The sequence below is a fragment of the Vidua chalybeata genome, chromosome Z (assembly GCF_026979565.1).
Source record: "Vidua chalybeata isolate OUT-0048 chromosome Z, bVidCha1 merged haplotype, whole genome shotgun sequence".
In the NCBI taxonomy this organism is placed as follows: Eukaryota; Metazoa; Chordata; class Aves; order Passeriformes; family Viduidae; genus Vidua; species Vidua chalybeata.
The window spans coordinates 70,786,004-70,858,092 of NC_071570.1; the positions used below are offsets into that span (position 1 = coordinate 70,786,004).

Here is a 72,089-nt window from a genome sequence, read left to right on the forward strand (position 1 = left end):
GTTTAATGTCTTTATTAATGACACAGACAAAGGGATCAAGTGCTCCCTTTACAAATCTGCAGATGATGCCAAGCTGAGTGGTGCAGTTGACACTCCCAAGGGACAGGCTGGCAGCCAGAAGGATCGGGACAAGCTGGAGCAGTTGCCCATGGGAATCTCATGAGGTGTAACAAGGCCAAGTGCTGGTGCTGCACCTGGGTCAGGGCAATCCCTGGTGCCAGCCCAGGCTGGGGATGAACAGATCGAGAGCAGCCCTGCCCAGAAGGACTTGGGGGTGCTGTGGGTGAGAGCTGGACATGAGCCAGCCATGGGCACTCCCAGCCCAGAGAGCCAAGGGTGTCCTGGCTGCACCCAGAGCCCCATGGGCAGCAGGGGAAGGAGGGGATTCTGCCCCTCTGCTCCACTCTGGTGAGACCCCACCTGCAGGGCTGCCTCCAGCTCTGGGGTCCCAGCACAGGAAGGACATGGAGCTGTTGGAGAGAGTCCAGAGGAGGCACCAAGGTGATCAGAGGGATGGAGAACCTCTCCTATGACAAAATGCTGAGAGAATGGGGGTTTTTCAGCCTGGAGAAGAGAAAGCTTTGAGGTCCCTTCCAGTCCCTGAAGCAACTCCACAAGAAGGATGGAGAGGGACTGTTCACAACGGCTTATGACAGGACAAGGGGGAATGGTTTCAAACGAAGAAAGTAGGTTTGTATTACATATTAGGAGGTAGTTCTTTACTGGGAGGGTGGTGAGGCCCTGGCGCAGGTTTCCCAGAGAAGCTGTGGATGCCCCAGCCCTGGAAATGTTCAAAGCCAGGTTGGATGGGACTTGGAACAATCTGGTCTAGAGGAAGGTGTCCCTGCCCACAGCAAGGAGGGAGCCAGATCATCTTTAGAATCCCTTCCAACCCAAGCCAATCCATGACTATATATCAATATTTTATACTGAACTGTTTTCACATTATAGTTAAAAAATAGGCAAAATTTACATTTTTATTTTGGTGGCAGATTTTATTTCCAACCCTAGTCTGAGGGTCCTGTAGCAATGTTAACAGAAGATGCTGAATCATCAGTCAAATTAAAAAAACAGTGTCATCAGCTGCTTCGGTTCGTAGAGGTGCAAGCACATAACGACAAACAGGGCATGTTCCCGACTACAAAAGAGAAAAAAAAAACAACAGGTTGTTTGCATTCAATTCTACTGAAAAGCTAAATGCTATTATTTATAAAGTATTTAGGGTCCCCACAATAGCACGACCTCAAACTCAAATTTGACTGCATAGCTACCTAGAGCTGACAAACTCAGAAGAAAGACTTGTTTTGTTTTTACACCAGCTACATAGCAAATGCATCAGGTTCTCTCCAAGTTCTTCTTCACAGCATTGATTTTACAGGTGGGACTTTTTTTTTTGAGGCAAGCATTAAAAATAAGTTAGTTACAGCCCAAATCTAAGATGAAGTATTTTGTCCTAGTTTTCAGGGATAGTAGCTTACTATGACAACAGAAAAAAAAATGGCAGGACATGTATAACAAGAAAAATGAATATTGTATCAACATATTGTTGATAATACAACATATGTATTATCAAGGTAAAAAAAATTATAAACCCATCAATTAAATCCATCAGCCCTCCATGCTAGAGGTTTTCTGATATGACCCCCATGGTAAAATCAATTAATCTTTCTCTTATACTCCTGAGAAAATTGTGTTACACTGTCAGCTCACTGAGAACTACCAAGTCCAGGTTTGCACTGCACATAAAGGAGAGTGGCAGTGCAACTAAAAAAAAACATACCAGTTCATTAATTATGGTTGCTTTAGTCTAGCTTCAACATGATGCAAGCCTTTTTAAAACATTTGGAAGCAAACTGATTACAGATCATGAAAATTAAGTCTAATACTGTATAGAATTACTAAAGGTAATTTTTTAAAAAGTTTCAGTATTTCCTCTGCCAGCCTTAGCTGTCACAATAAATGGGTCTGACATTGTGATAAGCCAGAGCAAACCCTTTGCTCTTCTCAGAGAAAATTATTTCATTGTCCTTACTTCAAGATAGGAATATAGTAAAGAAAGCTTTTCTTGTACCAAAACAAGTTATAATCCAGCCGTCTTTCATTCTTAGTAAAGGAAAACATGTTTTCCCTTATAGAAATATTCCCTCTGTTAAAGAAACTGCCCTTCAGGTAAGTACAAATACAATTTTTTCTTCACTTGCACTAGAATTTGGTTCCATAATGCATAAATTCAAATAATATTTCATAAATTCTTGGTACCTCATCCCACATTTTCAAAGAGTTAAAAGTTGTTCTTTCCAGAAGAATACACAATATACACAACCCCACCCCACCTCCAAACCCTCCACCAGTTCTGTAGTACTTACTCTCTGTAACCAAAGAGTTACACAAGGTTTGTGAAACAAATGATGACAGGGTAGCTCTGTTACGATTTCACCTTCCACATATTCACTGCAACAGATAGTACAACACTGCTCTTGACCTAAACCCATGATGAAGAAAAAGCATTAATACCTTGTTTTACATCTAAGATAAGCTCAAATTAAAATACATATATTATCAACAGTAATGGTTACAAAGTACAGTCACTGTAACTTCATTAAAGATTACTTTTCCAAATGGATCAAAATTATATTCAGATTCAAAAGATCTTAAAACAGCCTTATGCAGTAAGTATACTTAAATATTGCATCTATGGTATGGGAGAAAATTGAACTTGTTCTTACAAACTTTGTGGAAATTACTTTTACATTATTTTTTATAACATTGTAGTCACCTGTGAAAATAATCTGTGGCAGACTATCTATGATTTCTTTTGTAGCTGGTGGATGAGTCTGTTCAACATCAAAAGAAAGGGACTCCAATTGTGCCAGAGCAGTCTGAAAGGGGTAAGCAGAGATCAAGTTCTGTTATTCACAAATGTAACATTTCATAGAAAACAAACAAACAAACAAGAAAAGAAAGTGCTAGCAGCATTACTTTTTAAAATGGAAGATATTTCTGTTAAACTAACCATTTCATAATTTTTATTTTTGTAATGAATGAGATGAAACTGAAGGTCAAAACAGCAATGCCTTGCTTTTAAAGCATTCTTAAAGAGTATGAGGACAGAGTCTCAACTTAATCTACAATGAACATTTGTTAATTTTATAAAGTTACAGGGAAAAGCAGCAGGTTGAAAATGTAATAAAGCTTCCAATCTAAAACTGTCCTTTCATTGTGCTTCTGAAAATAAATGCCTCATTAATGTGTTTCCTGGCCTCAATTATTAAATTATTCAGGCACACACAAAAAATATTAAGTACCTTAGCTATACTAAGAGTGTAAACTTTAAGAAATAAAGACCCCAAGATCCATGTAGATATTTCTAATCTTAAGACACATAAAATGCTCTGAAGTAACTTTTTTTAAACTCAAATTTTTTACCAAACAGAATCTTTAAGACTACAAGTCTACACCATATTTGCTGCGTGTATTTGCTGTGTATATCATACATTCAACTGTGTAAGACACTGACAGGATATCCAGTAGAAAAAAAAAATTAAAATCACAGAACTCAGAATATTTGGTTCTATTTGTTGAGAAATGTACTACCTGTTTGAGCAGCACACAAACTGACACCGAAGAACCAAGAACACAGAAACACTGGGTTCACACCCTGAATGAATTAGTCACATCCTTTAAGTACAACTACTTACTGTTCTAATCAGCTTGAAAATTATTTGCACTGTTGGCCACAATAGTATCTTAGTAAGAAGTGTAAGATAGTGCGATATTTTTGTAATGCTGGGAATATACTTAATTAAAAAGCTCTATATACTACAGAAACACTGGACTGTACAGAAACCTCTTCAGTAGCCTTTCCTCTTAAACATTCCCTGAACTTACAGGGAACTTACAGCTGCAACCTGAAAACATGCCTGGACTTGGATCACAGTGACAAGGCAGCTCAAGCTACCACACTACTACAGATCTAAACTAGCAGTTTTATACCTACAGTCAAACCTTTGTGCAGAGAGAGATCAGCATGAGTTAAGAAATATTTACAGCTCCTATTGCCACAAGAAATTTGTCAGTTTAAGGGAAAACCTGGGGTTATTCCTAGTGCAGCGTGCAAGTTCCCCTACAAAACAAGTACATTGCTCCAATTTTACAGCTAATACCCATCAAATTCTGGTACAGCAGACAGTACTGCCTTACTAACATTAAAATGATTTTAATATTTGTATTTGGTTTTTGCTCCAAGTGCAATGGTCTGAGAATAAACAGTAGGTAAAATACTATGCTTAATCAGAATAACTACTACACCTGGAAAAACTAAGTAAGATCCCAGGGATACAGAAGGTTGCAAAATTATTTATGTGTCAAACTTTTCTGTTTATATCTGGCATGAGTATTCTTAAACAGAAAGCACTGTATTGCTTGCTTGCTTCTGAAACCTACACAAAAGAAACATTATAGACACAAGGCCATATAGTCACTCTGAGGCTGAAAGCCACATTTTCAAATCCAAAGTAAAGTAGTGTCTGTTTTATAACTTTTATAAGATGCGTCTTCAAAATAACTATACTTCCTCTTATTGCTTGTGTGACTGCTTACTTCTCCATGCAGCAAAAACAAAATGCTGGACATTTTTCTGTTAAAAACAAGAGTGCTACAGCCTACAAGGGTTTGAGGTCCTCACGTCTGTGAACTGGCACAGGAAATACTTATAAAGTCACTGATGCAGCAGAGGCAACCAGCCTCTTCTGTACTGCTAATGAAGTAAACCAGACACAGCCATCTAGTTTCTTTATAACAGATGGAAAAAAAAATATTTTAAATCACATATATATTCTATTAAGTTTTAGGAACCCAGAGAGCTATAAAAGCTCTACAACATAGGTTTTCAAAACAAGTATCTAATATTTTCATTACTTCTCCTGTACAAATGTCACAATTATTTGGGATAGATCTCTCCCACTCCCTCCCCTCCAATTAAGAGACACTTGAATTTTGGATGCTTTATTGTGTCACATCCCTTTCAAGTATTTCAAAGCCACAGTGTATTTTACTCATATTTTCTGAACAATTTTAGTAACCACTTCATAGTGTAAAAGTATGTGCTCTACATTCTGCTTGAGATTTGAAGGGAATATTTGGAATTCTTACTCAAAACCTGTGTTGTCTATGTGGTCACAGTCCATACAACTTTTCCTTTTATTACTCAGTTACCACTTTCTACTGACTAATTCCAAATATGCCAAGACTTCTATGCCCACCATAAAGTTTCACACGCTTGTGTGCTACTTTCAAGTACAAATGCTACATAAGAAAATCGGCTTTTCCACATTCACATGCCCTCTACCACCAGTTCCTCTGCCTACTTCCTAATGGTGTTCAGTGACACTCTGTTCCTGGTGACACAAACATACTCCTCAGCCAGCCATGCACATTATCACCCAGGATTACTTTTACAGGTCACTCTGACAGGACTGCACACATTTCTTCTGACAGAGTACTTAGGCAAATGTTGTTATACAGGAATGGGAAAGAAAAACTTGAGAGTCATAATAAACTCAGGCTCCTTCTCAAGTGCTAATGTGCAGATAAAAAAAAAAAAAAAGATGGGATTAGTTTTCCCTGTCTACACAGATCATCTTGCTTTGGCGCAAAGGAGGTAAACTGTTTTTGCAGTTCTGAGAACCAGCCACTACGAAAGAGAGAAGAATCTTCTCTATGTGGCTTCAAAACACTGCTTTTACAATAGGGATATCAACAGACCTTCTCCAAATTAATGAAGTGTCTCTAAATAAGTAATGATAACAAGAACCTAAACAGCTGGAGAAGGCCCCGTGATACTTGATCATGAATATGACCTCCTATATACCTTGGGGGATGTACAAAACCTGGAAACTGCATGACTGCCAACTTACGAGAATGGCCCCTTCTACTGCCTCAGAAAAGACCTGGGAATCTTATTCAGAAAATCATTGACTTTGCACATATTCATCAAAAAAAACCCCATTATCTATGATTACTCCACTGTCTGCCAGCTTTAGAGAGCATTTCCAAGTGCCCTTGGTATTTTGTCTGCAAGCACACTATGACATACATCCTGCCTAGTTCACCCCTTTAAAGTGGGTGCTAGCAGTCAAACTGCCCCTTGCTGCCCTAAACTTATGTAACCTACAAAACATTCAGTTCAGCTGTTGTAACGCCATACTATATGTCTACACATCATTTAGCTCTTATTTTGACAAATACCCTGCAGGGGAGATTCTTGCAGTGCAAGAATTGTCACACTGCATCAAACTAGATCTCAGCTAGCTCTATATTCACTCTGACATTGACCAACCTGAAGTAATAAACAAAAGACAAAGGCCATAACCATGCTGGTTCTTGATAATAAATGCTTTGGTCTATATTCAAAATTAGACAGGTGAAATGGGATAGAAAAAGGTAAAGATAAAAGGTTTTTTTTCCAGGTGGTATCTTTTCCTGATTGGAGTTTTTTGTTTGCCCGTTATTGGGTGGGGTTTTTTCAAAACTTTTTTTTTAAATCTAAAATACACAGAGTAAGACAGTGTCCAAGACTGAGCACCAAGATGTTTCCTATCACCATCCGAGTAGCAGTTGCATCTGGACAGTTTTCCTTATCTCCTGTTAATAGTCATTCAATGTCTCGCCTCATGACTCAGAGATAACACTCTCCAGGAGCCAGTTCTGTTTAACAGGTGATTAAGAACACACCTTGTGACTCAAAACAACATCAGCCCATTGTGAGATGCTCCGCCCAGGGGCAGAAGCTAGGCATTCCCACCTGGATAAATCCAGGAATTTCTAGACAGAAAAGCAGCCTCTCCACAGGTTTCCGAGAAGACACAGCAACCACATCTGCCACTCCAATTTGGACTGCTACCAGCACGCTGGCCAAAGGGGTGTCAGGTTGTATTCTGACTTTGTCAGTGGTCTTCCTTTTGTATCATTGCATGAATTTTTGATTTTTGTCTTCTTTTTTCTTTCCCCAATAAATTGTATTTCTGACTTGGAGTCTCTCACTGGTTTTGCTTTCAAACCAGAACAGACAGTCAAACACAGAAGAGTCTTCTACTCATAAATAAAAATTTGAGTAAAAAAAAATTTGCAAATGTACTCTTGCAAAAAAAAAAAAAAAAAAAAAAAAAAAAAGCCAGGACAACTCACAGGCATAGACTCAAGCACAAGCTTTCCTTTGTTATGTAGAGAATTTGGTAAAAATCTTTAGAATTAAATGGCATATGTTTATACTGGTAGAAACCAGTAACTTTCTTTGCCTTACGAGACATAAATGCATATACTAAAAGGAGTAGGCACTGATAAATGACTTCTTGTAGTACACCCTTTAAAAGAACTTTCAAGATGTATTTTCATGTTTGCCAACCCAAAAGTTCAAGCTAACACAGGAAAGTATTTTTTCTTATTCTCCTGATTTTCAGATTAAGTTGAAAAACGATTCAACTATAAATATTTATGTCACAATATCACAGATATAAGACCATCAAAAATATTTTAATACCTCTACAGCTTCTAAGTGTCCCTCTACTGCCATATATGTGAGAAATTGAGGTTCCATGTAAGGAATGGCTTGAGCAAGTCCTAGGCCATCACCAAACTCATCAAGTAGTCTGAAAAACACAGGTTAGGAAACATGGTCTTATTTTCAAAATAAATAGTTACAACATAAAGTCTGGATATATCAAATTATTGCACATCACCTGTTGTTAACAGCCTGATACCCAGCCAGCTGATCTCTCCCTCCCTTGCCTCAACTGGACATGTAAATAAGATAAAAAGCTTATGGGTCAAGAAAAAGGGCCATGAGTCATCAATCACTACCACAGGCAAAACAGACTCAATTCAGGAAAAGCCTTAATTTAATTGGAAGGTGATGATGATCTTTTGAGGTTCCTTTTCAATTTAGGCTGCTCTTTAATTCTATTCATTTATTGCCAATAAAAATGGATTTGAACAGTAAGAAAGAAAGACAAAAACTAAAATACCTTTCCCTTAGCCCTCTCTTTATTTCCAGGCTCAACTTCACTCCTTCATCCTTGAGGCCTCTAGTTTCCCTATCCCAAGCAAGGCAGAGGGAAAGGAACAGGGGTTGTGGTCTGTCCATGGTTAGTTCCTCTTTGCAATTACTTCCTTCTCACGCCGTTTCCCTGCTCCTACATGGGTTTTTCCCACAAGCTGCAGTCCTTCATCAACTACTCCAGCACAGGTTCTCCCCAGACACAGTTCCATCAGCAAATCCCTACCTGTTCCACCATGGTCTTCTCCGGCACCTACAGCACTTCCTGCCCCTTCTTTTCTGACCTTGGCGTCTGCAGGGTTGCTTCTCCCACATCATCTTCATTTCTCTCTCACACACTGCTTCCTGTTCAGCATTTTTTATCCTTTCTTAGCACCTTCCCAGAGGCCCCACCCTATGGTGGGTCCACTAGAGCCAGCTGGAACAGGCCATGTCCCACATGGGGCAGCCCCAGCCTCTCAGAGGCAGTTCTGCAGTTCTGGTGCCAGCACAGTGGTACCACGTTCCCACAGTATATACTTCAGAACATCCTGATGGGAGTTTTTACTGTGAAAGGGTATAAGTTCAGCTAATATGTTTCATATGTATGCTATTAAGATTGTTTTACAACTAACAATCAGATTTTGATTACATCATGTGTAATCATTCTTTTTTAGTTCTGTTTTAGAAATTCAGGAATTAAATCTTAAAACAAGCAAAAGTGAAATGATGTACAGGTCTGCATATGCCCAGCAGACCAAACTTAACAGACCATCAACATCTTTGTTCCTTTTACTAGTAACTAGGAAGCTTACCAAGACTAACCTCCAACACTTAAAAGACAGCTTCTGTCCCTGTCACACAATTCCATTGCTAGCTTATTGCCTGACAGTGTAAGAACATAGGCCTTACTTCTAGTTTGGACTCTCATGCATTAGTCCCTTTTATGCTTTTCTACAATATAACTTCATAAGGAGAAAACAACAGTGTTGGTATGTCTGCACTCAAGTCTATATCTTAATAAGCAGAAGAGAGCAAGTGTTATGTCTCTCACTGGAAAGCCTTTTGTCTATCCCATTCTAAAACAAACACATTACACTATTTTGTATGTGGCTCCAATCACTTTATTCCTGGTATTTGAAGCATTTTTATAATAAATTGATTGCAATATCCTTCAGTAATCTAATGACAGAAAATGGAGTGAAGCATTCAAAATTATTATAATATTAGGTAAGTGCATGGCATTTCAAAGAGAAATAAAATAGATTTATAATGACTAACTTACACCAGTTTCAAAGGAGGAAAAGACCAATTATAAAACAGGACTGACTTGAATGCTGATTACATTTATATTGCCTTATTTCTGTTACACTTCCACTTGAAAATTAAATTAGAAAATACACCCATGCCTTGCATATTTAGGGCACCAAAATGTTCTCAAATCACAGTCTGATTTAGTAAATCTGCTCCCTTTTCTCTCATTAGAAAATACATAGCACTTGAAATACCTTAAACATTAAAACTGAGATTATTAGTCCTTGAAGCAACTGTATACTGATAGCCATAAATACTTTTGACATCTTACACAGAAAAGAAAATAGTAACTACAAAACCTCTGAAATGAAAGCAGACAACTATCAAATGCATACCTCCACTCCACATCCAGGTCTTCACTCATACTGGAGTCATCCTCAAGATTGTTATTATCATCCAACAAGAAGAATCCAAGATGTATAAAATCACAAATTGGTTCATTTTCCTCGTCACTGCTACTTTCTACTTCTTCTCGGTACTGTAACCAAGGAATTTCACCTTCCTCCAATAATGTCTGCTCCCTTTATATAAATAAATGAAAAGCTAAAACTAAAAAGCTAAGAGAATTTACAAACACACATAAACAACAAAAGCCAAACATAACACAAAGACTAAACAGGCATGTTTCCCAGACTACGGAGTCACAGATTAGAAATTAAGCATTTGCCATAAAAATTCAAGAAATTCCCAGAGCTCAGAATCTCGTAAACACCCATAATTCTGTGGCAAAGTTTTGTCTAATGCTCAAGGCCAGCAGTACAGTAAGCAGTTTGTTTAGAATTTTCCCTAGTACAGTCATCATCCCCGACAGTGTTAATAAATTTGGTACTAAGCATTTTCTTATTTATCTACAAGTTCCTAAAGGCGCTAAGGAGAAAGATTGCCTTGACACCCAGAGTAACCTCCATGGAAAAGCTTGGCCTGAATGCGATGCAAAGAGCTACTACTTGCAAGAGAAGCTATCTTGCAAGAGAAAGACTCCTCTCATTCCTGGATATTCTAGAGGAGCAGAAGTCACCTGGATGCAGAGAGTCATGGGGCTGTGAGGCACACTTTCCCTATAGAAAGGCAGATTATGTTAAAGATGCATACATTTTCATGCTGTTCATATCAAAGACAGTTAAAAAGCACACAGATCCATTATTGTTGTTATGAAAGAGATGAGTTGTTATAAAGTTTTCCTAAAGTCACACTAGTTCTTCAAGACCCAAGAATGTGGAGAATACTAAAAAAGCATTACCAACAAATGGGACAGCTTAGCAATAGGTACTGTGCACCTAAGAGTGGAAGAAGCTGAAAGAACACTTAAGTGCGGCCTTTGCTTTATAAAGGTTCAAACTAGAGTAAATATTAGATGCTTAGGAAAAAAGCCAAGAACATTCTTCTTAGCTGTATACAGCTACAAATTTTGCCTTATAGCAAAGGCAGCTACAGTTTACGAGTACTGAATGACTGGAAAAATAAAGTAAGTTTAAAGTTACTAGAGCAAGCAAGAAATTCAAGTTTTCTTTAATCACTGATAGGGCTGCAGAAAATGAGCAGCAGTGGAATAGGAGAAGCAATAAAGCAGAGAGATAAACAAATTCTTTTCAAGGAGTCCTAAGCAGTATCAAAGGATGTTTATGTAACATGCATATCTTAACAATTAACTTGCATAACAGGCTTTTTAAAATCAATATATTAAGTCTATTAACCATATTGACACTACATGTCAAGATGCTCTCATTGCTTCTGTATTTTTCATTACATAGAACTGCTTGCATGAAATGCCATATTTTCCCTGATTTGAAATACATACAACTACTCAGATTATTGTGATGTAGGCAAATGATTGTTGCTAGCATGGTAACTGCTTTTAGATGTTATTCTATGTAGTGCTATGTGAATACCCTACTACTGGCGATGCTAGAAGCTATAGGAAGTTAGCCAATAAAATAAAGGCATACTCTTGGAAACAGAAGTCTGTGCTCTCCTCTTTCACACCATTGCTGCTCCTCTGCACACCAGGGTCATGCTCCTCCCTGCTCAAGATTGTCTCCCAGCTTTCATCACTTGAGAACTGCTCTTTTTCCACAGCAGTAAAATAGGAAAGCACAGATGTAGACCATTCTCCATCACTGCACTCTGAGCTGCAATTTAAAAAAGTAACAGAATATGAATTCAAACACTGCTTTAGGGGAAAGAAAACAATTTCCTACTTTTCTATCAACATTGCTTTCAATATAGGCAGCTTTTTTCTAAGAGAAATTAATCTTGTGCTATCTATAGATGCATTACAAATCAAGTGTACATAGAGTTATTTAAAAAAAAGAAAATTAGTCTGTAAAAAAGAATTCAAACATTCTACGCATCGTACTTTGCAAAAATGTTTTGTTCTTCCCTTGCCACATATGTAGAGTACAGGAAACAACTCAAGAACAGAAACCAGACTCACTATACACATATTTCTCCTAGATTAGAAAAATAGCAGCAGTGGCACAAAATAGTAGAGCTAGCACAATCTTAGGAAGGATGAACTACTGCTAGCATTGGTAATGGCACTTAGATGATTCACTCACTACAGTGATAGTTTCTGAAATTCAAAATAAAGCAAACTAGCTATGTGACTTCAAAAAGTTAGAGAAAACATACATGTCAACAGCCAACATGCTTACTAGACCTCGTTTTATAAAGCAATCCACAACACCCACAGCATAGTTTTCTAATCTGCTAAACCCAGTATGTTTAAGTGTATTGTTACTTCCCCAACTACAAACTCACTAATTTCCTCCCTTTATTGAAAAGTACAAATGCATGCCAGTAGAACTTTCAATTTAAGGAATTTTAAGTGCTTTTGAAAAACTGCATAGTATACACTGCAAGTTTTACAAGAATAAATAAGTTCAAGACACAGATTATATATAAGCATTTTAATTTGAGGCGGGAATAAATTTTTCTATCACAATTTTGATGACTATGAAAAGTGATGGAAATGATAATATTCATTAATTCTGGGCTATTTTAATGGATTACTTTAAAAGAGAAATCATACCTATTATGAATTCTGATATGTAGTCTAATGCATCTCGTATTACACCATCTAAAGCTGAATATTGACTTTTTAAAATATTTTTTTCTGTTTGGTTCTTTGGCTTTGTGTTGGGAGTTTGGTTTGGAATGATGTTTGTGTTGTTTGATCAAGTTTTTTAATACATATTTTACGATTTCATCTTAGATGAAATTGTATATAGCTGTATATAGCTGAAATTGTATATAGCTGAAATACTCAGATGCCTTGTTTTAGTTGTTCCTATTTACAATCTGAGAATTACTTCCAACACACTTTAAAATACTCCTCCTTTGCTTTTAATCAAATTTGTTCTATTTAAGGTTTATACACAAAAACTAATTCAGACCAGAAAAGGATATACCTAGAGTCACTAACAAAAAACAACTGAAGAACATTAAATATTTCAGAACTCAGGATTTAACTGTGCTTAGTTCTGCATGAGTGCAGAACATAACTTAATGGTTAGAGAGTTACAGACTTATCACTTGCCGAAAGCACAGCACATGAACTTAGCATCTGCATGTGGATTTGGTGACACTAGTCCCACCCCTGGCTGAACCCCCTCCTAACCTGTACCTAACTGGCACACAGTCCAAAATTAAATGGACTGAACTAATGGATATGATCCTCCTACCTCCTCCCTCCAGGGTAGAAGGCCCTGGGACCTTCTACCGCCCTTCCAACTCCGAACATACATGATTCTAACAAACATGCAAGACTTTCTCCTTTCCACACAGCTTCCACATGCTAACACCACAATAGCTGTGCATCATCTTGAAGAGAAAATATAAGGTGGGGGCCCACACTGCAGCAACCAAAAGGTGAATTTCTCCTTGGGTTGGGAATAAGCTAAAACTGAGCTGAAGGATGTAGTTTGACACGTATGTCAAATCCACTTTTTATGCAGCTCTGCATGAACATAAAATATGGTTTAAACCTTTAAACATAAAACTTCACCTTTCAAGAGTGAACATATTACTCCTCTGTACAGACTAATCATTGACAATTTATTTAATAAACATAAGTATTTTTAGGTTTTAGAACATAAATTATGGGGATTCTAAGTTAAAACCACATGATTCCTGTATACTGGTTCAGTTACTGTCATCATCAAGAACATTTGAAATAATCAATCCATGTTTCTTTCTGTCATGTTACAATAACCCATCACTGTGCATCATGGAAGCCAATGGTATAATTGTAGAATACATTACACTTCCTTCATGGCATTTTAATTTTCTAGCAGCAGCATTTCAAAAATTGAAAAGATTATGCATTACCAAAAATTTTTGAAAAGTAAACCTTACAAGGAAATGAAGGATTCATTTGCAAGTGCCTTTATTAAAAATCACAGAATTTTCAGGGTTAGAAGGGACATTTGAAGATCATCCAATCCAACCCTTCTGCCACCCTGCCATCCACCCCTTCTGCAGTCCAACCCGGGACACAGGAATGGTCCCAGGTGAGTTTGGAATGTCTTCAGAGAAGGAGACTCCATGACCTCCCTGGGCTACCTGTTCCAGTGCTGTGCCACCCTCAACCTAAAGTTCTTGTTGCGGTAGAACTTCCTGTGTTTTAGTTTATGGCCATTGCTCCTTGTCCTGTTACTGAGCACCATTGAAGGGAGTCTGGCACCATCCTCCTGCCACCTGCCTCGGAGCTATTTATTTGCATTAGTGAGATCCCCTATCAGTCTTCTCCAGACCAAACAGACCCAGATCCCACCTCTCCTCACAAGAGAGTTGCCCCAGACCCCTCATCATCTCTGTGGCCTCCACTGGACCCTCTTCAGTAGCTCCTATCTTTCTTCAACTGTGGAAACCAAAAATGAACGCAGTACCCCAGATGTGCCTCACTAGGGCAAGAAGGGGAGCGGGATCACTTCCCTGACCTGCTGGTCACACTCTTCCCGCTGCATCCCAGGACTCCACTTCTCTCCTGGCCCCTAGGGCACACATGACCAGCTTATGGTCAACTTGTCACTCACCAGCACCCCAATGTCCTAACCAGAAAAGCTGCTCTCCAGTGGGTGAGCCCCCAGCCTGTGCTGCTACTGGGTGTTATCCCTCACCAAGTGCAGGATCCCATACTTAACACCTTGAAGAAGAGAAGCCCCCAAGTCTACTATTTTAAAATGCATTTTGTTCTCTCATAGTTGCAACTCTGCAACGTTTTAAGGACAAGATTTTATGCTAACTAATTTTCATGCTTTTCTCTCTACAAAAATACAGGACATACTATTAAGCAGGCTAGCTTATGAATGGCAAGCACATGCACAGGAGAGCCACATCAACATCCAGAAGACATGTCTTGTAAAGAATGCAGTGGGAACAGAATCAACAAGATGAAAGAAAATTGCAAGAAAAAGAAGGAAAAATGCCATCACAAACATTACTACATCTTCCATAAATTATCATAGGTTTAGAAATGTATTTACCCTCAAATAGATCAGTTATATAATTCAAATTAATAGTGAAGAGTTCTAAGCTAACATTTTATGAATAGAATTTAATCAACATAAGGTTTATCCAAATTACTTTGTCTTTTGGGTGATGTCTTAGGCAGACTATATGGTGCTTGCATCCCCGACCATCTATTCTGTTTATGCTGGATATTAAGTTCTGCACCTTTAACACTGGTTCCAAGGAGAAAGAAATGCACAGTTTGTTATCAGAAACTGCACTCACTCCTCCACATTCCTGCTCCTGGACTGTGTTGCCTGCAGCATGGACAGACAGCAGGACAGAGCTCTCCTTTGCTTTTAGTTAGTTTTTAGTTAGCTGAGGCAGACAAGTTCCCTGGACTGTGGTTTTTCTTTTTCTTGGAACTGTTCAAACCTGCTCCGGACTGAACACCCAGAAATACACTGGTAGTTCATACCTGTGGCCCATCTGGGACTGGGACGCTGCCAGAGGGACTGATAAGAGACTGAGCGAGCTGAGTTACACCCCACAACAAGGACTCTCTGAATTTTAATACTTTTTCATTTTTTATGCGTGCGGATACTTTTCTCGTTAAATGAACAGGTTTTTTTCCACTTTTCTCCAAGGAAACATTTTCCCGAATCAGTTGGGTGGGGCCACTTGAATCTGCTTTCTAGAGGGACTGCTTTTGGAGTTTCCTCCCAAATTTGTCCTAAACCATGACAGCTGAAGAGCTCAAAGCAGGAGAAACCTGAACATTGCTTCTCGTGTCAAGGTTGGATCAATTTGTAAATCTAAAACTGTCATAATTAATAGCTACTTTGGAAACACCTAGTAGTCTGAAGAATTTCCATTAAAAAGGGATTATAAGCAACCCTATCAAGTTATTCGTCAGATATTACAAGGAAGAACAATTTCTTTCAAAAGGCTGGAGTCAAGAACATAAATAGGCTGCCATGCAGAATACTGAGATTTGGAAGCAAAAAAACCCAAATTCTGAAGAGTAAGCCTAGAAGGGAACTTTCAAAGGTGAACAAGGCTTTCAGTCTTTACCCTCCATCTGCTCAGTAAAAATGAAATAAAAATAAACAAGTAATATTCCTCAGTGATAAGATGCTCTGACTGCAGACATAAGGAAAGACTTTTTACCAGAAGAGTGAAGGATAACTGAATGGAAAAGTTGCCATCTTGTTATCTGATCATATTCTGAATTATGATCATTATGTCTCATTTGAATATGAATGTCTCATATGAATCTGATAATTATGGCTCATTTGCTAACATATTGTTCAGTTTCTCACACTACACAAAAGATTCAATACTAAAACAGATATAAAAATAAAATTTTTACCTGTCTTCATCTTTGTGGGGCATTAAGGAATGTCTGTTGCGGTCTTCAAACTCATTCCAAAAAGCACTGCCACTTAGAACATTGTTTTGCTCTTGAGCTAGTGCATTTCTTCTTAAGTCTATTTCTATGTTCTTTTGATGACTGTGCATTCTTGAGAGAAAGAACACACCAGAACTCATCTCATCTTTGCCATCTCTCAAGGGACACTCAGGATGGCACTGCTGGACATCAGCAATTCCAATTCTCCTCCAGGAATCATTTTCCTCTTCATCATCACTAGGGAGATGATTTTCTCTCTCCAGTTGTTTAGCAGTATTTTGTTTTCTAATTTTAGGTCTCACTACCAGCTCAGATGAATTTTCTTGGTCAGTGTCTTCATCACTGATGTTTAATAGATAAGCAACTGGTACAGGGGATCGAATTCCAACATCCACTACATGTTTTGTCTGCTGTGTTTCGTAACTGTCAGCACCCAGGCTAATTTTAGGTGCAGCTTCATCTTCAGCAGATTTAAGTGTCCTATTGTTTGGACATGCCAAAGGCATTGGTCCTGCTTCTTCACAACTTTCTCTACAAATGCCGTGGTTGGAAGCAGACAGTCGGGACTCTAAGTCATTAATAGACTCCATGTCTTTTTTACACTGAGAAAGTATGTTATCTAGTCTTCCTTGAATTAGACCTGCTGCTTCTCTTATCCAAGAATATTTGTCTAGAGCATCCTCTTCCTCTCCATCACTGCTATCTGGCTCAGAGGAGTCAATGTTTATGAAAGCAATTCCATTTTTACCATTCAAATCATTATGCCCTCCAGATGTGTATTCTGCAGGGTCCTCAGATTTTTCATAAGGATTCATCAAGTCCTGTGAGATTTGGTTGCCTTCAAGACCATAAGAGAATACAGAAAATGGTGATGTTTGGCTTGATGCACTTTGGCAAACAGGTTCTCTAATGTCAGCATCTTTTGACAAAGGCTCATCTAATAAATCAGCAGAAAATTTAACCAATGGACTAGAATCTTCAGAGAAAGCTGTAAGAAAGAATGCACTGGAATAACCAAAACCAACAGAAATATTCTTGTCTACAACAACTGCTCATTAAAAAAAAGGGATAATTTACTAGGACTGCAGTACAAAGTGATAGAAACATTTATCAGAGATGTAGTCATTCTTCAGTAATATATTTACTTTCTCATTTATACAAACTAAGCCTACAGAAATAGATATAAATTCTACAATTCCAGCTACAGATGTGATAGGGAAAAAAGTATTAAAGGAACATATACACAAGCAGAATTTTTACATTGTTTATATAAAAGGGAATTATAACAGGAAAACCAAAAGAACATTTCTCTTCATGTTGGACTATCCATTCATTAACTGGCTAAATTGTGCCTTCTGCCACACTCAGATAAAGTCACTTATTGCTACTATAAATTACATACTAAAAGAACTGTATTTTTTACCTGCACCTTTGAGTGCAACTCCTCATAAGAAGAAAATAGCGGTGTTGAATGTGGTATTACAATTAATAGTTGCTTCATCACAAATGCATTTTAGATATATTACACTTGAACACCTCTTGCATAAAGGAACAACAAACATTAAATCTAGCAGCAAGAGTTAAAGAAGGTAAAAAAATGTATACTACTGCTATTACAAAATCAGTACTTTTCAAGTAATTTTTAAACTTCTAACCAAGGCAATAGTCCAAACTATTTTGTCCAAAATCTCATCTAAATCATTAGATGAGTCTCCATTACTAGGTTGGTGAATTCCTGGCAGTGGAATCTTATGAGAGCTATGCTCCTCAGCACTAGGAGTCTGGCTTCTAGGAAATAATACTGTATCTAATTAGAATCTTGAAGCTCCTCCACAAAATTGCTACGAGCCAAGGCTGGTTGGCAGGCCCCACTACAGATCGTCCACTCCACTCCTCTTGCTCAAGCAGAGTCATGTATAGTAAGTTATCAAGGATCAAATCCAGTTATATTTTTAATATTGTCCTCTTACTCATCTTCTACAGTTTCTTCGATTCCTAAAGCACTGGGATGGTAACTTCATGGTACAGGTGCTAAAGGGGCCAACTAGGAAAGATGCTCTCCTTGATTTACTGCTTGATAACAGAGGGTCTCATGACCCATATGGAGATCGGTGACAGTCTTGGCCACAGTGAACATGAAGTGGTAGAGTTCAAAGTCTCTAGTGACAGAAGAAAAAAGTAAAAAATTCAACTCTGGACATGAGGAGAGCAGACTTCAGGCTTCTCAGGGAACTAGTTAGTGAGATCCTGGGAAAATGCTTTGGAAGTTGCTGGGGTCAGTGCTGGTCATTTTTTAAGGACCACATCCCAAGGGCACAGGAACAGGCAATTCCAAAAATGCTGGAAGTCAAGAAAGTGAGGTAGAAGGCTGGCTTGGATGATTAGGGATCTTTTTTTGGAGCCAAATCAAGAAAAGAAGGTATATGCCAGTGGAAGCAAAGTTAGGTGATATGGAAGGAATAGAGATGTTGCTGCCACTGTAGGGAGAAAATTAATGTGGCCAAAACTCAGCTGGGGTTGATGCAGGCCAGAAACATGGGGGCCTTAATAAAAAGAGTTTTATTAAGTATGTCAGTAGCAAAGCTGATGCAGGAATTGCATTAGCCCATTAAAGGATGAGGATGGTCACCTCACAGATGGACCATCAAAGACAAGGCAGAGTTGTTAAATGATTTCTTTGCCCATCTTCAGGACTGATGAAGAGAGGATGTCCAAAGAGGTCCCAGTACCTGAGCTAGAGAATTATCAACTCCCAGTCAATCCTGAACATGTATGGGATCTGCTGCTCCTGCTGAATCTCTATAAGTTTATAAGGCCTGACAGGATTCATCTGAAGGTAGTCAACTAGTCAGCTGATGTCACAGCAAGGCCTCTCTAATGATTTTTGAACAATTCTGGGAATCTGTAGAGGTCCAAGCTGACTGAACCGTGGCTAATGCTGTTCCAGTTTTCAAGAAGGGCAAAGATGACCCTGGAAAGGCAGACCCGTCAGTCAGCCACACGCTGCTACAGTCCACTTCAGTGACTGATAAAATTACAGAGATGACTATTCTGGTGTAGTGAAAAACCTGAAGGAAATGCAGCCATTGGTCACAGCCAGCACAGCTTCATGAGAGGAAAAGTCCTACTTGTCAAACCTATTATGACATGGCATCCCAGCTATTGGATCAAGGGAACTTGTTCATGTAATCTTTATGGATTTTAGCAAAGCTTTTGATACTGCCTCACATAAGTTCTTCTGGACAAAACACCCAGCACACAGATGCATAAATACATCATGTGATGGGTGAGTAACTGGCTCACAGGTCAGGCACAAAAGGTGACAGCGAATGGAGTGAAATCTCACTGGTGACCTGTCACTAGTGGGATTCCACAGGGCTCCATCCTCATCCCTGTGCTCTTCAGATCTTCATAAACAACTAAGACACAGGACTCAAAGGTACACTAAGTAAGTTTGCTGATGATACTAAATTGGGATACTGGAGAGCAGCCCAGGGGGATCTTGGTCAATGGCAAGTTCAACATGTGTAAGCAGTGCCCTGGCAGGCAGGAAGGTCAGCCCTGTCCTGGGGACATCAGGCACAGCATCGCCAGCTGGGCAAGGGAGGAGATTGTCCCACTCTGCTCTGCTCTGGGGCAGCCTCATGTCAAGTGCTGGGGGCAGTTTTGGATACCACCATGTGAGATATAAAGATATAAGAGAATGTCTAAAAGAGGGTCATGAAGATGGTGAAGAACCAAAAGGGGGAAGCCACACAAGGAGCAGCTGAGGTGACTTGGTCTGTTCATCTTGGAGAAGAGGAGACTGAGGGGAGATCTCATTGGGGTCTTCCACAACCCCAGAGAGGAAGAGTAGGGGCAGACCCTGATCTCTTCTTGAGGGTGCACAGTGACAGGACCCCAGGGAATGGCCTGAAGTTGTGTCAGGGGTGGTTTAGGTTGGGTATCAGGTAAAGGTTCTTGCCCCGGAGGGTGGTTGGGCACTGGAACAGGCTCCCCAAGGCAGTGTCATATCACTGGCCTGACTGAGTTCAAGAAGACAATACTCCTGGGCACACAGAGTGATTCTTGGGGATGGCCTATGGCCAGGAATTGGACTCAATGATTCTTGTAAGCGCCTTCTAATTCAGAAAATATGCAGCATTTTAGGTAATACCTATCCACCCAAATATAATACCAGCCAGGGAAAAATGTAGCCTACTGGAGACAAAGAAAGTAAATCAATCCAAAATGGTTCTGTAAGATAAATTTAAAGAGTTGTAATATACACACAAACAAATGTAAAGGAAAGGCATTTTGTTATTAGACTAATTTACATACAAAGCAATTGTATTAGGAACAGGGAGATAATATACCCTTAAACTGCATATATCTAATGATCCATAAAATAAATGCATGCATCTCTGTGTAACTGAAACAACAAATGTGGTAGCATTATATAGAGACTCCACTAACGTCAATACTGCTTTAGAGGAAATAGACCTTTAACTAGATCGAAGAACAGAAAATGTATGAAGCATGGACAACAGTAAACACACTTCAATTACAAAAAATTTAAACCACCCTAAGATGATCTACATCACCTAACAGATTACAAAAGCAATTGAATACAAAGCTAAAACAGCACTATACCATTACCATTTAAAAAGAAAAAATTAGAATAAAAAAGCAGTTTCAAAAGAAAGGGAAGGAGGAAAGAAAAAGCTACCTTGTAGAGCAATAGAATCACTTATGCTGGAAAAGACCACTAAGGTATCAAATGCAACCATAAATCTAACACTGCCCAGTCCACCATTAGACTATGTATGTACGCCTTTTAAGGACCACCAGGAACTGGCAACTGCCACTTTTCTGGCAGCCTCTTCCAATGACTGGCAAACCCTCTGGTGAAGATACTTTCCCTAACAGCCAATTAAACCTCCTCTGGTGCAATCTGAGCCCATTTTTTCTTGTTCTATCACTTGTTATTGGGCAGAAAGAACCACACCTGCCTCACTCCAGCCTCCTCTCAGGCAATTGTACAAGAGCAGGAAGATCCTCTGAGCATCTTTTTCTTCAGGCTGAACACCCCCAGCTCCCTTAGCTGCTCTTCATTTGACTTGTACTCCAGACCCTTCCCCAGCCCTGCTGCCCTTCTCTGGACACATTCCAGCCCCTCAATGTCCTTCCTGAAGTGAGGAGCCCAGAACTGGACACAGCACTTGAACTGTAACCTAACCAGTACCCACCACAGGCAGATTGTCACTGCCCTGGTGCCACATTATTGCTGACTCAGGCCAGGTGCCCTTGGCTCATACTCAGCCAGTGTTGAGAAGTACTCTCAAGTCCTTTCCCCCCAGGCACTTTTGAAGATCTAAGGTTCTATCAAATAAGGTTTTTCAAGCTGAAAACCTCAGGCAAAGACATGGGACCATATTTCTAATCCAAGAAGGCATTCTGTATTCTTCTATTAAATTATTATTAAGATGCTAATGTCACAGAAGGCATTTTGGTAAATACTAACATCCAATACTCACTAAACAAGAAAGGGAAGTGGTCTAACTGGTATACACAAATAAAAAAAAGGAACTTTTAAAGATGTTTTAGAGGTTTAATCTAATTTTCACTATGGTTGACAAAGAGAACAACCTGGTTCATGATGCATCAAATATTTCACAGCCTCATTCTAAACAGAAGGTTAGAATAGGCATTTTCTTCCAAATGTGAATTTTAATTTGGACAAAATAATTTGAACTAAACAATGTTATTGTTTTCTAGTTTGTTAGAACACATTAACTCATGATGAATGTTCTTCAGGCAAAACTACATAGCCTAATGTAGATTTATTAGATTACTTACACTTTATACAATGAAATCTAGTATAAAAGCAAATTAAAGACATAGGAAATATACTTTTCATGTTATTTAAGCGGCTCAATAACACGAGCCACTTATATGGCTCTCAATGTGCCTTTTTCCTCCAGTCCCAAGCATCCCAGTTTGCAATGGAATGGCACATAACCAAAGATATGTACATACATACATAAAGGATTCTCTTTCTGAACATCTTCCAATTCTAATTGTTTGCAGTTGTCATTCTGTTGATGTCCATCTCTGTCTTGGTTATTCAAAAGTGGTGTAAACCCAACATAGGAATGTTTTCTTTCACCTGTAATAGTCTGATATCCTCCTGCAGGTTTGGGCCAAGTAGTTTTGCCAAGTCCTTGGCCCATTGCTACACAAGATTATGGGGGAAAGAAAAAGAGATACTTGTTAAACAACAATATGTCTTTGCAGTTTCCCTCTTCCCTAATACTTTGATATACTTTTTTATCAAGGAATTTTCTATTTCTCTAAAGTCTTAAGCTTCACTTACAATATGATTATTAAGAACATAGAGTGCTCTGTGCCCATACATTATGAAAGCATGTAACCGAGTGCTCATCTACACTAAACAATATTGGCAAACACTGACTGCGTCCCCACCTTAACATGCTTTTTAGTACAACAGAAACTTAATAGTTTGGTTTTTTTAAAAAAGTAATCCCAGATGTCACAACTTTTTTTTTTTTTCTTTTTCACTCTGTTCATAAATCTGATGCAACACATGTATCAGCTTGCAGAAAAGATTTGCAAGCATTACAATGGAAAATCCTTCAGGTAATACAACACAATTCAGGTAGCCCTAGCTAGCTTATCTTTGTGACTGGAAAAGTATAATTAATTAAATTGCACCTTCTAAAATGATAGTCCCGGGGAAAAGGCTTTATTCTTACTGCTAGAAGTAGTATGTTCAGGCCTGGTCATACAAAGCATTGCCCACACACTGCTTCTTCTTGCAGCAGTTTTTCATATTAATGAAACCTACAGCTTTTACCAAGAAAATATAACATAAGGAGTAAAAAGGAACTTGAGAAACTGTGGAAAAACGCTGCCAATATTGTAATAAAGAGAGATTTTAATTCAGCAGTATTATCAGGTATTAATAATCTAACACACACGGGTTCATGCCCAAAAGCTGTTGCTTGTAAAAATGCAATTAGAAGTTCACTATTTCAGCTATACAGTGACTTCTTTGTGTCCCTCTAAGTCACTTTTAATCTTTATTAGATATGGAATTAAAAAGTTTCTGTTCTTGAAACTCACCAAATTAAAAAGTTAACATTAAAGACAAGGAAGATTAAGTTTGCAACCATTAATATAGAGTATTATGAACTTTAGAAAAATATGAAAGCTTTTTTATTTCCTGGCTGTGCAACTAATCTCTTCATTACACTTAAAAAAAGTATCTATGGACAGAGACATATGAAAGAGATTGAACCTTGGCAGAAAAAAAAATAGCAGGTATCTGAGGCATTTTTTTCCTCATTCATCTTTGAAGCTCTATGTAGTTTGATTACACATAATTTTCCTGGAAATATTTTTGAGTATTTGTCCAGATCTGCCCATCCTACATTAAAAACCAGAACCTAAAATGTTTGTTTATTATCTATACCATTCCTGCAATCTTTAGAAAGGTGAAAACTCTAGCATCTTTGCAAAACAAAAATCCTAGGAACTAATGCAAGAAAAAACAGGACTGACAATTAATTTCCTATCTAGTCAGCCAGTAGTTAATATCTTTATTAAGTCAACCAGCAAGTTATTTATTTTCAACCAAGCTCTGACACTTCAAATTTCCCTTCACTACAGCATGGTTGGTCAGCAGACTGCCAGAGGGAGTTGATAATTAGCAGCCACATCCAAATCTGCAGAATAAAATCCAACAGTTAAATTAGTAAATCAGAATAGTAATGCAGAAATCTGTTCTCCACAAGTGCTTGAAACAAACAAGGTAAAAATATAACAAAATTGCATAACTTCTAATTTCATTTTGTTCTCTAAAATATCAGTATTGTTCAAAAACAGATGTCCACTCAACAGAGTCAAGCTCTCTGAATGCAAATGTTTCATTTTTTAAAAAATGGATGTTCACAACATGCAAAATCTGTTTAATGCACTACTTTTTTTTTTGTTCCAAATAATGCTCTCACATACAGAGTCTCTCATCACATATTCAACTGTTTCTAGAAGATAGAGCAGGCAGTTGTTATTCTTCTGTCCTGGGGAAGACTTATTAGATCAAGACAGTGAAAGCTTTTACCACTTACTGGAGTTATGGATGTCGCATTTGGTTTTCAGGAGAGACTAACTTCTACCTAAATACAAAACATCTCAAAAATAAGAGATAGAGGCATGCACTTATTTACCTACATGCCTAAACTGAGCAGCATTTAGCCACATGAATGCAGAGACCAATTTAGAAGAAACCCTTCAGACAATGAAGCTGTGAAACACAATATCCTCTCTCAGGTATTTCTTCCAGGCTAGCTCAGCCTAAGAAGTAGGTATTGCTCCAAAAGGTCAGTTTAGTAGACCTGTTCAAAGCACACCCAATAGTCCCTGACAAGACGCATTTCTGCAAAATGGACCAGTCTTAAGAGATGTATCACACCAGTGAATAAATAACTAAGGTACAGGGCAAATGAGCGAATTATTCACTTCTCTGGCTGAAGACGTTTATACACACACCTCCATGCTTCCAGAACATTATTACAGTCACCTGAATTCCTCAAAAAGATTGTGAACAGGAAAGCATTTTGGATTACCAGAGCTGATTAAAAAATGGGAGATTGATTCATAAAACACAGTTCACAAACAGGTAGGTCCAGCCTTTAAGAGGCACTGCCCTAATCACTGACAGAGTGGTGTGCTTCCTCTACTTCTACCAACACTGCACTAAGGACACCACTCCCTAGAGACACCAAATTACAGGTTGCAGCATAGAAAGCCTCAGAATCTAGACCAAATCCTAACCAACTTGTCCTCTTCCACGAATTTAAAAAAATGAAAAAAAAAAAAAAATCCCCATTTTTCCAGATGTAAGTGTTCAAGATTAGAGTAGATGCATGCCTGCATGTGTTCACAACCTAACACTGTAGGTTTAAGTTAAGAAATCATCCCTATTCTTGACCGCAATACTACATTTAAAAAATCTCAAACCAATTTACAGAGCCACATGTAGGACTGGAATTTCCTGCTCAGACAGATGCTGGCAGGATCCCGTCCTCACCCACTGAAACCTGGTCACCTCCCTTTACTCTCCTCTCTATTACCTTTTGTTCCCTCCTATCTCCTCAACTCCATCACATCCTCTGCACTAGTGACTAAGAGCAGCAGCTCTCTTGGGTCAAGCATGACTGAGGCCATGAAGGTGATCTGAAGCTGGAACACCTCTGAGGTCAGGCTGAGAGAGCTGGGGCTGTTCTGCCTGGAGAAGGCTCCAGGGAGACCTTATAGCACCTTCCAGTACCTAAAGTGGGGCTACAAGAGAGCTGGAGAGGGACTTCTTCCCCTTGGCCTATTACATAGGAGGAAAAAGCTTGGCAGAATATGGCTGGGGGGCCAGAGGGGATTGGGCAAGAAGGTGGAAGGAAACAGTTCCAAGTTTCTCCAGCTGCAGGAACTATTTAACTACCTTTTTTTTTTTAAGAAATGTAAACTTAGTCTTAAATATTTCTAAGAAGTATTTTTTCAATCTTTTAACAAATAATTTTTAAAAATGCTTTTCCTCAGGTTTTCCTAGCATGTGTAAAAAAACCTTGCATGCGCATCGCATTCTGGACCCAATCTCAACACTTGACATAGAAATAAAAATAAATCCTTTATCCTCCTCAATTGCTCTTTTTTCTCTTAAATCTATGAATTACAGAAAACATTTTCGCCTACAAGGCAACAACAGGATCTCACATTCAACGTTTGAAAAGGGAGTGCATGCTATACTGATACAATTACTGTTTTCTAGGTTACCATCTTAAAAAAAAACCTGCATTTATTCCCAGAAGTATATTAATTCATTTGACTGTCAAATGGGCAAAACTTAAAGCCAACTCATGTTCTTCACACCCTCCCCCATAATTGACTATTTCTGAATCATAATGAAATCACACACCGATCAACATAAATAAATGGTGCAGGAAAAGTATTCAAATACTTTTAAACTGTATTATCCAAGCAGGAAAAGTATTCAAATTCTTTTCAACTGTATTATCCAATATTCTTTACATGGAACCAATATTCTACATCTCTTTCTTCCCTGCAGGTATTGAAAGCTTCTAAGTGCAGTTGAATTAAAAAAAGAAAATAATTAGAATGGAGAATTTTCAGTTTGCTAAGCACCACTACTCAGGACTGCAAAGAGATTATTTCAGATTTCAGTTAACAGAAGAAAGGTACACAATAATCCCAAAAATGAGAGGAATATTTCAATTTAAATAATTGAAACAACATACTACGGTCATAATTTCCTTCTCTTGCCTCTATGGGCAGATTAACACTGGAATTATTTAAATTTCTTACAAGCTTCAGACTACATACACTATCAGATTAATACTCAAAGCAATGGATATTCAGTTAAAATTTACTTTTGTGGTCTGGTATTAATCTCAACCTCAGAAAAACTATATGCCAGAGTCTAACCCCAGTAGGCAGCTAAGCACCACACAGGTGCTCACTCACTCTTCCACCCAATGAATATGGAGAGAGAATAAGAAGAGTAAAAGTGAAAAAAAACCCCATGGGCTGTGATAAAGAGAGTTTTGGAATCAGGGTTGTTGTTTTTTTTTTTTTTTTTTTTTAAGGGGAAAAAAAAATAAGACAAAGACATAAAAGCAAGGAAAAATGAATAATGCAAATAAGACCTAATTGCTCACCAGCAACCCAACAATGCTCAGACAGTTCCAAAGTCACAGCAGCCTGGCCAACCTTCCTCCCCCTATCAGCTGAGCGTGATGCCACATGGTCTCGAATATCCCTCTGGTCAGCTGGGGTCAACTTCCTGGCTGTGTCCCCCCAACCTTCTCACTGGTCGGGTGAGAAGCAGAAAAGGGCTCAGCTAGCAATAACAAAAATATCCCTGTGTTATCAACACTGTTTTCAGACAAACATATAGAACATTATCCCATGCAAACTCTCATGTAGAAATTTTGCTCTATTGCAGCTTAAAACAGTACACTGGATGACAAGCAAAAACCAAACATCTTTCTTATGGATCCAATTCATTCAACCACAAGTTCCTTCCTCAAACTCTCTGGTTTTGAAATGATTTAAGGCTCCTCACTAGGATATTTGAGACCACAGTAGCAATTATTTTCATAAGCAGTATCAGCTCAGCTACAAGTACACTGACCAATGGAATATGCTTCAGGGACATACTTTCAAGGCATTGTCTTTTCATCAACCTTACAGGTCATTTTGAACTCTCCTTTGAGCTACAGATTCCACTAAGTCAATGTTTTTACTCAGTATAGTTCCTTCTCTCTGCCTGAGGCTGCAAGTAGCCTGTAGCCCAAATCCAATAAGCTGTCAGGCTGGTGCACTACTGATTTAATTTTAAATAAGAATATTGTTTAGCTGTGTTTTTTTTACCTCTCAGATTACATTTTAAAAAAATAGACCCCCAAAAGCCATGATCATATAAAAATATTCTGATACTGATTTAAGACTCTTCCCAAAAGTGGCAAATGATCACCAGAAAAGAAGAGCTCCCTCCCACTTAAATACTAAATGGTTTCTGTTTTGCATTTCCCTAAAAGCCTGCAGTTTTGTACGCAATTTGTGCCATAAATGCAAAACTGAAGTTCTGAATTATGACAGTCTGTTAATATTACACATATAACCATTAATTTTACAAATAATAAATTTCTGCATTTACCAAAGCATTAGTCAACATGAAGGCTAAAAGAAAGAAGTTGATTACTATTTTGGACATTGTCTGTATATTCCAAATCTCAATAATGACCTCCTATAAACATCATAACCAATTCGCAACTCTACCCAAATTATGAAAAAATTTTGCCAGACTTGAAATGGAGCAAGTGCTGCCACTATACAAACAAGAGTGAATTAAAGTGTATGCATTAAAGTATCAGTGGTTGCTCTAAAAGAAATGCATTAGATATATTCACAGGACAAGTCACGAAGCGGAGACAGAAATTTTTCAAGTCCAGAACTCCCTTAATAAGTGGAGCCTAGTCATCACCTTCCATACAGAGGTGTCTGAAGGGGCAAGTTGCTACAAATTACCATCTTGAGGCAGTTCCTTTGTGTCCTTAAACATCCTCCTACAGCTGAAGATCCTGCACAGCTCCTCTCATCCAGGCTCTTCTGACCAACATGACAGCACAGAATTCCCCTAGGCTGATGTTTGCCATTTGGTGACTTCAGCCAAGGAGCCACAGTGGCTTGCTCTGATGCAGCTTCAGGTGTCACTGCAATGGTTGGCTGTCAAGCTCTAAAGCAGCCTACATTAACTTACTCAGCTCTGCCAGATCTCCTTCTTTGAGAGTCTAAGTCTGTAGTAATTTTTAAGAAGTTCAGCAGGCTGTTGCATTAGCAGAGCTGAGGTGGTAGAACTGAGCCATTCCAGTACTGCTTTTACACCCTTTTCTGATGGTCCATCTCCTTCAGTGACTCCTGCATTATTTTCAGGTTTTTTATACTGACTTGCTCTGACTTTAGCCCAGTTCGCTTTACTTTTTTACTCATAACTGTAAATAGTTTGAATGCATCATTTTCAGTTCCCCTGATGAAAATCCTCAACCCTCTGATCTGATAAACTGACAACTTTGCCTTACCACTGTATTAATCAGTTTTACAGCTTTTATCCTAATAGCTTCAGCAGAAATTACACATTAAATCTCAAGAGGGAAGATTAAGCAACTGCAGTACTAAAAGCTTTTAAAGATGAGGACAATGTGTATGCCATGTACTAACCAAGTAACAGCAAGCACCATCCTCCCATAGAAAGCTAGCATTATAACTTTGAGAATAAAAAGCCTAACTTCACCAGTAGTCCCCGCAGCAATCTGTTCTGTTAATACAGAACACTATTATGTGCTGCTAATCATCATGCAAGCTTTCTTATCTCCCTCCTTTCCCAATAGCACAAGTTTTTGTATTCTAAGTAGATGTACTAAACTAAGGGCACAGAAGTAGTGATTTTTATGTATTGCTTGTTGGAAGACATTCAGAAATTCAGATACCAACCCCCCACTCCCATATCTCCCCTCTCTTCTTATGACTTTCATATATCATATTCTTGTTTAAGTTCTGATTATAAACTTCCCAGAGGAGGAAGCATGTCTCTGGAGGTGAAACACATCAAATAGAAGCCAATAATCAACAAAATGCCAAGACTTGTCTACACTTTAAGCAGAAAAGGTACACTTTTACTTTAAGAAACCAGAACAATCACTTCCTTTCCTCCTGATAAACACAGCAACTAGAAATGACAAAAGAATCCCAAGGTGGAAGTACAGGCCTTGGAAACTCTCACATGATGGAGAGATATAATTCGTCAGACTAGAATTCATCACAAAGATGTGTTTTTGCATTGCTATCATCTTATACAACATTATTAAAGTAAAATTAACCTAAAACATGTAATCAAACCTTATCCATTATCAGAAGCAGTTTAAAAGCAACTTTTAAACCTTTTTTTCAAAGTTTGGAGGTGTTTTGTTTTGTTGTTGGTTTTGTTTTTTCGCCTGAAGAACAGTGAGGTCTCAGTACTTCAAACTCTTCTTCATTCATAAGCTTAATTCTTTATCTTGGATACAAGCGTATCAAAAGCCTCTGACCCAATCAACAGACAGGAGAGCTCACCTGAAGTGTCATGAAACAGAATCTAAAGTGATTGCAATATACCTGTGAAGAAGTAAAATCATTCTCAAAAAGAGAAGCATGAGAGATTATTGTCAAGTAGGAAAAACAACTGAGGGAATTACTAAAGGGGGAACAACTTGCAATGTTCAGGTAAGCAGAAGGGCAGTGGAGGATTATAGAGGACCACAACAGACAAAAGTCAAGTCATTGCTTCCCCGTTTTGGCAAATAGCAACATACAGAGCTGAATTAGAGTGAAAACTACAAGACAAGAAAAGTAACCGTTGTACCCTGACGAACAATGGAAATCAGATCTTATGCTCTGCATACAGTTTTTAAACACCTTGCTTCAAAAAAGATCCCTGTTTTTCCCTGACACATAGAAACAAGACATGGAAATGACAAAAGGGAAATGTTTCTACCAGTAAGGACATTGTATCCCTCAAACAGATCGCCTGGGGAGGCTGAAGAATATCCATTAGAAACACAAACCAAAGAAAAGTCTTCAAACAAACATGTGGTGAAGAATCACTGGGAGGAAGGGCTGGGAAAGAGGATAAGCCGGATAAGTTTGAGGTCCTTACCAGCTCTACAGTCATTTCCCTAGCCAAAGCTCCAGAATTTCAGATATTTATTCTACCCCCAGGCTGGAATCACAGCTCAACATATCTACTTTTGGATGGAGTGTAAAATCTGTGGTTTTTTTCCTCCAAACTGCTGGTGCTACAATGTGACTACCTATAACTATTTGCTTATTTTCACATAGAAGATAAATCACAATTAATTTTTATTCCTTTTACACTTTTTTTTTCAAAAATGTTTGAAAGGTTACACAATATGCTGTATGAAATTGTACTGGATTTTCTTGGTATGGTACAAGTACTTGATTTTTTTCATCTCCTTTTAAAAAACACTACTTTTCACTTAAAGCACCCTATTGCAATCATGGAAACATATTACATATCCATTACCTAGGAGCCAAATTTTAGGCCTCAAAAATACTGCTGCAGGTTTCTGACAGTACTCTCAGAACCCTTCACCACAATTTTTTTTAAGCTGCCAAACAATAAATATCTGATTCACCAGACACATAATGAATAAAGATCTAGTTAACATATCAAGTTAACCATAGCACCACCAAAACAAAAGGCAGATTTTGCTATTGTTTAAAAGCACCTGGGTTAGGGAAACTTCTCTTGAATGTTTTGGAATATTCTGACACTAAGCTGACATGACAGGACACTTTGGTATACCCAATTGTCACTAATCTCTTGAGAAATAATCCTCAATCTACAATCTACCTTCAGGATCAGAACCATTTCTCTCTATTACACATTTCTATAGTATCAACTAGTGGCATCATTTAAATCTCAAATTTGTTACAACCTTGGATTTTCTTTTCCCTGCTTTGCTTCTAGCAGGGAGATATTGACAATGTTACAGCAATACATAAAAATCATAGGGGACTTCAGAATCTGAACAACCACAAACTTTTCAGGTTCTGTTTTAATAATTTTTAAGGACACACACATGCCATGTGGAATTCTCTCTGCTTCCACAGTCACATATTTAGTTACCTGAAATGCTGCATAAGGATTTAGTATAAAAACATCACACTTTAAATTAATCAAATTTGAAAAGCTGTTTTTAAACTACTCAGAATGATTAATGCCATTGGCAGCAGAATTTATAAGTTATTTTTTCCACCACAACATATGAGCATTTAGCAATTTACATGACCATCCACTCTGTCATCCTAGCAGTATTGCACTCATTACTACAAGCTCATCAATAATTACCTCAATTTCCCATATAAATAAGTCATAGCCTGCTCCACATAAACAGGCAGCCAGGTGTGGCCTGTATGACAACCAAGGTTCTTGTAAGAACTACTGCATTTTGCACCTTGACAACTGAAATAACTGCCCCTGTATTAAATGTGCACAGCACCCCTACAAGTGCTTCAGGACATTCCCCTGATAAATTGCACAGTGAGTTTTGTTTGAGCCCAGGCTATCAAAACCACAGAAGCTGAAGTTCCAGACACTGGTTCAGGTCAGTGTGTCCTTTAGGGACAATTACAGTACCCTCTGTCCAGGGATGATCTGAACATAAGGCTGAGATGAGCTTGATGTCCTCCTCTAGCAGTCTGGGTTTATCTGCTTATTCCATATTTGAAGTTGTTTCTGTAACTTGAGCGCTTATTTCACAGTATTAACTGAAGTCTTTTAACACATTTTCCAACTGAAATAAATGCAAAGTAGCCCTTTAGAACCTGTCAAAATACACTACTAAACATACAGATACAGGATTGCTGAAGTACCATTGTAACTGAAGTGGGCTCTACTGGACTTATAGACATATCCACTAACATGCAGGGGGGTTATTACTGTATCAGTGAATTAAAAGAATTAGAACAAATTTGTTGCCCATGCTTTGGTCAAAATATTATTCAAAATACTATTAGGACAAGCCTTGACAGAATGGCAAGTTTTATGGTCACAGCTTCAAATGACATCCACACCTCTAATTACCTCAGATGCCAAATGAACATGACTCACCCCGCAAACCACTTGTCTGACCCCAAAGCAGCCCCTACTGCTGTACAGCACAGTAATACTTTTGGTTCCATTCAAGCCTTCCTAAGTATCCAGGAATCAAAACAAACACAGCTCAACAAATAATATGGGCCACCAGGGAGATTACTGTGTAAAAATGGTAGCAATGCCAGCTCAACCCTTTGCAACAAATACCCATTACAATGTTTGTGGAAGTCATCCAGTACATCCTATCGGTGTTTTTCACTTGCTAAACTACTTTTGCAAAGGCACACATCTTCATAGGATCAGTTATCTTAACAAGGCAACAATTCGTAAGTGTTTCTTATTTAGATGGCGTTTTGATCTGTCAAGAACTCTTGCACCTTACTACACTGCACTGCAATTCACTCTATCAGCAAAGGACATTTTAAAAGCAGAGCTATTTCACAGAACTTTCCTGATCCTACCTTTTAATGCAACTTCAAAATAAAGAGTTTTGTGAACAACTTTTTTCCAGACTTCTTCCTTTCTTAATGGGTGAGAGAAAAATAAATTCTATGAGAGCCTGACTCAGCTACAAGAAAACTTAATTTATTACACACATTTGCTTACACAATTTTAAATAGGCATACTTCTTCCAAATGAAATTTCAATCCATAAGTATATATTCTTCATTTCAATCCAAAGTATATAGTCTTCATTTCTGCATTAAAGATAAAACTAACAGTCTGACACTACTCTTCATTGCTACAGTACACATTTTTTTCTACATAGTGTGGCAAAAATCCAATCAAAAGTCATTCTTCTAAACTGCTTAACTGTGTGCACAGACAAATGCAAATCAAGAACTCCACTGAAAAAAAAGTGCTGAATATGGTACAGTACAGAAAAAGGACCTAAACACAGTCTCTAAGCTTTCAAACACATCCTATAAAGTAAACAGCCTCTAAACTTAGAATAAACTTTCTAAGTTTCTGTGCACCACGGAGATTCACATGCTATGTAACTCAAATATTTATTTCATTGTTACTTGGCCAGCAGTACCCAGTCAAGTCCATGTGCAGGGCAGGGCATCCTGAGAATGCTCAGCTCCACCAAAGCCAATACTGCTCCCCACAAGCATTCAAGAGAACTTCCAGAGATGGAGCAGGAGGTGCTACTCTCCTCCAGGTGCAAAACCCTTCCCGGGCAGTCTACCTACAGGTTAATTAATTTCACTCGTGCAGAAGAAAAGGCACATCAACTACAAGCACTGATAAATCTTCCCTGGATTCTGGGCCCAAGGCACGTTCCTTTTGACTCTGTGTTTGGGGGTTGCTCTTCTGGCTCGGACCTCCACTCCTCAAGCAAAGAGAGAGGTGTGAGTGTTTCACAACCTCGCTGAAGCGATGTCAGCGATGTCACTTCGCCAGTGACTCTCCTCACACCCGCGGTTGCTTGGATGACACAACGCAGACCCCGCGCAGGGACATCGCCTTTCCCCGGCGTACTGAGGCACCGCCGCGGAGTTGTGGGAGAAAAACTATAAAACATAACAAAAACCCCCAACCAAACAAGAACAACCCAAACCAATAACAAAGAAAGGAAATTAACTGCAAGTCCTTTGCCCTCAAAGGCCTACCCGTGTTTGCTCTACCGCTGCGCGCCCCGCCGGCTGCCCCGCACCCACAAACAGCCCCAGCACCTCACGGACGGGCACCCGCGAGGCCACCACGGCCCGCCCGCGGCCCTCTTGACCCACCGGCTGAGGCCCCCGCCCTCGGCCGCAGAGCCGTCCCGGAGGGAAGGAGCAAGGCGGCTGCTCCACAGCACAAACGACCGTCCCTAGGACTGCCAGCGGCTCGGCCCTGTTTCCTCGGCCCCCGCCCGCCCCCTTTTGCAGGCGCCCCGCGGAGCCGGGCCGGGCCGGGACCGGGGCCGGGGCCGGGGTCGGGGCCGCCCTCACCCCGCCCGCTCCTGCCACCGCCTCCCGCGCGCCGCCCGGCCAATCCCGCCGCCAGCAACGACAGCGCCGACCAATCACAAGCCAGGGCGGAGGGAAGCGACCAATCCCGAATGGGGAGCGGGGCCAGGGGCGGGGCCAAGGGCGGGGCCGGGCCGCAGTGGGAGCGCTGCACCGGGAGTGAGGCGGACGGGCCTTCAGCCGCTGTTAATTCTGTCGCTTATAGGGCTAGTCGTGGTTTAACCCCGACACTAGCCCAGCGCCAGGCAGCTGCTCCCTCACTTCCCCCCCAGCAAGACTGGGGAGAGAATTGAAAGGGTGAAAACTACAAAACTCAGGCACTGGGTTATGGACAGTTTATAATACGGTAAGCAAAAGGCACGCACACAAGTAAACCAACACAAGGAATGAATTCTGTGCTTCCCGTTGTTGAGCAGGTGTTCAGCCATTTCCAGCAGAGCACAGCCCCATCGCACTAAGGGTGACTTGGGAGGACAAACACCATCAATCCAAACATCCCACCCTTCCTTCTTTTCTGCACTTTATACTGACTGTGATGCCATATGGTCTGGAATATCCCTTTAGTCAGTTTGGGGCCACCTATTCTGGCTGTGTCCCCTCCCAACGTCCCAGGTACCCCCAGCTCTTTCCCCAGTGACGTGGTTTGAAAAGCAGGGAAGTCCTTGGCTCTGTGCAATCCCTGCTCAGCAATAACCAAAACATCTCTGAATTATCAACTCTGTTCAGCACAAAACCAAATCACAGCCTTTTACTAGACACTGTGAAGAAAACTACCTGAACCCCAATCAAAACCAGCACAGACTTGACTATTAATTTTTATTAATATTAGTCATTAGTCAGGGAAATCTCTCAATGTCAACTTCGTGTGGAATATTTCAGTTCAGATAATCTGACATTGTTTGACACTCTTATCTGCACAAGTATTCCTACCCTCTGTTCCAAGGATAAACAAAATCAGTTCTTGGAAAATAAAAAAAGAAAGAAGTGTTAGATGATGGCACCCTAACCTGCTTCCATCTACAGCAAAAGTTTTTTTGGCTGTTCAGTATTACCATGCTGGGTACACTCTAAATGGTTAGGAGTGAATAATTTAGGAACACCATTATCTACCTATGGAAAAATGACAATGAAAGAGAACAAACTTTATCCCCAAAGAAGAAAAAAAGTGATCACTGGGCCTAAAGAAATATGATTTCTCTTAATGTAGCCCATATTCGTGCTGCCACTCAGCAAAAAAAAAGTAAAATAATCAAACTCCTCCCTTCCTCCCTTACATTATCATTTCAGATCTTATTTTTACTCATTTTACTCTTCTGTATTTTCTGTCATTATTTTTCATGTCCCTCCAGTTTAAGCAAGAGAAGTGACAGGATGCACTGCAGCTAATTTCTAGTATTCTAATACCTTGTCCAGTATTGACAATGACAGCTGCCAGCCTCCTGAATAGCTAACTGGGGAACTCATGCTCCACAGAAATCCTGACTTAGTTTTCTTTCTCCTGTACATAGCTGCTAATTTTTTGCAGAACTTACAGAAGTCTACATCTGTTGAAGATGGTCACCTGACTAATAGGGATGAATAAAAAGCATTCAATGACTTTTTTTTTTTTTTTTTTTTTTTTTTTTTGCTTCAGTCTTTAGTAAACTGACAAGCCTTTTAGTAAACTGTGTGGCGTGGTCCCCTGAGTCAGTACCATCAGTGTGGGAACAGTCATGTTCTATTTCTGGACACTAAAATTGTAAGGGACGGTCTGTTTAAAGGTGAATGTTCACAAGACCATGGAGTCTGGTGGGATTAATCACAGGGTACTGGTAGAACAGGTGGATGTTATGGCATGACCCCTCTTGATCATCTAAAAAGTCTTGGGAGACCAGGGAGGTCCCCACCGACTGGAAGTTAGCTGTGTTTTTCCAACACAGCTTTACCCAAAAAGGTATGAGGGTGGACTCAGGGAATGACAGACCTGTGGGTATAAGGACTTGGGAAAGTTATGGAGAAGAACATATTGGTTACCACTGAAAGACAGTCAAAGAGCAATATAATCTTCAGGCGCAGTCAACATGCATTCAGAAAGGGAAAGTCCTACTTAAAGAATTTTTATCCTTCTATGCTAAGGTAACCTGCCCAGAGGATGAAGGGAAGGCTTCATCCAAAGTGCATGTTGGTATTTTTGGATTATGACACTGTCCCTCATAACATCCTTTTGGAAAAGTTGTCCAAAGAGAAGGAACAAGCTGCACCGGGTAAAGGACAGGGATCAAAGGGCTGTTGTGAATGTGTCTGACTAGCTGCTGGTGCTGTTCTTAAGGGCTCAGTTCTAGAGCCAGTTTTATTCCATGTATTTATCAATTATCTTGATGCAGGAATTGACAGATTTGCTGATGATACTAAACTGAGACCCTGGGATCGAGTAACACCAGGCACAAGCCTGAACTGGGAGAGGATGGACAGCAGCTCTGCAGAAAGGGATCTGGGGTGCTGGTGGACAGCAGGCTCCACCTCAGTCAGCAGGAGGAGAAACCCCCTCCTGGGGTGCATCAGACACAGCACAGCCCAACAGCCAACAGAGGGGATTGTCCTGCTGTATTCACTGTTGGTGAAGCCCTTTCCCTTTCCCTTTCCCTTTCCCTTTCCCTTTCCCTTTCCCTTTCCCTTTCCCTTTCCCTTTCCCTTTCCCTTTCCCTTTCCCTGAAATTTCCTTTCCTGAAGTTTCCTTTCCTTTCCTGAAATTTTATTTCCTGAAATTTTCTTTCCTTTTTTCTAAAATTACTTTTGCTAGAAACAGCTGATGGCTCAAAACTATCAGAGAGGGGCACTTACAGGCATATATGCAGACAGACTTATGGAAAGGCAAGCCCAATTCAGATACTTTGAGGCAATAATGTGAATTATTCACAAAGATCAAGAGAGGCTGGTGTTTGTAGACTATCTCTACTATTACTAGAGCCTAAATCCCTCAGCAACGGAGGATACAGCTTTTCAAATTAGGTTTTTATTGAAAAACATCCTCTTAAGGAAACAGCCCCCCACACCCACAGACTGGCATAAAAGGAAACAGGAGAAATGAGGCATTAAAGGTTAAAATTACTTCTGTGAATTCTCATAATGGTGCATCAACTCATCATTCCATGGCAATACAAGAAGTTTTGGCTGAAAATATCTGTCTAAATAGAGGAATGCTACTACTGTGCAAACACCTTGCTTTTGTATCTCCAGCTGAGGAACAAGTGGGAATTCTTTCTGAAGACTTGTTTTGCTGATTGATGGTCATACTCCATTAAAAACAAAACACAGACGTTCATTAAGTTTTTTCTAATGAATTTTTAATGGTTGCATAAGACCCTTCTGATGCAACTGATGCATCCATGCTATCATTCATGTTGTATTCAAAGGACTAAATAAACACATAAATAGAAAGATCTGTGCAGGTAAGCATTTATTATTTCATAACTTTAAAAATCTTCCAGTATTCAGACCATGCGTTTTTTTCCTCAGGAAGCCAAACTGTAGCTTCTCATACTGATGCTGCACCCAGAAAGAGCATGCAGAATACTGTATCAAGATCACTGTATCAAGGCATGCCACCTCTTTTTCCAACCCTAGATTATGATGCTTTATAATGATTGAAAAAAAATTTGATAATCATCCTTCCTCACAGAGGATTTAAAAGAAAACTGTGACAGAGTGCTGAAAGACAGACATGAAAATATGATTCCTGTAAAAAAAAATTCTATTGGATACCATAAACTGTCATGCCTATGTGCTTTCTTGATGTGTCCCATTTTCTCTGCAGAAATTTTGTCCAGTACTTTTCAAGTATTTTCTTTTATTTTTTTTTTTCAGGTGCTTGGTATTCCTACAGTGTGCATAAACAGCAGCTTCAATTGGACTTGCTATTCTATGTTAGGAATGTTGTACAATTGGTTATTTCAGGATGTTTCTGAGCAAACAAGATATTATATGTACTTCAAAGCAGTGCAAATATTTCTTAGAAGGATGAGAATTATGGTATGTACATACTACAAGTGCTTTATTTAAGTACAGTTACTCAGAAGTATCCCCCAAACTCTGAAATTACAACACAAGAAGCTATAAAAACACCAGTAACAAATACAGAACTGCAAATGAAACCTTGTCTCCAGAAAATTCAAATGGCTGTAAGTTTAGGAAAGCATATTGTATTCCAGTTTAAAACTCAGATAATGAAAATATAATCCCATATGACACAAGAGCAAGGAAATGTTTAGTTTAATAAAGTAAAGGTGGAAAATTTTAAACTGGTTAAAATAATTTTGCTGACACATTGTAAAACTAACCAGGGGGTATTTCTGCAAGGAAGTATTACTTACAAATTGTGTTATTTAAAACTATCATTAAGAACAAGTGTCTAGCAGAATATAAGGTATACTTTGCAAATTACAGAGATAAGGTCAACATCTAAGTTTACATTAGTATAAATAACAAATGCATACCAACAATTATGGAAGGAATTATTATAAATCTATGACCAGAATTTTAGATTTCAAAGTACTTTTAATTGATTAAAAAGACTATTTCTTCATGATTGGATTGTTTCCTGCCCCTGTACTTCAGAGTACTTTCCCCACATCCTTTTATTCCTGCTCTAGCAAAGACTTAACAAGATTTTAGTTTTTCCTTCACTCACTATGGCAATTTCTACATAACAAAACATTAATTTCTGTATTAAAATCAATTAAATAGTCCTGCAAATACACAAATACTCTAAACTAGCTTAATAAAAATTATTTTTCTTTCTTACAGCTAAAATCACTTCATTTGCATTGCACTAGGACTCAGCCTATTGAGCTGCTAAACAAACTAGCTACTGTTTCAGATCCTTTTACACCTCCAAAAACAAAGAAAAAAAAAGTAACAACTGAAATATGGTTTTATTCCAGGTCACATTATCTAGCTAATCCAGTAGGATGCTAAAACACAACTATAAGATATAAAATATTGCTCGGACAGTCCTCATTTGTGCATTTAAACCAGGTATGAAAGAATAACAGTATTTAAATGATTGTTTTATTGGTAATATGTGGTTGTAATTCGTAACAATTATTAAGTGGTTAATATATATTTTGTATTGCAATAGAATAGAATAGAATAGAATAGAATAGAATAGAATAGAATAGAATTAGAATTTTCAGTTGTAAGGGACATAAAATGATCATCCAGTCCAATTGCCTGACCCCTTCAGGCTTGATCAACAGGTAAAGTGTGTTACGAAGAGCATTGCACAAATACCTGCTAAACTACAGATTACAGACTCAGCCATGTTCCTATCATCCAGACCTTCTCAAAAACCTGTTGATATGGTTTAGCAAAACCTGAGCTCTGCAGGATAACTCAGACTAGTAAATTAAATACTAACTAACAAAAATTCCCAAGGCAAACATAACACATTAAAGTTTCATTAAAGAGACAGAATAGTCTACATATATTTGTATCTCATATTAATATATCAGGATATACACGGGCTGTTAAGTATGAAAAAATTATTGCATGCAATCTCTCTATGTCTAAAAGTAATTTCTAAATAAAAGCTCTTTGTAATTTGAATTCCTGCTAAGGTCTCTGATTAATTCAATTCATTTGGCAGTAATATGTTGAATCAAAGAATAGACCCTAGCAAATAGGGTCTAAAAACCATGTATTAAAAACCCAATAATACATCCCCCACAAAATCCTCCAAAATTCCACAAAAAGCTGCTACACAAACAGGTACTTTACTAGTTATAGATCTAAGGCTTTATTAATCAATATACAAATATATATCCTGTTAATCCATCAAGAGAGCACATATCAGGATTAAAATTCAAAGGGCTTTAGTTAGAAAATGTTCTTCATCAGGAAAGCACTCAGAGATGCAGAAGACCTTGTGCAGACAAGTTAAAGGTTCCCTTATGGTTGTGGAAATCTCATCCTATACCTCCTTCCTAAGTGACAGCATTTTTAAACAGAAGCAGCCAACTTTTTCTGTCCTGAACAAAAGAATGTTAAAAGACAACTCTTTGCTTTTATGCCTGTTCTTCATCTACTGTAGCAGCTACAGCTGTTGCTTCAAACTCTTGCTACATCTTAGGCATGCAACACTCTTTAAAACTAGTCATAAAACGTCCAACAGAAATGGGTGAAATTAGAGCTTGTAGGTGGGCAAGACTGCTCCCCTCTTCCAAATGTCGGGGGTGTCAGTGTGATACTGTAACGCAGTGAAACAGTGACACTGCATCCTGTAGGCAGCCTGAGAGAAATGAAAACTGCCACAGAGATTGATTTTGTTTCCAGCCAAAAAAAATTGAAGAGATTCTAGGATTAGTTTATAAATATATAGCAGAATGTTTCAGCCACTAGTTTCAAAAGTCTGTATTTTGGCTATTTATAGTATGTGAGCCAGCTTAATTAAGAAGCCCTAACAACTGTTCCAAAATGGATTACTTTTGCTTTTTAGACTAGAATTATAACTTTTTTTTTTTTTTTCTATCAAAGCCCACAGTAGCTGAAGCAATTCTGTCATTATTCTCTTAGGCTGACAGAAGTACAAGCATGTATGTCAATATATGTGTGCTATGTCTCCAAATTCTGGCACAAAGTCAAATTTGTCAGGTCTGTGACTGTGAACATCTTCTGGTATTTAGTTGACAGAGTGAAGAAGTTGAAGTGGGGGGTGAAGAGCTGTTAGAGTCCAAGGTGGGTTCTCCCACCAGTGCAGTGAGAAAAGCTGGAGGGAAGGACTTGCCCCTGCAGTTCCCCCAGGGGGCATTTCCAGCTGTGGGTTTACCGCTGGCGCCACAGCTGTGCAACAGCTGGTCTGGGCAAAGTCCTGGATCTTCCCCGTCTAGCCCAGAAGCTGGACCCTTGGGATGAACGTCCCAGGTCAGCCTCACCCTGGGCTGTGTCTGACTGGGATCACCAGCTCTTAACCTTAATTCTGAGCTCTGTGATTTTGTCAGTGAGGCCACTGCTCCCACCTGACTTTCTGTCACACCTGGCTCTTGGCTTGCCTTCCTTCCCAGAGCAGTCAAGCCTTGCTGGGCCCAATGCAACTCTGAGAAACTGATTTGTCAAAACAAAACAATTTCAGAGTTTAGGACTAGCAATAATTTATTGAGAGGGATCTCAAAACCTGAGAGATATGCTACAATTTTAATACATTAAAACCCAGGTAACTTAAAAGGTCTGCCATGCTGTCATTATGGGTATCATGGTAAGGATTTCTGCTGCTATTCTAGATTACTATTCCCAAGCCTGGGGAAGATAAAGATTACCTTTCTCAAGCAGTCATAATGAAAACCATTCCTGTGCCTCAGAATCTTCAATCCTCAGCCTGGCCTTTTAGCAAAAACCATCATGGAAGGTAAGTTTGTCTTAGCTTATTGATCTGACAGATGTATTTATAAGTATTGAACAAAATTCCGCTTTTAGGTGCAGTGGTACAGATTCAAGAATAGACAACATTGATGCATTTTTACTCCTGACTGTATTTCTGGCAAAAACAGTATGATCTAGGGGGTTGTATTTGCGTAATTGGCAGTAAAGTTTGAACTACTGCACTTTTTTTCAAGTTCCAAATTTCCCTTTCAGTTTTTTTTTTTTTTTTTTTTTTTACACACTTGAATATACAAATGCTCAAGCTACTCCCTTCTCCTTATTGAACTGATGGAATATCTTACATGAGAGAAGGGAGACTAATGCATTAGGGCACACTTTCATTTACTAGGTGCTATGGGTGAAGAAGACTTGATCCTAAAGTGGAAAGAAAATAACTGTATGAGCTGTTGTATAGCTGCTGCAAGCATGTCTTTCAAACCCTTGTATGCTATATTTATACAGAAAGTACTACAAAATGCCCCCATATTTTACAACTGCCTACTTCTTTTTTTTTTTTTTTTTTTTTTTTTCCTTTTCTCAGTAAGGCTATGTGTTTATGTCCACAGAGAATTGATTTTTAAATTTCTTTTTTTCTTATGACTGAACTGGGACTTTTTCCATCTTCAGCTACTGAAGTTGAAGAATCCTTATCAGCACACTGACACCACTTTGTAGTGCTGTGAATCTATTTTTCACTTCTTCAGTATACTTTTCCTTACTGAATCTAGCTGATGTTAAGAACTTTCTAAGCATGTCTGCAATCATATGTAGAAAAAGAGGTCTTGGCTTAACAAAGGGGAATAGTTATTGTAGATGATAAATGCACATATCTTACCTGTAGGTATTGTAGTTAAGGTTTTCCAAAAGGCTCAAGAGAGGTGTGTGAGTCCTTCCCCAAAAAAGTAGCTTACATTTAGTAGATTTTCTTCTCCCATACCTTTTAGTGTGTTTTTCCTCAAACTCAAGACTGTCTGAACCTTTACAAGTTGTTCTCTGCAGGTAGTGCTATAGTGAGTTTTCATGTGAATGGCTAAGAAAGAATTTAGGTGTCTCACTATAATTACACATCCTGAAATTACAGAGCCTCAGCTTGTACCACCCTAGAGAAACTAGGACTGCTGCCTAACATTTATGAAATTGCTGCACAGAAAATACCACAGAGTGCTCCCTCCCTAATACTGCACAGCAGAAATGTGTGAGATACTGTGGCTGAAGTCACAGTCAAAGTCTGCACTTGTTTTGGAAACAGAATTTTTTATCCCTTTAATTAAGATAAGCCTAAGAAGGGCAAATATTGTTGCAATAAAAACTAATTTATGAAAAGGGTAAAATCTCAGTTCTCAGGTATAGCTTCATCAAAAAGTTAACTGATCAAAAATTTGACATGGCCTACATATTAGAAAGTTAAAATATTCAAATTCCATGGTTAAATATGTCATATCTGCAGTTTGGTTTCCTAATTAATCCTATTATTTTTCTGTCTGCCTCAGAGTTTTTTTCAAAGGCAGTGAGTAGAATGGGCTTCACTGTGAAAACACACAGTCCGCAGTCCATGTGGAATAACTCCTATGTTTGTTCAGCATCAGTTCTTTCATCCACAGGAGGCCTGATCCATCAGTTCTTCTCTTCATAGCACAACTGATTTAAGCATGGTACAAACAACATAATTAACAGAGTAACTGAAAATTCAGAATAGAAACGTTCCAGATTAAAGAAGATGGCATAAAGCATTTGCTAGAGGTTGATTTTCCAGCAACCAGAACCTAGGAGTTACTATAGGAATTATCTTGCTACTTATCTTCATTCTGTTTCAGTAACAGCACCTGCAAGATCTTATTGATGTAACTAGCAAACCAGATGGCAACTTTGCTAATTTTTTTTTCTTTTTTTTTTGGAAAGTGATTGATTTTTTTTACAGTCATTGTGTAGGACAGCTCGAGAATATTAAATTGAATGTACATATTGACCTATATTAAACCAAGCCACCTTGTTATGTTTGTTGATAATCTACTGTACTATTGATTGCTACACACTTCCCTCTAGAATCTGCTGGCTGTGTTCATATCTTTTATGTGTAAAACATCAGATCATTGCCAGAATGTAAAAGTTATGCATGGCTTCTGCAACCCTCACAGATCATGCTGGGAAAGCCAAGTCTGTTTTGTTTATTCTGTTACACACTTCAAGCTAATTTGTTTCCTGGCAAAAAAAGTGGCATATATAAACAGTCTGAATTTTCTTTATTTATTAAGCTCATAATCTTCCCTGGCCAGTCAAATTGCTTATTCAAACTCAGACAGCTAATAGCTATACAAAACACAGTTATCTGACTTAAAACAGTTGCTGTAACTTGCAAAATTATGCCCAACTTTCCTCATCCTTTGTTTACTGCTCCTATACGCTGTCAAATATACTGTGTTGATTTTCCCAGTAACAGTATTTTAATGTATCATTCAGGAAATAAACAGTGAAAGAATGTTTTCACTGCAGCAACGTCTCATCTAATTTTAAAGGAGAAAAGTCTACCAGCAACCATTCTATTCTTCTATGAGTATGTAAGTTTAGGTATTTTCCATGTACTGTGTATGTAGGCATGGAAAATGTACCAGTCAGGTCTCATTAATAAACTGTACCACAGGACATGTTTAAAGAGGCAGGATTCAGACCTTTGTGACCCAGAGATGACATTAAGTAATGAGATCCAATAATACTGTCCATATGTAAACAGAAAATAAATACTGTGGAAGTGGTCTGGCTCTCTGCCTTAAGAAACAGGCTTTAGGGAGAAACTCATCAGCAAATCACACAGAAGGCTGTATTGCAGAATGTCCCAAATCTTATCTCTTAGGTTAAAATAAATAGTAGACGATATAATGTCATTATTATATGTGGATAATCTACAGATTTTAGGACCTTATTGTTCAAAGTGAGCATAGAAAACAGTGAAGCCCGTTATTAGAAGGAGAGTTAGAATAAAATGCAATGAAGTTTCTCACACCACTTGCAGGCATCAACAATGAAATCTGAGTGTATATCTATTATACCTATTTGAGCAGTATGTCATGGAAGAAAGCCTGGTAATCTATTCTGCTTGGAGAGACTCACTGGAATTCCTTTCAGCAATAGCTTATACAGCTTAAAAAAATGAGTGGGTAAAGACTTTGAATGGTTTGTAAACCAGTGTATATTTTCAGCTTTATATTTCATGAGGCTTTCTTATATAAACATTTCAAATAACACAATATGCCGTTGAAGCAGAAAAAAAGTTAAATGCTGAAATTCCAAAGTGGAATTTCTCAGGTTTGCCATATGAAGCAGTCACCATATATTATACATTTTTAAATGCATTTATCCTAAACAGAGACATTTCTGTGGAGGCATTAATTCTGAAAAACTGATGTTTTAAGAAAAGAGATAGAGAGATAATTTCAAATATCTCTGCCCTGGCCCTGCATTTCCTTCACCTCTATGAATATGCAAACATCATAGCACAATGTAAATACTTATTATTACATGGTTTATATTTTCTGTTGTTTCAGACAAAAGGAAACATAAATGTTTGTCCCAGCCCTGAAGAGCTTGCAGTGTAAAGGTGAGGAGCCAAAAGAAAAGCATTCTTACAATACTAGAGAAGAATGTCAGCTGGCAATTGGCCACATATTCTCAGCATAAATTTTTTGAAATGGAAGAGTTTTTTCAAAAGATTTCATATGCAATGTGTTCCTACAACTTAACACTAATAGTCAGCTAGCCTCCTGTGCACTTCAGTCCAAATTGCAGCCAATTATTGTGCTGAATATCTATCCCCCCCCCACTTAGAGCAGAGATCTATACAGGATCAGGGGGTGAATTGCACTGCTGCCTAATGGGCCTGTTAGCAAGCTCTGTCAAGGTTTCTAGCAGTCTCCATATACACTTTATCCCTACCATTAACAAGAAAGAATGCTAATACTAAAGGCTAAGTCTAAGGATCTGACACAGCCTACGGACTATCACAATGCTCCAAAGCACCCAGCTATTAAATAAGACAAAACTGTGAGGTTTTGGTCGCAGATGAAGATGCTTAGTAGCATATATAGGTCTTAGTCCTTGAGCTGGAGAGGTGCAGGGGTGTGGGCTGACCCTAGACCAATTCTCACAGGCCGTGGCTGTAGCCACTGTGAAATGGTTGACATTGTCAGCTCCGGGAGGAAACCGACACAATCTGAAAGTGGCTTGGATCCAGTTGCAGCTCACAGGAGAAAAAGAGGGCCAGGTCTTGCTGAGCTCCCAGACACCAGCACCTGTTTTGGTGCGCTGCAGCTGCTGCCAAAGATGTTTTTTCCGCTCAAGTACTCCTGAGAGCCTGCCGCTCTCGGGCGCGGGCCCTGCCTGTAGCTGGGACGAGTCTCCTTCTGCCAGGTGAGGAAAGGAAAAGCCTGCCCCGGGGGCGCGGGCAGCAGCCGCTGTCGGTATTCCACGAATTTCCTGCATATAGGGCCCGGGCGGACTCCCGGCCCCGCCCCGGCAGTTCCGCCGCACGGCCGCCAGGTGGCGCCGCGCGGCTGCCGTGATGCCGACCCCAGGCCGGGCGGGGAGCGCGAACAGCCTTAAATAATTAACGAAACAAGTAAGTGAAGGCATGAGAGCTAGCCAGATAAATACATAAATGAATAGAAAAACAAGGATCGAACTCTCTTTTGTAAACCCCATCCATTCCTTCTTGCTGCAGTGAAGTTTCTCTTTCCCTCAGTCAAGTCCCTGTTGTGTTTCTGGAAATGCTGATTCGGACACAATGACACGAAAAATTATCCGTTTGACGAGAAAGTTGTGTTCCCGGGCTGCGCCATGGCGGGACATCACGCCCAGGGACACTTCATATGCACAAGTGGAGGAGCAGTGGAAAGTGTGGGGCAGCACCTGTGCAGCCCTTACATTAATTCTTCTGTGTTTGATAATGCTTATCTACCATTTCAGTTTCTTCAGGGGTGGGATTTGGAAAACGTAATTTAATCCATATTTTTCAGAATATGGGAAGTATCCAAAGCATTATGGCACCAGCAGCTTAATATGCTGCAATTTCATGACACTATGGTGATTTAGCTGCCTTTTTTTTTTTTTTTTTTATGTCCAGAGAGGATACAAATACCATAGCTGACAGCGGACTCGTGCTACATCACAACATAAAGAGGATTACACATACAGATTACAGCTGTTAACAAACCATGGAAATATCTAACACAAGCAGTTTACATCAGAACTGGAACTGCTGTTGAAGAACTAAGTGTTTGGATAAGTCTGTGACTCTCACAGGTCTCACATATGCAAGAGATGAAACACAACATGGAGAGGAAGTCCACAAAGTGTTTGGCTGTATGGATACGGGTATTGCTGAGCTAGCAAAAGCAGTAACAATAGTGCGTGATGTCACTTCTTATCTTTAGGGTCTTTGTGATAATCTGCTGCTGCCGTTGCCATGGGAGCCTGGCATATGCTTAAAATCCATAAAGGCAATATTCCATGAGGTCAACAGACTTCGGCTGACAGGCCAAAAAGTTAGTTTGCTGACAAGTCTCCAAATCAGGAAGTTGGAAATAAGCATCTAGGTTACCCAAGATGGAAGAAAAGCTCTTGTAGAAAGACTGGTGAGGAGACAAATTTTTGTCAGTTTGGTGATTTTTAATGCAGAATAAAGTTTGTGAGAAATTACTCAGCTGAGTAAATGCCATTACAACAGTAGCACAGCTTCAATCCTCTAAAAAATGAGAGAGGGTTAGGAATAATTTGTGTGTTACTATGGCTTTAGCACTCCCTTCTGACTTCTTGATTTCTGAATGTTCCAGAGCATTTGATGGAACAGGGTGCAAGCACGTGGTGAAAACCTCTGTATACAGAAGTGTGAAGGCTGCTGTGTAAACACACTAACATTACTGTCAGCTGAGAGACAGAGTCCATTTTCTTCACAGTAGCTGCTACAATAATGTGGATTTTGTTTTCAGTGTAAGAATAATGTTCCTAACACACTATGTTTTAGTTGTTGCTGAATAGTGCTTATCCTTAGTCAAGGACTTTTCAGTGTCTCATGCTCTGCCAGTGAGGATCTGCAGAAGAAGCTGTTTAGGAGCATAGCCAGGACAGCTGACCCAAACAGATATTTCGTAACATAGGCTGTCATGACTAGTATATAAACTCGAGGGAGTTGGCTGGGAGGAGGTGGCTGCTCTTTGAGGATGGGCTGGACATCAGTCAGCAGACAATAATTTTACTGTGTATTTCTTGTTTCTCTTGGGTTCTGTTACTCTGTCTCTGCTTGGCTTTACTATTTTACATTGTTTTTATTATTGTTATATTTGTTTCAATTACTAAATTGTTCTTATCTCAACCCATTAATTTTACCTATTTTTTCCAATTCTTCTCCCTACTATGATGGGCTGGGGGGAGTGAGCAAGAGGCAGCATGGTATTTAATTGCTGTCTGTTATTGAAGCCTGACAATTAGGTATTCTATTAATTTTTTTTTACCTGCAGCTGTTCCGTTTCAATACTCAACATATATTTATTAGATAGAGAGAGGTTGCTAAACTCAGAGGATGTTAAGTACAATGGGAATCTCGTTAGTGGTCATTCACCCTGTTGCAATTAGCAGACAGTGTGGGTAGCTTGCAAATTTTGTTTGATTTCTGCTGCTGATTTGTGTGCTGACTTTTTCTGGAAATAACACCAGAAAATTCTAAAGATGCTGCATTATGAGTGTAAGGAGGATTCTGAGGACACTGCTGATTTCTTACTTGTATTTCACTTGACAGAATCAGAGAATGCTTTGGATTCGAAGTGAGCTCACACATTATCTACTTCCATCACCCTGCCAAGGGCAGGGACACCTTCCACGGGCAAAGACATCTGCCACGGGACCAAGTGACTCAAAGCCCCATCTAACCTGGCCATGAACACTTCCCAGGATAGGGCATTCACAGCTTCTCTGGGCAGCCTGTGCCAGTGCCTTGCCCTACTCACAGTACAGAATTTCTTCTTAAGATTTATTTTTAAACTATCCTCTTTGCTTTTAAAACCATTCCCTCTCCTCTCCTCTCCTCTCCTCTCCTCTCCGGGCAGTGGGTCCTGGATTCCAGATTGTGGTTCTGTTCCCACTGTCAGCACGTCTCTGTTTGAGTGCACTGTCCAAGCAGGTTGAAGTCTTGTGGCCTGTTTGTCTTTCCTTTCCATTTAATTCCCTTTTGTCATCTTGTAACTCTTCTGTAATCTTACCTGCTGATCTCTGCAACTCATCTCACTCCTTGGACTAAAAATAGAAACAGATCCCCTTAAAGAAAGTCCTCAGGCAAAAAATCCAGTTCAAAGCCATCCCTTTCTTTTTGAAATCTCTACAGATTTCTGCAGTTTACCTCCTCTGAGATACAGCCCTCAATTGTCTGTGCACCATCACTTCCTATTTTCTTTTTGAACCTGCTTCCTTTCTTCCTTTGCAGACTGTCCAAGCCATTCACATTTCTTCCTGGTGTTTCCTGCCATCTGTATCTTGCTAACTTCCCCTCTTCTTTCAAACTGCATTGTATGCCATATCATATTTTCCCATGTCTACTAATTTCTCTTTCTCCATCAGTCATATGTGATAGAATAACGTATTAATTATTTGATACTTCAGTATCATTTCTGCAAAATGTACCTTACACTGGCTTCCATTACTGTATTCAGTGTGGATTCAGCTAATAAACAAAGAGAGAGGCAAAGCGATCAAAAGGAAACAGGATTTTTTTTTTGAGGAGCACTTAACCAGAGTGGCTGGCAGATGGCTCTGAACTGTACTCTCTTTATTTAATAATTTCACAGTTATTAAAACTCTTCCACACCATACACATCTTCCAGAATCTGACCACTCTTGTTAGTGGGAAGCAGCCACCAGTTACTGGGTGACAGCTGTGGTCCCCAGCACTGAAACCATTCCAAAGGTCATCCCGTACAGCCTGGAAGTTATAGAAAGGGACAAATTGGGTGGACTTATGGAGAGTAAAGAAGGATGTAGAGAGCTGTCCTAAGAGCTTAACAATTTGTTAAAAACAAAACATGGGTTTTTTTTCCAGTTGTTCTCTTGACCAAGTTTTCCGAACTAGGACTGCATCCAGTCATGGTAACACAGCAAGTTTTTCCACAGAAATTATTCAATTTAAGTTATTTTATGAGAATTTTGATGAGAGACAAAATGAAACATAATGGCTTTCCTGGAAAATGGAAAACTATTTTACAAGAATATTGTTTAAAAAAAATTAGTACTATAAGTTATGCTTTCTTTGTATTTTAGTGTGATGACTTTGAAAAATACCCCACACCACACAGCAGTTCTTGCACATTTTTTGATCCAAATTTGGTCTCATAAATTCCTAAAACTTTAAAAAGTCTTTTCTTACATCCGTGCGCCTTTCATCATGCAAATACCCTCCTACTGGTATAGTTACAGTTAATTCCTTCTGAATAACTCTGCTGTACTCAGAGAATACTGGCATGACACTCAACATAGTAGGCTGTCCATATTTTGAGCCTCAAAAAATGATGAGAAATGATAGATTGTTTAAAGCTGTTGCTGCTGGCATAATTTCTACATAATGTTATTTTTTGTAATACTGTAAGTCTTTTTAAGGGCATAGGACTTGTGAAGTCACAGGACTTCATATGTGGTCTCTTAAATAAGTTGTGGTTGCATTATAGGTAAACACTAAGGAGTGGGAAGTGGAGGAAAAATAATAGTCTACAATTTACTACTGCAAAGAGTATCTTGGTTCTGGTGCTTGTGAATAGTGACATCCTTGTGACTCAGCACTGTGTTCACTGATTGCATGCCAGGAAACTACTGCAAAAATTTAGGGAACATGTGTGAAACAGGTGTATTTATCAGAAATAGGATGGCATTTTGTTTAAACTTAAGACAAATGCAGGATTTTCCTTGTTTCCAATCTACTGTAAAGCTTAATTATATGGAAGTTTCATGGGTCACATTTCAAATTAAATAATTATTTAGGAAAGGTTTGGTTTAATTAGGCAAAAGAGCTAGGTGATATACTTTACATGGTTATTATCTTTAAAAAAATTAGGGCAATTTTAAATAGTTCTGTTTCCTTTCTAGGATGGCCTTGCTAAATAGTTTCAAAAGGATTATTTCCCTGTAGTTTTCATAAGGATTATGCCAATCTCAAAATATGAAAATCTGGCCAAAGGAGGTCTGCATAACTGGGTATGTACTATTTAGGCCTTCAGAAGGTATGGGGAAATTATTATTATTGTTGTTTTTTTTTAGAATTTTGGCTGCTTTCACACACAGCTGTAGGAAGATCAGATAGTGCCCTAAGGTAGAAGACTCCTTTGTTAATTTTATTTATGTCTCTCTATCATGCCAGTCTGTCATCTAATCAACAAACTCTAACCATCTCTAGGAATGAAACTTGGAGAGTTAACTGTCTCTCAAATTAGATTTTTTTTAATGCCATCTAGTCAGACCCATCAGCTGATAAATTGGTTGTGAATTAGGTTTTCAGATATTTATGATATGTAACCAAATTTAATGTGTTGAAAATAAGAAAAAACAAAAAAAGAGTGTCTGTAAACAAACTGAATTTGTAATTTTGCTATACTGAAAAGGTGATGGGAATGTTGAAGCAAAGCTGAGGTGAGATGTTACAGAGGTGCCATGGCAAGTTTTGTATGAGCCATCTCGGGTATCTGAAACCAGGTGACTAAACCTAAATTTCATATGGCTAACTCTCCTTTCAGGAATACTGTTTAAAGTAGACTATGGGACGCTTAAAGGAGATTTCTACTGAATATTTTTTTTTTCTCATTAAGCCAGTTGCTGCAGGAATACCTGGGCTTTCTTTTGAAGCAGGTGATACTACTGTCAGAACACTGCAGTTTAGCGAAACAGAACCATTTCAAATTTAAATGCATTTATATGCATTTGACTTTGCATTTATAACATTTGTCTTTGTTAGAATGCAACATGGGATATGGATAAAAGAGATTTTATTCCAGAGAGAAGATAAGCAGTAGCTGTTCACAGAGGTCAAATGTCACCTAAGAACTCTGACAAAATAGTATTTAATGTACTTCCTTTATGTCTTGCTTCTTTCTTTTCTCGGTAATTATAAACAGAGTACTGCACTGGATCTTGGTTTAAAATAATCCTTCAGAAAAGAAAAACAGTTATTCCATCTGGTATACTGCAAGCACTTTAGAAAAAGTGATGTAAATTTTGATGTATCTCAAAAAAAATCCCCAATGTAAATTACACATAAGAACATACACATGCAAATGGTAGCCTATATCCCAAACAAGCTTATTCAACACCCCAGATGTCAGCATGACAATGGTTAAAACTCTTGTTAAATAAGGAACTTAATTTAAAAATATGATGTGCTGTACATGACCTGTCCTGTTTCTGGAATTTTCCTCTGTTCTTTTGTTTGGCTTCTCTTACACTAAAAAAAAAAAAAACCCAAAAAAACCCCCCAAAAACAAACAAACAAACAAAAAAATTATATATATATAAATCAAAAAAGGAATGACCTTCCAAAGCATTAGGATGGTCAGATCTGTCCATTAGTATCATCCCATCCAGTACAATCCCATCCAAAAATAGTATAAAAAGGGACAAAAGCTAAACCTAGTCAAAATTTTGTGTTTTGCCACCTGGCCCAGTAAACCTGCTAGGCACTGGTGCTGACTTGTGGAGCTCTGTGTTCCTGCAGGATTACCATATGTGAAGGATCCTTCCAGCTTTATGCTTTACCTGGGCAGACAGCAGAATTTCTGTGCACTTAGACATGAGGCAGCAAGTGAGAATCCCTGGATACATTTTTGCTGAGTAGGCCAGGTTTTCACTTGATGTTGTTGTTATAGCTGTAGTCTGCATTTCCAATAATAAAGGTAGAAAAAAGAATTGGGTCTTCTGACAAAGGATGAGGAAGACGGCAGAAACAGAACTCAATATGCGCTGCTCAGTGCAGGACAGAGCAATACTCACAAACATTCACATACAGCGACTGTAGCATTTCTTTTCACCTTTGGCTTTCCTCAATTGTTGCAAGGGATATTTCCTGGAATTTCCATTACCCATTTATCCTTTACACTTGGACTGCCTGTCAGCTTGCTGCTGCCTCCACAGTACATTTAGGAGAGAAATTTGACATTTGAACTAGTAGCTATGGTTGCAGGCCGTTTGCTTTGTTCTTGGTCTAAAGGAGACACAAATTAAGATGGCTTTGCAGCATCTGGATAACCATTGCTTTCTGTCTATATGAAACATCCATCTTTAGTGATACCACATTTATTCTCTGCTGAGCACATTGAAAATTTGCATAGATTAGGTGAGTCAGTAGATAACAGATCATACTTTCTGACTTGGGAAAACTTTCTACTTTCCTCATCTACTTGTGGATTATTGTCTTATGCATTGAACCTGTCTGTTTCCTACCTTACATGTCCTTTTCTTAAATACAAATTATATCTTGAAACAATCAACTGATGGGTGTTTCCTTATAACAAATACTGAGTGTTTCTACCTTTTAAGATCTATTTCAATCCAATTATGGGGCATGCATTATTGAGAAGAACAAACTAGAGTAGCAGTAAAATGTCTTATAGTACTCCCATGAGTTTAAACATGGGTTTAAATTTGGTACCAATGAGAAAGGAATTAGGTCCATCAATTGGACATTTCACTGAAAGAAGCATGGATAGTCTATTAACTGTGTGTAACACCATATAGTGAGCAAATAATTTTGTTCCTCAAATTATTATAGGAAGGGAAAGACTTTATGAAGCTAAAAAAAAAAAGAAAAAGAAGGTATGTGTGGTCTGCGATTTATATTACACCTAGTACTCTAAAGAGAAAAAAAAACCCATTGGTTTAAGTGATAGAGAACATAAGATGTGAGGCAAACATCTTCTAAGCCTGCTTTTTGTACCAAGCTGGTACGAATCATGAGTCTCAGTAAGCATTTCTTCTTTCCTGACAGTATCCCTTGAATCTGTAGCCCTAGGCCTATTGCTAATGATTAGAAGAGGATGCCTCTAAAAATATTCTAATTTTGCATCTCTGGTATTTGCTTATATATCTATATATCCCCATTGCTAATTTCTCTAAGTGCCCAGTCCTTATCTTAAAATTAGTGATACACACTACCTAAGCAAGAATTATAGATACTTAAAACCTCAGAAAATATGCTGTTATGAGAGATAGGGAACTATGTATGTTGATAGTTTCGGACTTAGAAGTCTGTGCAATATTTACCTCACTCCTAACAAACGTTTCCAACTGAACTGTAGCCCATGAACCATCTGACTTGATGAGCCTGATTCTGTATATGATCTTTTGTGTTGGTCTCATCATTCCTGTTTTGGGTACCAAGTCTGGATTTCTGTAACCTTTTTCTTCTGAAGCTCCCTCTTCCTCTTCCTGTGAGCAATGTATATGATACACTTCAGGGCATTTTGACAAAGAATGCTGAGTACATAAAGGAATTTAAAATAAAAAAAGCACACTGTTTAATATTAATTTATTTATTCTGTACCACATTTAAAGAACTCCCAGGTCTATTCTGAAGTTTACTTGAATGACCACTTGAAAAAGAACTAATCTCTCATTTCAACAAACACCAGAATAGCAAGTGGGGAAACAAGGCTTTGTTTCACTAGGGTTTATCCATACGGGTCTACATTTTAGACTCTAGATTTTAAAGTATTATTCAGTAAGTCTTCATTGCATTTCATGCTGCCAACAAGCTTAATCTGGAAAGACTTGGGAAAATGCCCTCGTCATTTCCACATGTACCTTGTTATCCTTAATTTGAATTGCAGCGCTTATAATGTCTTAGACAATACAAAAACTGAAATAACATCAACTGGTAATATAAAACAATATTCATCAAAATGTGCCATGAAGGTAATTCATTAGATTTTACAGGATAGCAAAACTCACCAAGGGGGGGGGGTGTGTGTGTTTATGTGCACAATCTGCTGAAGCTGAAAAAACAACTGCTTGATGAGTGTTTCTTCCTTTGTACCAGCCTACCCACTGAGCTGGTAATTATTCCTGCTTTTTATCTAATCATGATAAGGCAGAACACAATCTCTTTTCCCTGCTTTCTTCCTTCACATATTACACATTAAAAAGTATCTGTATTCTGAATTCATGGTTAATTTTTCCCTGTCCTTCACAATTAATTGAAAATGTTTTAAATTATATATACAGTAGCTAATGCTCTGCAAAAAATTACAGTGTCTATATAGGTAGTTGTACTGATCTATCCTCACAGACACAAGTCTGAGATAAAATCCCTGGAAAGTAAAGAAAAATCATGTGTATTCAATCAAAGTGTGTCAAAATATTCAGGAAAGCATCAAAGAAGAAATAGCTAATCCTGGCCTTTTCTCAAATGAAGAAAGTCGGCTATACCAATAACAATGAAAAGCAATATTGACAACTCATTTTAGATTCATAACTGTGAGACATTTAATAAAATACAATTTTATAATCACAAAGCTTGAATTTCAAGACAGCCTAAATCCCATTGAGAGACTAAAATCCCATTTAGAGATAATAAATTCCATTGAATTTCCCTTTTAAAATTGTATTTCTGGAGTGAATTAATATGGACATTATTTATTTATATATTAGCTTGAGCAGATAATCTTCATGTAACTTTATAGTGGAATACATCTACCTGAATGAAATTAACACATTACAAATTCTTCAAAACATAGGTAAAACATTTGTTTTACATCTGTACGGTGCTTGGTACTACCGGGACCCACAAGTTCATTACACAAACATAGTAGCGAGAGTGGCAGCACCATTAATTATATTTTTTCCTATATTAAAATCTGAATGCAACCGATTATCATTCCATCTGTATAGACAAATGTACGCATGACACAAAACAACACGTGTATACTGGCAGTTTAAAACCAGCTATTGTCTTAGATGTGGTTGAAGACTCTGCTATTTTTGGTTTCTCCTTGTAGTAAAACCAGAATGGGATAAAAGACAAGTGGATTATTTTAATTCTGATAACAATCAATACCAAGATGTGAAATGAAAAAGAGAAATGCTCAGGAGAAAAAGGAGAGGGGGAGAGGAGAAAAAGTGGAATGAGACAAAGCAAGAGACAGAAAGAATTACAGATGTTCAGTAAATGCAGGAAGCAAAGCCAGCCCAACAGTATTTATGGTAAAGATTTCTATCTGAAGTTATTTTCAGACTATTTAAATCGGTAATGTGCTATCCTTCTTATTTGACCCTTTTTTCAGGCAGCTGTTGAAATCTTGTTGGTTTCTACTGTCAGGATTTTTAAACATCTCTCAGGTTTCTACCAAAGATTTATATCTTGCTAGTAATCAGTCATTATTCCTCCCACAAAAGATTAATTTTTTTCTTTCACTTACATAGAAATCTGTTAGTCATCAAATTTTATTTATCTTACTTGTTTGTATATGTAAGACATTGAAAAAGCATCTTCAAAATCTGCTAATACTGGTGCAATAATATTATCTTCCTATCACATCATGCTTGAATTACTATTGCTAATACTAAAAGTTTCCTTGATACACCTAGATTAAAAGTAAATAAAATAATATCATAATTGCATTAAAATGCTGAACATACTGTGTTATAATACTGATAAAATATACACCAAACCCAAACAAGAGAGTCAAAAGCCAAAATAAAATGACACATGTAGAAATGCTGAGAAACAACAAAGCAACCAACATCCAGAAAGGAATCCAGGGAAACCACATGGCTTGAAACAAAAGAAAAACAAACTGGATGCTGGAACACATGCTGTGCAGAACAAGCAAATACAAACAGCATACAATAATGTACAGAAATGGCTGAAATAGAATCCCAAATATAACAAAAGGATTAATGAGGCGGACAGAAAAATGGGTACATAATAATAGTGATGGAAATACTTAATAATAATGATGAAAGGGAAGGAGGAAATGTAAGTGCAGTGTGTCTGAAGCAAATATATTGTACAATGCCCATCATTTTGCCCAGTTTTGCTTTGACAGGTATTTAGCACAAGAAGGGTTTTGTCTAGGGATCTAATCCAAGGCACAAGGCAAAGAAAAAAATGTCTTTGCACGCTGCTGGATACCCTCCTGCAAGAAGAACCCAAAGAGAATATTGAACTCTGTTTCTGGAAACACCCAATTTGAAGAGGTGTAGAATTGTTGTATAGACACCTTATAAACTTCTTTCTATTAACAATGCACTGTCATGGCATGTGTTTGAGAAGACAGAAAGGTAGGAAGGGGGATGTAGGATAGAAAAAGGAGGCAGATTGTAGAGCTGTTGGAAGACATGAGTACATGCGTGCTGCTATTCTGCTTTCATTTTCATTTTCAAGCTGACTCCTAGCAAAATGGTGTCAAGCATATTTCTCACCAGCCCAGACACCATAAAAATCAGCAGGCTCCAGATGAATGGAGACTGTACAAAGGTAAGGAACATTTGCAAGTTATCAGAAAGAAAATTATGATTAATTACACAAGCTGTAATTGCTGTAAGAGATGAAGAATATGTAAGGCAAGAATTCTAGTGAAAAAGTAAGAATTTAAGTCACTGATGGAAGGGTTAATGAATCCACTGGAAATTTTATACTTAAGTCCTATTTTAATGGCTCAAATAGAAGACTTTGTCCAGAATTTTTAATGACATTATAATTAATTTTAGCTGTTTCACTAATAAATGCTTTTAAATGGATTACATTAGAACAAGAGTCAGTATAGATATGCTGAGCTTATGTTTATTAACATATTGATGTAGGATGATGAAACTGCTACCACCTTGTGATTAATCTCTTCTTAAAGAGGTAACCTCCCATGAACAGCTAGCCCGAAAAGTGGACGGGAGCACTGGTAAAACAGATGTTAAAATCTGGAAGACAATGAGGAAAGAAAGGGGAAGCCTTTGGGATTTTTTCAGAATTGCTTCTCTGAAGGTTACTCAGAAGGAAAAGCCAAACAGATGTGTCAGATCACATGAGTGTTTCAGAAGGCTACAAAGCTGTCTGAAGGGGGGAAAACAGATCAAGGTGAAGGAATTTGCTGTAAGGATTAAAGCAGCTGTTCAGGTATGCTTTGAGAACAAAAGCCATGTCTGTGGATGGGGACCTGCATTCTGACAGCTGGAGAGTAGAGTTCCCACCAGAGACCAGCCAGCAATGGAAGACATGGAACCACCTTCACAACCCATCACCTTTCCCCTAGAACCACAGGACTTTCTTATCCCATCACTGCATCTTGCCATCACCTCTCATCCAGAGGTGAGCCAGCCATCTCCAAAGTATCTGAGATACGATCTGTGATCCAAACTAGTCCTGCCAATAATGGAGAAAACAGTTCAAACTTGTTTTCTTTTAAAAAGCGTAGCCATGCAAAGGCCACAGTGGGAATGGTTGGTTCCAACTGTAGGAATGATTTGCAGGTGTCGTCTTGCAACTGCTCCATTATCACAGACAAGTACTAGATGTGTCACTCTCACAGTTGTGCCAAATCTAACTTTTATATGAATGAAGCCCCCCAAAAAAGCAGCAGTAGTCTGTGTTGCCATTAACAATGCCAATGAAATCAGAAAATGCTGGAAATAATTTTAATGTTTAAATTTCCATCACTTCAATTCTAGTGGCTTGCTATTAATGCAGATATTTATTTATAAAATTTGTAACAACCTTTGAGTATCCCTGGTTTTTTTTTTGGGGGGGGGGGTTCTATATTGTTGTTGGGTTTTTTTTGTTTGGAGGTTATTTTTGTTTGGTTTTTGGTTTGGTTTGGTTTTGGTTTTGGGAAGCTTTTATTTTATTTTATTTTATTTTTTTAGTTGAAATTCAACATCTTCTGGTAAAATCAAACACTCCAAATGCTGCTTTGTTACTTCAAGTAGGCACTATGTATCACTTGGCTGTTCAGTTTATAATGTAGGCTCATTACTATACTCATTATTGTGAATTATGGAAGTTTCCTGGCTGGTCTTCATTAACCATCTGGCACTTAAGCACTGATTTGTGTTTATACATAATGTTAATTTTAAGAAAGCACCTGAACATCCACTGGTAACATGTGTTTAATCGATTTCTCTGAGTTTTTGCAAAATCTCAGTAATTGGTCCAAAGCCATATTTTGCTTTATTTTTATTATTTTATTTGCATACATGGATGACATAATATAATTGTGTGCATGCAATAACAGAGATAATTTTGTTCTCTTCTTTCAGCTGCTTTTTCAATAAAGTGATTATTTTCTCTGTCTTACCTTAATGAAGCCTTAAACAGTCTGAGCTTTTCAGACCTTGTTTTTCACAAAGCAGTAGTTTTGGACTCAATACATTACAACTTCACTTTATTGCTTCAGAAAAATTTCCAAATTTCTTTTATAATTTTCTTCTGAAACATTGAGAAAATATATTTTGAGAAGTACAAAATGTCAATAATTACATTCTAATGCCCACAGGGCACTAGGGTGTACTCTTAAAGGAGCTGACAGAAAAATAACACAGGTGAGGTATAGCTCCTTTTCCATTTTCAATTTTGTAACATTGCTTTTCATTCTAGGTCTTGGTAATTAATAATTTTTAGTGAAAAAAATGTTTGTAATTACTGCACTATGATTATCAAATATAGTAAATCATCAAGGTTTCCCAAGATTCATTTTAAAACATTTCAAATATATTTTATAAATATTTCTTCATGTTAACAGCCTGGAAACACTGGGAAATATATTAACCTCAAATTACAGTGTCTGCATCTTCAGCAAAGTCTCCATCTTTCTAAGCTGTATATTTCTTCAAATTATTTATGTGAGCCTAGAGACTACTATATTTTTTCATGAGCTTATCCAGCTGAACTTGTTTTATCTAACTCATGGCCTTGTACAACTGGGCTATTAAGAAAAATAGCCCCAGCCCTGAATATGTACATAGCTACCCAGGCCAACAAGGCCCCACATGATCAAACTCAGAGATGAACCACTCTTAAAAATTTTCAGAAAAGTGCACTATAGGCAGTGTGACTGAGAAAAGTCACTGATCTGTTAAACACCACTGGAGCACTGGCTGGTAAACTGAGATAGCAGAACCCTGTGAGAGAAGAGTTATACACCTAAAATGGAACAAGTATGTGTGTGGGGATTTAAGCATTTTGAACTAAGTTTGGGTATTGAACTGTGATCCTAACTTTTCCTGATCCTGGATGGACTAAGGGGAAGACAAATGCTCAGAGCCCATTTCATAGCACTTACATTATTTTGAAATGAGATTCATTGTTTCCTTCTGTTTCCATATTCTGTTCTGTTTTCCTCCTTAAAGAATACAAACACACATTTTCTGCCTTTTTTTTTTTTCTTAAGAATTTGCTGTATATAAACTGCTGTGGTTAGAAGAGTAGGTGGGTGGGAAAGCTGCTGAAGCTGTGTCATTGTGCAGCAGTAAATGAGAGGACCTGTGCCATCTTGTGAAATATTTATTTGGAGGACTTAGATGGCAGCATGGCCTGAGCTGTTTTCTCCTAACCTGGTTTTTATCATGCTCCATGTATTGACATGGGTGAATCAATAGGGTAAATTCTCCATGATTCCTACCTCTTAATGAGGCCACGTTTAGAAAAGAAGAGAACCTTACCAAGAGCTTTCAAAGAAGCACTTTTGGCCTCCATGGCAGCTGCTCCCAGTAGAAGGCGATGTCTCGGAAGGACAGGATTGCATCTGTTACCTCAGCAAACCCTGCAGACCAGCACTGAGTGTGTTAATCAGTGTGTTAATCAACCATGCTGCCCACATGCACCAAGGTGCTTGGGCATAATGTCAGCTGGATTCTGCCCTCCTTCCCTGGGTCAAGCAGCCAACCCAGTTTGTACCTGCTGTGTTACTAACAGTAAAGGAGTTTCTTCCCTCCCCAAACTTTCATTTCCCCCACACCTATGAGAAGCATGTATTTTTAGAGAAGAATGCTGTCCAAAATGAATGAAGAGAGTGCGGAGCCACCAACATAATAGCCTGGTTACAATGTGTCTAAGACAGTAGTGCAATAGTAAATCATAGACTTAGTATAGGGGAAAATTTTTGCATTGTCCCAATTTAAAACAGATAAACTCTGCTCCCCTGCATTTCCCCTTGAACTATGCTATCAAGTAGATATATTGATTATGCAATTTATCTCAAAAGTGCCTCATTATTTTGTCCTGGACTTCCATTTTAATTTAAATAGATACTGAAACATAAGGCTGACATAGCCAGAATATCAGTACTATTTGAGAGGCTGATAGAAAGCTAATTGTAATATAATGAAAATGTATACTGCAGACATCCTGCAAAAGCTTACTTTTAAATTGAATTACCATTGAGATACTGCATTAGTGATCTCAGCAGGTATGTCCTCTTGCCTAGGATTGGGATTTTCATGTGGTATCACTATGCAAGGGGTAAGTAGCAGGACCTGTGAGAATCTGTGAACAAGCTCTTGGTCTTCTGACCCCTGGTAAACCTATCAAGGTCTCTGAGCACTTCAGTAAGGTGTCATAGTCACCAGCCTCACCAAAACTGGCCATGAGTTTGTTTCTCAGAAGTGTGAAAGAGAAAAAGCTTTTGACAAAATGTGTGCAAACCTGTTCCTAGTGTGAGAATAAGGCTCTATGTGTTTTACAGACAGTACACTGACAAAGTCCAAGCCGTGGTCTTTTTCTGACACAAAGCAAATACACTGAAACAATTTCATTTTGCAGATTCCTCCTTCCTCTGAGGCATTTTCCACAGCACTTTCTGTCTGTACAAGGTTCCCTGGAGGTCTGTGAGCACAGGGATGCTGCTGCTGAAATAACCCTGCATGGCTCTGCCCTTACACTCTGCTCTTGCTGCCTGCTTCTGACCCCCATTAGAAGTTCAGCTGGGTGGAAAGGTTGATCCTTTATGGCTTGTTTTTTATGTCCTCCTGTGCTTTCCTCATGCATGCAGGAAGTACCCTGTTTCCTTTTTTTTAAATAACGTAATTTTAATTAATGCTTTCATTACCTCCTTCCTCATTTTGAGTTCTCACTAGTTAAATCCTACTGACAGTAGGAATAGCCCAAAGAGCATGGTTTACAGACATTGTTTGTATGAAAATTATCTTACTTAAAATAAGGCTGTAAATTACTAGTCCATTGCAGTAAATGAAATAGATTTCCATTCATAATAACACCTAATGACTTTTGAGCAATTATCATTATTTTTCAGCTCTTGCTCTGCCTTTAGATTCTCAAAAAGTCAACCCATTAAATAAAGGATTTCTGCCCTTTGCTGTACTGATGAATACAATTAAGCTTTGAAGATAACAGGTCTTCAGATTGTGTTGGCATCAATTAGCTATGATATTCCTTTGGGTAAATTGCCAGAATGATAGAAGCATGATGACAGAAAACAGAAAATTATGTGAAGTTTCACTTAAGTGAAACTGTGTTTCTTCAGACTGTATTATTCTCATCAGTGGTAGTTGTGGAATAGTAGGAGTTGTGGAATACATTGTAGGAGTAAGTATATTTAATAACAATAGAAAAATCAGCTTGTATGTAATCAATGTGTACTGGCAGGCTTTCAAAACAATTCACAAGCTAACCTTTAGTGAGGATTTCCACAGCACTATGTTACTAGCTCTTTCTCTTAAACCAACACTCATTACTTACAACTTCTGAAATATACAATGAATTTTCATATAATCAGAACTGAGCAATTATTACTCTAACCACCTCTGAAACAGGAATTGCCATTTAAAGTAACTATACTGTTTTCCTAATTTAGCCCTTAATGTACACATATCCAGAACTTTCAATTACATTTTATAGTGCCTATTGCAAACCATTCTGTTCTACAAGAAAATCACGTTCATTTCTGGATTGTACTGTCACTTTTATTGATCTTTATTGCTTTACTTAATGCTGCCACAGCTTCTCTATCTTGTTCAACAGAATATATCAGTGCAGCCCTTTCCTTTGGAAGAAGACATTATATTTTGTCAGAGGTTAAGGCTTTCTTTGTACAAATAGTTGGTACTGCTGCTGTAAAACTTGCCTATATGGAGACTGACCACAGTTTGCTTATTTGATCCAAAGCAATATGCATACATCTTCCAGGAAACATTGTTATTGCTTGGGTAAACTTTTCACTATTCTGTGCAGCTGCACACTGTGATTAGGTGGCAGAAGTCAGTAATCACTGGCTCAACACTGCTCTGTATTTTGGAAAATCTGGTTTTGGGAGTATTTGTGAGAGCCATTAGAACAGACATTTAGAGGGAGATATTTTAGAGTAGGGGCCTTAGTCGTTGCCTCTGCTGTGGGTTTGTACAATGCCTCTTCTGTTGTGTGCAGCCAGCAAGTTCCTGGAGAATGGCTATTTATTGTGAAACCTTTTTGTATACAATGTTGAAGCAGCAACCTCTGGAGGACAGCAGTGTTACCACTGTTGAGTGTGATCTGACTTTGCATAATTACCTATGTGTTCTTCATTTTGGATGCCACTTGTTCTGCTTAGTCTTGCATTGCCTGACAACTTGAGGTGAAAGCATAGTTAAGAGTGAGTGTGGTGCTGCATAGTCTCTGTGCTGGCTCTGCAGACTTCCCAGTGAGTCAGAAAAGCTGTCTGTCAGCATCCTAAAATCTTGTCTTGGCATTATCATGGCACTACTAATTTTTTCTCACATTCCAATGAACATCAAGCTACTCAAAGTCAGGACATCAGTTTCTGCCTCCATCTGTGAACATAATTGAAAATAAATAAGCTAAGAATTGTATTTGACTGCAGGATTTGGACTGTGCAAGGAACAGTTTGGACAAGTTTTCTGTTGGAAAGAGCCACAGATTCATTTGAGTTAAAGGTAAATATTGATCACAGCATTCATATATTATCAAAATTTGTACTGCTTTTCTTTAATCTGTCCAATGAAACATATATATATATATATATATGTAGGTGGTATTCAATTTTTATTCTAATCCCTTTCATGTTGCTGAGTAGAATATGGTTATAGTGGGCACTATTATCTTCATACAAGATAGTTCTTCTTATTTTTTGCAAGTTTTGAAAATTAGATACATGTATTTAATGTACTGCATAATTAAAATTTTGTCATTAAATACAGAGCCAGCTGAAGTAAATTGCATAAGAAAACTTTCTGCAACTACACAGTATATTCAGATATGTCATACATTATAAAATAAATTACTCCCCTTGAAGCTCCATAGATGGTACTGGCCTTTGGGTTTCATTTACAATGATCCAGAACATTGGCAATTAAGCAGTGAAGTCAGTCCACAAATACACCGTTGGAAGTATCTGCTATTTTGACGAGGCAGATTTAAAGGAAAGAGAGCACAGAAAAGGGCACATTCATTTTCTGTCATGTTTTGACAGCCCAGAATACCTAAAGAGATTGCTTTTGTACAAGGATAAATACACTTAGACTTAAGGAAAGCTGCCAAATGGATTCTTAATAGTTGAGAGAGGACATCTGGTGATATACCATTTAAAATGGTTAATGATTATTTTTTCCATCACTGCCATCTCATAGGAATAATATTTAAATTAATTTTTACATTTTCCTATAGATTTTGAAGTTTAATATTCTCTTTCAAAAGTATATTACTTGAACCTTTGTATCTGGGATGAAAAAAAGGTATGGGTGACAGTATCCTATAGTTTAATACCCATCCCCGTCCCCTCTCTTGCCCAGTAGATCTGTCTAAAATCTAAGTTCTGTAATGTAGAGAATATGATGGCCAGGCACCAACATAATACTTAAACTTGTACTCAGCTGTCACTGAAGCAGGATTTAAATATAAGTCCTTTGCCAAGAAGGGTTCATTGCAGAAATAGGGCTCATAAGCACATTGTTAAGGAGTTCATTCCATCACCTTTTACTATTCCAAGAGATTTTATTTATTAATTCTATTATCTGCACCTCCTGCGGAAAAAAGAAATAATTTAAACTTACATTAAATGGTTATTCAGATAAAGCTATGAACTCTGGGGAGAATGACAATGAAGACACCTGTCTTCATGTCTTCACTCACTCTGGAGAGAACAAGTGCTAATTGGAAATCTTCACAGCTTTGACTGAAAATAGTGTAACCCAATTTTTTTTTTAAAAAAGAAAAATTGGCACAGGATTAGTTTTCTATGTGGACAGTTGAATCCATAATGCACAGTGGCAGGGAATCCAAAATACATAAACCAGTGGTGACGTTATGGTGTTAATATACATGATTGTGGAGAGTCCAGATAAGCAAGCTGATCTACATTTACTCTGAAAGGCTTAACAAAGTGAAGTCCTCAGTCCTCTTACTCAAATCATTGCTGAATGTGGAGTATATGAACTTTCAGTGATGGTCCTGAGAGGAAAACAGCAGGGTTGTTTGTTGAAAAATTTCCATCTGAACTGAAACTGTAGGGAAAAGAGTGTGGTGTGGGAAAAGCTCTGGTTACCTGTTACTCAAGGAAAGTAGCTCACTGGATGTGACTGTGGAAGAAAATCTACTTCATGAGGGAAAGTTAAACAGTAATTTATTGCCCATGAGTCAGAAGGAAAATAGTACATAAAACACTATTGTCCTGGGCCACTGGAATACAGCAGTGTGTTGAACCCAGTGAGACAATATAGTCTAGAAAAGAAAATATTCTGATTATATTAAGCAGAAAGTTACTAACCATGAAAAAAACCTCTGGTTTCACAATGCCTTAGAATTTACCCCGAAAGCCATTACCAGCTGATTACTCACCCTTGTCAGGGCCTTGCTACCAAAGACACTCAAATCACTGGGCAGACACTATCTAGACTGACAGGTGAAAAAGCTTAAAAAATTACAGGACTTTTATATTTTCATGGGCAGCAACAGCTTTCAACTTATTGTGTTTGGAAACATGCTCCTAAAAACTGGACAGCATGAGAATCATAAAGCAATTTGTCCATGTAAGCCAGAGATAAACCACTGCAAACAGATTTTCATATTTATCAGCTACCTACCCATTATAAAACATGGAGGTCCTATATGTGGATAGTCAATAAAGTATTGTTTGTATATAGGTTTTGTTTTTAAGAGCCTTGTATAACGCAAAGTTAGGAACCTAATCATTTTTGAAAACACAATGTTACAAAGCCTGCTTTTCATGTAAAGTTATTTTAAAACAAAATCAGTCAAAACCAACCACAATAATAAACATCTTCAAATAGTTCTACTGTTAGACAAGAACTGAAGTTTTGAAAAGGAAAAATCAATTTAAATGTGGCCTTCCAGTGTAGATAGATATAGTCTATAACTCTTCAGCTGTTGTGTTCAATAGCCAGCAAGATAGGTATATAAACTATAAGAGCAGCCTATAAGTGAGTGCTCCAGTTACAAACCACAGAGAGTGATGACCAGTTTTTTTCTTTTTCCTTCTCAGTGGAAATCCAATTCTGTTGGTCTATTCTTGGAAGCACCTACTCCACAATGTTTTAACTCTGTAGTAATTATAAGAAAGGCAGAGATCTTGTGTCATTCCTTTCACTGCTCTTATTTCTCACTTGAGGGTAACAGTTTTCTGCTAAAAGCTAATTTTCTTTTCATTTTCTTCTGTTAATCATAATTGGCATAGCAGTACGCTTAATGGCATACTGAAAGCCTGGCTAAAAGATCCTGTTCTCTAATGTATTTTAATGTCAGTCTGTCTGATTACTTTTCCATGAATGTGCACAGAACTCAAATATTTGCCCATGCAAATCTCATAAATCTAGTAGCTGCTTGAATAAACAAGAGCACAGTATTGAAACTCCCCATGAGCTTTTTTAAGAAGTTCTGCTTGTAAGAACCTGATTCAAAGTCTGACTTTATTTGACAAAAGGCTGTAAGCCCATGAAAATAAAAAAAAAAATCACACTTTTTATTTTTAACACTTATTCATAGGCTGTGTTGGTGGGAATTGGTAGTTATTTACCATTCTACTATTTTTTGTGCATTTAAAATACATACATATTTTGTTGTTGAATTATATATTACTGTCTCACTGCTGCCCAGTCTCATTCCAGGAACCCTGCCTGTAGCACTGCTGTTTTCATACCCCCTTCCTCTGCTCTCTCTATCCCTCTTCTCCGTCTGCTCTGGACTTTCCTGTCCTACACTCCTATTCACTTTTCCCAGGATGTGCCTCATCTATGAAAAGCTTTTGATTCTCCTGATATCTACAGAAGGGAAGAGAGAAAACAATGAAGTTCAGGACTACAGCTGCCATTTTCATGACACTCTTTTACACGTTTTCCTTCCCCTTCCTCTTCCTCTTTATGTTCTCCATCCCCTCTTCCCCTGTGTCATGGGGTGGAAACTACACTAACCAGTTCTCTTTTTTTTTCTGGGTATATGTGTTCTCTGTCAGTGGAGAACCTCAATATTTTTAAAATCTTTGAGCATAAAGAGAAAAAGAAGACTGTAATGTTGCATGAGTGGTTGATCAATATCCATGATCATTCAGGCTTGCAGCCATATCCAGTATTAGTCCGACTACACAAATAGTGGAGCTTCTGAAGCACCTTGTGGATAAATGCTGTATTCTCAAACAATGGGACTTGCAATACATGTGAGCGATTATGTGATCTGAATGGGTAAGCAATACAGATTCTGGGTGATAAAAGTGACATGATATTTTATGAACTGCAGATTGACAACATTGCTGCAACAAGGAACAACACATTTTTAACATCCTACAATTCCCCAAGGCTAATTCACAGGCAGTCATAGTCTGCATGTGACATAACCAATTTTCTTTCCAGCAGGTAGAAAACTTAGCAGTTATAAGTAAGGAAATCTTGGCAGCTGGATAACTAATTTGTTTGTATCAGGGTCCATGGAATGAGTTGGGAGCACAGGAAAGGTTCTGTGGGTGGTGCAGGCACATACACGACTGGGCCTGCAAGTTTTATAAAGGGCGAGTAGGAAGTCCTCATGTGTTTGAATTCTTAAAAACCTCAAACACCTTTTTCTTGTAGACTATATGGAAAGTGCCAACAGTGCACGAGAACTAGATGTAATCAGCCACAAAAGTGTCTGTTTTTATTATTTTCAGTAGGTTATTTAATAATTTAAGTGTTTTCTTGTCGTATAAAAATATTTTCTCATGCATCATAAGAAAAAAGCTACAATGTTCTCTTTATTCTTTTCTGCTATTCTATTTGTAAATTATTATATTAGAAATATGTCCAAGTAGTGATGAAGACTGCTTTGTGTTAGACAGTTTTCCATTAAAGTAATTTATTTATGCTGTGTTTCGAATAGGCCTAATAATATTTGCAGAATGAGTCTCAGAGATATGTTATAGACCTACTGTGGTATTTTGAATTACAACGCTAAGTCTCCAAAGAAAATTAATTACTTTATTGCCAAGGTAATTAAACTTGCTTGTAACGATTTTTTAACCTGATTGTAAAAATACTAGACTAACAAGTGTCATTGAAGTACTAAAAGAAGTTATAATGCCTTCATTTTTCCTCCTTAGCTTCTGATATTCTGATAACAAAGATAGCAAAGAAAGTTGGTTTAGGGAAATATCAGACATTATTTTAATAAAGATATAAAACAGCCAGCTGGGCATGTATATTTATATTTATATTTATATTTATATTTATATTTATATTTATATTTATATTTATATTTATATTTATATTTATATTTATGCTTTTGATAAAATATATTTCTTGCAAGCCCATAAAAACTGAGGGGAATATGACTGCATGAATCTTCAATGACAATTTGCCAAGACTTCCTTCATTTCTCATTTTTAATTGGTCAGTTAATGACAAAAATAGTTTAAACTTAAGATTTTACAAAAATGCTAGCAGATGCTTTTATTACTAACAGATGTGTGCATATAGATGCATAGGTATACATGTTATACGTGTATATGAATGTGTTTGTGTGCATACAGAGAGTAATACAGATGCACAAGTGTATATGGTTCTGCAATGCCCATTCACACTCAAGTGTTTTGGCTGCTCTGTCAACAGAGACGCTCTGTCATGCTCTGTGGCAGAAGACCACATATATTTCTGATATTTTCCTAATCAAAATTTTTATTTCTTGTTTGCAGAAAAGACAGTGAAAAATAAGAGCAGAAATAACCTAATAAACTTTTTATAACCTGGATAATTTTATAGCAACATTTTAAAACATGACCCTGAAATCTTTGATACCTTGCAGTCCAGTGAAGGATTGAATGATGAATATACTGCACCTTGGAAACAGAAGAGCTGTGAACTTTTCAAATGCTTTGGCAGTGAAGTGATTTGTCAGAAAGAATAAAAGACTTAAATTTATCATCCAACATGAAGCAATTGCTCTCTGGGTGAACTTTTGTAAAAATCATACTAGCTCTGTGCAAAATTAATCCATGGAATTTCAAGAGTATAATTCTGGAGGTGAATATGACCTCAAGTATCTAAAGCTATGATATACCCTAAACTTACAATCTAGAGACTCTTACTGACAATTTAAAAGCTCAGAATATGTGATCTTACAGCACATAATGGTTACCAGAGGATATATATCTCATGTAAGATAAAATTTTCAGGAAAAAAAAAGCTTTTCTTGACAGGTAGAGAGATGTCATGTTATTTTTTGTGTTACTGTATAACAATCATTGAAAGTCATTTCAAGACTGGTGTTTATTTATGAGAAATTTGGAAAGATTTGCCTTTGCCTCCTGCATCTCAAGTGCTTGATTCTGCATGAGGAAAAACACCTCGTGCCCTGAGAGAAACACCTCATGCCCTGGAAGAAGGTCCTGCCTTCTTCTGGAACATGCTGAATGCAAGGACCTCTTCTTGGGAGTTATCACTGCACAGTTGTCTTGTTCTTGTTTTATCCTTAGACATCTAAGCCTAGGATGTAGGCTTGAGACAGAGGACAGGATTAAATGCAGATGATACTTGGTCTGATTCATTATGACTGCTCCCATTTTCTGTTCACACAGTCTGCTTGAACTCACCTCAGCCCAGAGAACACAGAGATCTCCAGGGAGACTGCTGCACTTTCTCCATTTCACCTCAATCTGGGGAAAGTTGGACTTGCTGAATGAAACTTTAATTTAAGTCAGTGTTAGAGTAGGTGATATTAGACCTCCATCTCTCATTGCACTCTCACACCATCATAGTCTTCCTCAAAATTGCACGTATTGTCCCACTTCATAGAGGCTGTGTCCTTCTGAGAAGCTTAGTGGGAGCAGAAGAGAATTGTCTGTACTGGTGATTTCTCTTTAGTCTTGTTCAGAAGAGTCCAAATGTATACCACTAACTGCTGAAATACTTTCAAACACTTTCAAAATGTGTCTTTTAAATTTTGTTTACAATTACTTTCAGAAGTCTCTATCATGAATTCCCAGCTGTAAGAGCAGTACAATCCTGTGACATTTTTCCTTCGGTGCACTGAACTAAATACGAAGGGAATCCTCACTAAAGTCATTAGAGCTGCCTGTGAGTTAAGGTACTGCTCTCATTGTGGAGAGGATTACTGATCTTGGCATACCATGGATAAAAATAGGAAAACAATTAGTCTGAACATTTTAGAAATGCTAAAATTATATAAAAATTTTACTCTCTGATCTGGTTTCATAAATTCTCTGAAATGTTGCTAATGTCACAAAAGAAAACGTAAACAAATTAAACCCATTCTTTTGGCTTTCAATAGGGTGAGAAAATAGCTGGAGATGATTGCTGTTCATATTCTTACACAGATAACAAATAAACCATTCTTAACTGTCAGGTAGAACTGTCAGGTAGAAGTGTTGGTCAGCCTTGAAGTCTGCAAACAGGAGAGTATGTCCAACAAACAAAAGTTGTTGCAAAATAAGTAACTGAAGATATCACACGCTAGGTGGGCATTTGTGTTCAAATGCTTGCTTATTAGGTATTTATTTATGTGTTCAGGCCTATAATTCTTGTCCAATGTTGACATGTGTATCCAGATGTCTACCCATTGAAAATTGATTCTTTTGGATTATTTCAGAAACAAATACCTTTTTGCATAAAAACATGCGTTTAAGGGTTGCTGAACTCTCCACTTCCTACTCATCCATTTTGTGGAAATTTCTTGTGATTACAGGGTACAGTATAGTGACTCTTTAAAATTAACCTTGTAGTACTGCCAAAAAGGAAAAGAAGAGTAAGTGTTGCTGGAGACAGAAGGAATATCTGTACTACTAAGGTTATTTCTGTCCAACGTGTTCCTACTGACAAGCCTAAAGTCCATTCAGTGCTAGGGAAATACATGAGGGCTGTCGTCCCTTTGTGATGGGCACAACAGATGTCAGCACTTTCCAGAGTATGATTACATCCTTTTTCCTTTTCATACACCTTTCATGTGTCCTACTGAAACTCAACATCAAAGGAAACATAGCTGAGAGACAGGCTTTGTGAAACTGATTTTTGCAAATTCTTAGACCAAGAAAAAGATTTCCATGTTCTTTTTTTCATTTCTTAGTCAGACTAAGACTATTTCTTACAAGCATGGTCCCTTCTAGATTTCTGGCTGCTGCTACACAGTACTGTTGTACAAAAATTGGATGAAATTATCTATTAGAAAATAACTATCAACTCAGTGGTCATAACCACTTTCCTTTTTTAGAACAAGAAAAGCACTGAATATATACTTAGGGAATGTCAACAGCATGCACTAAACAAAGCGTTTTCATTAACACAGAAACCCCTCCGGGCCTGGAGGGGAAGAGTTGACAGTCAGTTCCATAGCAGAGAGGAAGACTGAAGAAAATAGTGAAACTTTCCCTGTATAAGTCTGAGGGCTTCCATACTTCAACATTCCTGCTCTTTAGTGGTTGGTAGTGTACTAGTTCCAAGTCCTTTATTAATCAGACAAGAGAAAACAGGCATGCAGAAAATTCTTAATGTTTGGACCCTGTGAGTTGAAAGGTTTTTTTGCCTCTCACCATGCATCTCTGTCTTGCTGTCATTGTAATAGAAAATTAAATTGTGATCCTCAAAGGTTAGAGATAAGTTTGTGGAGAATTTATTTGCTAAACAAAGAGGGACATCTCCTTTACATTTCTAATTTGAATTCATTACCAAGCAATATGCCACCTTCTTGTGTAGTTTTCTAGTGGACATGTATGGGAAATATGAAAAGAGTAGTCTCAAGTCTTACCATTATTCATTCATTAAACAACTGCATCATACAAAGCTGTAACTCCTGTGTTTGGGGTATTTGTGATTCCAGAAGAGCAATTTTCTTTCAAAAATTTTACAGAAAAGAAATGAT

General features: G+C 38.1%; 1 protein-coding gene and 1 long non-coding RNA gene across 6 annotated transcripts; one reads left to right on the forward strand and one right to left on the reverse strand.

Moving 5' to 3' along the window:
• Window positions 1–945: 945 nt before the first annotated feature.
• On the reverse strand, window positions 946–34,387 carry PJA2 (praja ring finger ubiquitin ligase 2). 5 transcript variants are annotated; one of them, XM_053931853.1, is made up of 9 exons: window positions 34,172–34,387; window positions 22,231–22,422; window positions 16,170–17,046; window positions 11,293–11,475; window positions 9,682–9,867; window positions 7,538–7,646; window positions 2,777–2,879; window positions 2,367–2,482; window positions 946–1,138 (listed from the first exon to the last, which is right to left on the reverse strand). In XM_053931853.1, exons 2-9 carry the CDS (start codon window positions 22,418–22,420, stop codon window positions 1,058–1,060), a joined length of 1,845 nt encoding a protein of 614 aa, XP_053787828.1. In that variant the 5' UTR covers window positions 22,421–22,422; window positions 34,172–34,387; the 3' UTR covers window positions 946–1,057. The 5 variants fall into 5 exon arrangements, with proteins under 5 accessions (XP_053787828.1, XP_053787824.1, XP_053787827.1 ...); XM_053931849.1 differs by having other exon boundaries at window positions 16,170–17,196; XM_053931852.1 differs by lacking the exon at window positions 34,172–34,387 and adding an exon at window positions 34,052–34,104 and having other exon boundaries at window positions 16,170–17,196.
• A 165-nt stretch (window positions 34,388–34,552) lies between these two features.
• On the forward strand, window positions 34,553–47,453 carry LOC128782171 (uncharacterized). Its single transcript, XR_008428680.1, has 6 exons — window positions 34,553–34,739; window positions 38,237–38,401; window positions 39,313–39,406; window positions 41,647–41,771; window positions 45,325–45,377; window positions 46,899–47,453. It is a non-coding gene; the product is annotated as an uncharacterized LOC128782171 (long non-coding RNA).
• The last annotated feature ends 24,636 nt before the right edge of the window (window positions 47,454–72,089 follow it).

What these genes read in the sequence shown, in the direction of transcription:
- PJA2 (XM_053931849.1), bottom strand. Translation starts at nt 22,420, where the DNA reads ATGGGCCAAGGACTTGGCAAAACTACTTGGCCCAAACCTGCAGGAGGA. An exon ending in TCAGAAAGAGAATCCTTTAT is followed by an intron (nt 17,197 to 22,230) that starts GTATGTATGTAC and finishes TCTTTCTTACAG; the next exon opens with CTTTCTCTGAAGATTCTAGT. An exon ending in GACCTGGATGTGGAGTGGAG is followed by an intron (nt 7,647 to 9,681) that starts GTATGCATTTGA and finishes TGTGTTTTTCAG; the next exon opens with ACTACTTGATGAGTTTGGTG.